Here is a 70,309-nt window from a genome sequence, read left to right on the forward strand (position 1 = left end):
GTGGGGGGTGTTTATACACATGCACCAGATGAACCCTGTCCTGGTTATCTCCATTCTTATTACATATATACATATACTACATATTCAAACAGTATGTAGACTTACACGGTGCAATATACTGTATTATGAATATACTAACTACAATACTACAATACATAAAACTAATGGATACGAGGAAACCGAATGGGAAATCCAGCCAACTGACAAACACAAATGGAAGTAAAGCACTATAAAAGAAGAGTGTGTGTGTGTGTGTGTGTGTGTGTGTGTGTGTGTGTGTGTGTGTGTGTGTTTGTGCGCATGCGTGCGTGTGTGTGTGTGACTCTTTTACAGTATGTCGTCTGCAGGGACAACAAATAACAGATATGTGGGATTAGACACTTCATGCCAAATGGTGTTGCTGGAGCGGTACTGAATCATACTAGCCATGTTCATTTATTTTAATATCTGAATCATACTAGCCATGTTCATTTATTTTAATATCTGAATCATACTAGCCATGTTCATTTAGTTTTCGTATAGATGACTGCCCACTTTTCAAAAAAACTAAACAAAAAAAACATTCCTTACATGCTAACATAAGTTCCCAACTCTCTCCATCCGAACAGGTGCAACCTGATTTACAGAGATCAATATAAATCAAGTATGACTGAGGCGGGAGCCTCAAGACATAATATCTCCTAACGTTACCAATATGGCTTAAGTGGCATACTTAACACTAGCATAGCAGGAGCAGCCAATAAATATCAATCTCTGCAATCCTTGTACACCCAGAGAGCTGAGTAGGGACCTAAACACAATAGTACTAGTGGTTTATGACACATAGAACCCGTTCAGTATGTTGCCAATTTGTCTGGGACCAGGATTAATATGGAAAACACATATGGTGTTGAGGGTAGGTGCCAGAAGATGTGGCAGGCAGACTGGGATGTTTCATGTTTCAGCGGTAAGCCGAAATTCTGCAGCCTTTCCGATGTAAGCAATATCGCCCCTGGGGACACATATAGAGGAAATACTAATATATCTTGCTGGATCCAGATCCAGATCTGTCTTAACACCTTCATTTTTGCTGTCTGACTTCCTCTGTCTCTGTTTGTTTCTCAAAGACGAGTCTCTCCGGGGAGCAATAAACGGTAAGTAAACTGCATTAGTGTGATTCCTCTCAGGATGCTGGGGGAAAGCCTGTGATGCCAATTACCTGCCAATAGTTGGTCTCATTAATCGCACCCACTGGTACCCTCATTAGAAACAATGGAGTAGGGTAAGCACACTAATCAGAGTGAAAGAGCTGATACAAAGGAGTTGACTTTTTAGGGTTTATTTAATTCTGAAAAAGGTCCCTGCAAAAAGTGCTAATTAATTATGAACAATTACGATTTATTCATTTATTTATTTGGAACACATAGAATCATGTGATACTATTCCAGCTTTATTTTGTGCAAGCTGAAATCCTTCTTTATACTACTGTATAAAAGCTATGGTAACAGGTGTCACTGCGTTGCTTGTCAGTATAGCTTCCACCCTCACTTTGCCCACATTGGGTTCGAACTGACTTATGAACGCGCGTGACCACCTCTCATAAACACCAGCTATGCCGCCGAAAAACTAACAATTCGGTGGTGCGAGTGGGCACAGTATTTATTTAGAGGAGTGAACTCAACAACAACAATTTGGTTACACCATTATTTTTTGTCCTACACCAGCATAGTACATATATTGTAAAAAAAAAAACTGCATCATACTATTGTACAATACCATAACTTTATGTGACATCACATGCTCCTGCCAAGAAGCAAAAGTGGTTGTTCTACAGTAGCTGTGTAAAAATAAGTGTGTAAAAACAAATTACACTATGTGAGTAACATAGGTAGCTAGTTTCACTAAGCAGATGTAAAAATGTATATAGTTAAAATATAATTTAAAGAAAGTTTTTAAAAGTGAATTTACACTTCTCTAGTCTCTCCAAACCAAGTCTGCTGTTTGTACAGTATTTACATCCTCCTTCTAGGCCATTTACCAACTACTACCAACTACTTGGTAATGTTGTCGGTGGCATGTGTTGGTTTATTTATTTGCAAAAACTACTAGAGCGATTTTCATGAAACTCGGTGGAAGGGTGTAGTATGATCTAACTAAAAATCACTTTCCGAATTACGGGGAGGGTCCATGGGCTGTCCAAACACAACCTCCATTCATTTTTTGGGACTATGATCACGTAAAATCTACCAATCCGATTTTCATTAAGGGGTGTATCATGGGCTACCTTAGAACCCATTAGTGGTTGATGGTTCAAATTCTGTTTCTGGACAAAGGTAAGGGATAAACCCAGATGACACAAGGCTAGTGGACCTACAGCGGGTCCCCGATGGACGAGTTGGCGGACCTCCGGCGGAATATAACACAAGGCTAGTGGACCTACAGCAGGTTCCCGATGGACGAGCTTGCAGATCTCTGGCCGAATCCGCTGGTGGGTTCCTGGCCATTTGCACATCGAATGGCAAGCGGACCTCTGGCGGATTATTAGCGTCAGGGACAGCGGTGCGCTAGTAATCAGAAATGCTCCCGCTATTGCTCCACCACTATTCCACTGGTAGTTTATTGTCTATATCCTAGGCCCATTGGCCCTAGACTTATGGATTTCTATTGCTAAATTAACTTTGAATTTTTTTTTGGTAACCCTTCCTTTCATAGTCCCCCAATTACTAAACATTTACCTGGTAAATACATGCAAAGTATAGCCTAATATATAATGGGTAATTACTGAGACACCTATACTGTAGGTATAATTTCAAAACAGGAGTATTTAAAATGTTCAATTACTGCACATAAATTCAATAACTGACATAGCACCACCAGGTAACCACATATTTACATAACTTCTATAACAGCCAGTGACAAACAGAAATTACAAATCACAATGCTCATATTTATTCAAATGCTTTGAATGACTCAGGAATCTGGGAGTGGGACCGAGAACAGGAGGCGCAGAAAACAAAACACAGAGTTCCATACACAGAGAAACATAACAGTAAGCCGATCACTACTCTACTTGTGCAGTGGTTGATTTTGGTGTACTTGGTGTGCTGGCTTACAGCCATGCACAAAAAGGGGGCAGAGAGGAGAGGAAAAAAAGGTTGTGGCTAAAGTTAGGAATCAAACAGGTTCGTCCTCAACCAGGGATCGATCTCCCGTATGGGTGTTGGACGCTTAATCCACTAGACTACCAAGGAACTTCAGAGTGTGGGATGTCATAGTGTATTTATTTTGGTGTGCTGGGACTACTGCCTCTTGTGGTGCCAACATAGTAATGCAGGTCAACATTGGAACAGAGTCAGTGTTGCCAGATTGGGCGGGTTCACACCCAATTGGGCTTCTTTTGATCACGTTTGGCCGGAAAAAATAGCATTGGGCGGGTGTTCCATCTACATATATACATATTTTTTTTATATATTTCTTAAAACTGGTGGGACAGACATTTCAATTTTATCCAATGATGTTAGTAATAGGGTGGGAGATGTGCACCTGTCCAATAGGGGCGAGGGAGCTCTCCCTGTTCAATGCATTTGATTCACACGGTCAAGGAGAAGGCACGAGGTCGAGGTCGGAGTCAAATCTAGCTAGCTACCCCCGAAGAAACCTAAAGATGCCAAAACGGGGGGATGTGGTATCAGCAGGTTTCTGTCATGATCACCGCATCGATGCCTTTTGGCTGGAGGTAGAGGCCTTTAAAGATGCCGGAGGAAAGTGCTTTCAGGATGTGGCACTTGGCGCAATCAGATTGCTCACTCTGCCCATATCAAATGCTCATGTGGAGAGAGCATTTTCCCAAGTGATGCTACTCAAAGATGATGCCAGAAATCGCATGGGATTACCGCTGCTTTCTGCTCTCATAGACGTGCGGGACAATTGTTGGGGAGCTTTGACTCAACCATCTATTAATAGGCCTTACTTGCTAATTAGCAAGTTCACCATATGTACATAGTTTTACATTGACAAGTTACATTAGAAGTTGGAATGGACTCCTGACCTGTTCGGCGTGAAGGTAAGACATTTTTATTTAATAGGCTACTATAGGCTACAGCAGGTGTTTCTGGATGTCGCATCATTGAGTGATGCATTACCTACTTGTGTCTCTGCCTGCTTGCCTGCCTGAGTGTCACACTCCTGACTCGGTTATTGTAGGCAAGCAGGCAGGATATTCATGGGTGGTTATACAGGTGGTTATATAGGCCTACCATTGGAGGTTGTGTAGCAAAGTCCACTTGTCACGTTCTCTACCGGTTTCTTGTCACCACTAAAGCTTGTTATCTAGCTTGTCATCTTGTTATCTTGAGTTGCTCTCTTGTCTATGACCGCAGCACCGCCGTTTCTATATTCATGTTATAGCCATGCTTCTCATGTGTTTATATAATTTGTTGCCTGCATTATCATTTCTTTGACTATTTGATGGGATTATCTTTCTCTCTCTCTCGTAGGCTATGTGTGTAGGCGTGTGTTGCAGTTTACCACATGAGTTGTACTGTATATACTGCATGTACTGGGATATATTATATACTATAATAATTGGGCATTTTTTTATAACATTGGGCGGAGTTTGAGCACTCACTGGAAAACATCACACCAATCTGGCAACCCTGAACAGAGTAAGGGAGTGACAACCCTATGCTTACAGCCACGCACAAAAATGAATGGAGGTGAATGGCCGGCCGTGATAGGGCTGCTCGTGGACACGCCCCATGATTCGGATCTGCTCCAAGTTGTTGGACCCATAGACATATACACTAGACGCCGCATTGACGTTGATTTGATTGCTGCCGGATGAAAAATGCGGCCGCCATCTTGGTCCGGTACGGAGCTCCGCGAGTAAACTAGTGATGGGTCGGTCGCGAACGATACGGCTCTTTTAAGTGAACGATGATAAATACATAGTTGTTAGCTGATAGATACAACTAAAACTGTTGGATGCTGCTGTTTTGCACTTTGTAATTTTTTATTTATTTATTTATTATTTATGTTATTTGACTGTTATGGACAGTTCAAAGACAAAAATATTTGTTTCTACTTATCTTCTAGAGTTATCTCTTGATGCAGGGTTACTTTTACTGACTGAAACTGCTGAGGAAAGCGGTTGTCACGTGACAGCGGTACCGGACCAATATGGCGGCCGTATTACAATCAATCCATTACAAGTCATCTCGTATTCATATCTATGGTTGGACCATGCTACACCCTTCCACCGAGTTTCGTGAAAACCGGTCTGATAATTTTGGCTTAATCCTGCAAACGGACAAACAAACAAACGCCACCAAAAATATTACCTCTCGCCCTGCGATGTAGCTGGGGCGGAGGTAATAACCGCTCTCGGCCTTGGCTATGAGTTTGTTAGCTATGTGATGATTTAGGTCGCATTTATAAAGTCTAATTATTTATGTCACAAGTTGGCGTATTATAATAAAGTATAGGCTACATGTACATTGTGGGTATCTATTTATAGTATTATTATTATTATAATAAAGTGTATTATTTATGTGACAAGTATTTCCTCTGAGTGGGGAATGTGATTGAGCCATGAGACCAGGTAAAAGAGCATGTCAGTGTTTGGGGAATGTGTTTGTGCAACGGGAGAAACGACAAAGGGACAAGAATGTGCTTGTGCAACAGGGAACCACTTTCCAATTGTAGTCTCTGACCATTCTGTCACTTGTTCTTTCAGAAAGACGCGCTTCCGCCAAAGCAATGACGTCATTCGGACGTCATCTATCACATGGTCTCATAATTAATACAAACTCCGACGCTGTTCCGAAAAACACTGTGAGACGAGCGTCAACGTCTCGGTATCATATGTCTCATCACGACTAGATGGTGCTTATAAAGAGTATTGGACTGACGCATATGAAGTGTATTGGACTGACGCAACTCTGCGTCTCGGGTTTAAACTACCCAGCAATCCAATAAAAATGGGCGGTCCTAGACATTAGGAAGCAAGATGGCTGCCACCGTGAACAAGTCCATTCTGTGTCGGAGGAGTAGCTTTCGTATATCACATTTAATGTTTAACCTACGAAACATTCATGAATTAACATATATGTTAGCTGTTGTCTGTCTTTTGATGAGACAGTCTTTGGCAGACAATGAGTACGAGATGGACGACTTTCTGAAGAGGGAGTACTCGCTGACCAAGCCCTATCAAGCAGGTAACTTTACCTTGGCTATGCAAGAGCAGGCTAACGTTTGCTCTGTCATTTTCAAGTAGCAGCTATATTCTTGGACTAATTGACCGTGGTGTTTACGTTTCAGTTTCTAGTTAAAAAACATATCATTAGACTGTAAACGTTGTATTTCACTCAATGTGGTTTTGTGTGCAGTATGCTCGGGCTTGGTAGCCTCAGGCAGTGAAGGTAGTCTAACTCAACAGACAAGTATCACCACTTATCAGGCATTTGATTGCACAATATTGCTCCCAACAAGGAAGTGGGTGTACAATGCATACATTTGAATATGGAGTATCCAGAAATGCATATCAATGCGATCATTAGCTATCCAGAAGTTGTGGTACTATATATATTCATGATCAACAATTTCCCTTCGGGGCTGTGCTTTTTCAGGCCTGGGTGCATCATGGGACCTATTGGGTACTGCCATGGTGACCACAGAATATGTGCGTCTGACCCCAGACTTGCAGAGCAGACATGGAGCTGTGTGGAGCCGAGTTGTGAGTTCAGTGCTCAACGAGCACAGTACACCTAAGCAGATCAATCTGACAGCTTCAACCCTCTTTCAACACTGATACAGCAACCTGCAGTACCACATCACTGATCAGGCACTCCAAGCTCAGCCCCCACCCCAGCCCAAGTTATGCTACAACTTGCTTTTCCTCATTCTGTGTGTGTGTGTGTGTGTGTGTGTGTGTGTGTGTGTGTGTGTGTGTGTGTGTGTGTGTGTGTGTGTGTGTGTGTGTGTGTGTGTGTGTTTCTAGCCCTGTTACCTGACAGACTGGGAGCTTCATGTGCACTTTAAAATCCATGGTGCGGGAAAGAAGGATCTGAATGGAGATGGACTGGCTTTGTGGTTCACCAAGGAGCGCATGCAGATAGGTACTGGGCCTGCAGCGACCCCCGAGGGGTCCCTCCTCTCACCACAAACAGTACATGCCTTTATGAAGTACTGACACCAGGTTCTACCTCTTACAGGTCCAGTGTTTGGGAACATGAACCTGTTCACGGGACTTGGGGTGTTTGTGGACACGTACCCCAATGAAGACAAGAACCATGAGGTAGGAACCTAATCCTTTTTTCCTCCCTTCTTCCTCCACACACTCAAATAGGGACTGTCATCAACTGTTATTACACACGCATGCACACACACACACACACACACACACACACACACACACACACACACACACACACACACGTCCTTTCCCAACTACTGATCACAAGGGCATGCTCATTGATTTGGGTGCTCTGCTCAGTGCTGTGTGCTCACGTCCTGTGTTTCCTCAATACCGACTGGGAGATACAGAAGAAGCCAAACCCTGCAACTCAGGTAGCTATGTTAACCTAATCACCTAACCCCGTCAACCCATAAACTGTCCCCTACCTCAACCAACACTCCATCCAATGTAAGTCAGCCGATCCACATCCGTGTGTGTCTGTGATGTGTAACATATTACATGTGGCATCTCAGCCCTTGTGTTGCGTGTCACCTGGAAGCTTTACCAAACATCATTGTTCTTCAGATTACTCAATAACCACATTTTATGTTTCTTTCTTTTTTTCTCTTTCTTTCTCTCTCTCTCTCTCTCTCTCTCTCTCTCTCTCTCTCTCTACCCACAGAGGGCCTTTCCATATGTGTCAGTGATGTTGGGTAACGGGACTCTAGCCTATGACCACGATCGGGACGGACAGCCCACAGAGATTGGTGGATGCACGGCCCTAGTACGCAATGCTAACCACAACTCCTTCCTCCTCATTAGATACTCCAAAAACCGACTGAAGGTGAGAGCCCTGCTTTCACACTTGGCTCACTCACTCACTCACTCACTCACTCACTCACTCACTCAGTTTCATACCCTGTTTGCTAAGCAGTTCCACCTCCCATCTCTACAGGTGATGGTAGACGTCGAAGGCAAACGGGAGTGGAAGGATTGCGTTGACGTGTCTGGGCTGCGGATGCCCAAGGGCTACTTCTTCGGAGCCTCCTCTGTCACAGGAGACCTCTCAGGTACATCCAGTGGTGTAGTGGAGGGTATACAAAGGTATATGGAGTGTACCCACTTCTTTATCCATGGACCCACAGTATGCCCACTTCTTTCAATACCACTAATGTAAAAACTGTAACATTTCTGCTACAGTGTACCCACTTCTTTAGTCAGAATATTCCCACTTCCTTTACTCACCAGTACACCCCTGGGTACATCTGTGGCTTCACTTATCTTATAACACACTGACATGATTTCAACAACTGTGTTCCTGTAATGGTTGAACACTGCCCTCTTGAGGCGGGAGCGTCGGTTCACTCATTAAATTCTCACGATTTGTGTAGTCATCAAAGTGTAATTATATACCCGTTCAGCCAAATGGAGTGAGATACGCTCCCAACTAAATGGGAGTCAATGGGTCGGGGCTCATTCCTATAGACAGAACGTCCATCTCTCGGAACGAGAAACGGGGTGAATTAAACCCGGTGGTCAGAAGCTGTATATGCACAGTATCATACTGCACTGAATCATTTGATTTCGCTGCCGCATAACTGCATCTACTTCACGTTGCCAGGACACAAGCTTGTCTGTTTTTTGGATTTCCAGCATTGAAAGTAATGAAGTTTCTTGTCTTTGACATTGAGAGTTTAACATGTTTTTTGAATGATTTTTCACGGTGCCCACCCACATCCATTGTGACCAAAACGGTGGTAGAGCAATTATCAGACTTTCTCAAAAGTGCTAGTTTTGTCAACGTTTTGATCTGAACCATTGTATATGATCATAAGTAACCTTAAAACGGGGCTAAAAATGCATTTTCCCTTTACTAGTCCTTTAAGGGCGGAACATACATAGAGGGGGATTTAATAAGTTCAGCCAGCTGTGATGCACAGAAACAAACACAACTGATATTTTCTGCAAAGACAAGTGTGGTCTGTTGTTTTCATTATGAACCTATCCGTGTCCTGAAATATGGAGAAAAGCTTAAAACACTGGGGAAAGATTTAACTTTTCAATCAGACGCATAACAAGAGCAAATTGCTTTCAGCTGGTAAGTCTAACACATCTAAGGGGCTGACATGTCTGGGCTTTCCAGAGATCATGGCAGCAGTTATTGGAGCCAGACGAAGGCTGGTTGTGGGCGTGTTTGCCTGGGCATATCATTAGAGCAAAATCTTTTGTGGATATCGTGCTAAACTGGAGCAGATTGCTGTTGCAATTGCTGTGCAAAATATTGAGCTATTAGCAGGAGCAATCCACTCTGTGGATTTGGGCCTGAGTGTTAAAGAATGGCCGTTCTGATTGGAGGATCTAATATTGTTGTTCCTATGTTTGCAGACAACCATGATCTCATGTCTATGAAGTTGTACCAGCTAAGGACAGTGAAGCGAACACAGGAGGAGCTGGAGGAAGAAGAGGTCACCATTCCCAGTATTGACGACATGGAGCAATTCAAAGGTAAAGCACAAGGCTGCCAGATATTTTGGCATGTGATAATGAACTAGCATGTCCTCCCAATTTTGTCTTACTGTGAAGTAGGTTACTTTTCTAACAATAGATTTATGCTCTGGTTGTCTTTCAGTGGAGGTGGAGGTGCAGGAGGAGGGGATGGGTGGAGTCCAGCTCTTCTTCACCATAGTCTTCTCCATCATGGGTGTGTTCGTGCTGGCGGTGGTCGCAGGGGTTATGTATGTCCGCTGGAAGGAGAACAGTCGCAAGCGGTTCTACTGAGACCAGACCAGACCCTACCACACTCACAGATGGTCTGAGAGAGAATGAGCGAGAGTGTGAGAATGGTGGGATCCATATATGTTCTTAATCAAGATGCAGCATGATCACCACTTTAACTGGCATAGCTTTACAGCACAATCCCCCTTACCTCGATACCTCAGGCAAGGGAATAGACATCAAACCTTGAGATCTCAACCGGCTGAAATGTGAGCCCGTTTGACATGACTATGAGAGTGGTCTTCGGAGCCCTTTATGTCCACCTCGGTTTAAAGAGGGTAAACCTTGATGCTACAGTAGACGCTTTAGGAACAGGGACGGAGACCTGTGAGCTGCTTACAAAGACACTGGCTGTGGTGACATTTAAACAGTGAAAAGATTGGCTGTCAGAATAGTGTTCTGTGTTTTCCGTTGTACTAGTGTTGTCAGATTCTAGGATTGACACCACTGATTGCACTGATGTGAAATGCACATGAACCTCCATCTTTGGGCGAGGAGTTTTGTTTTATGAGCTGAAGTGCCTAGCTCAGGGCCTAGGCTAGGTACATAATACCCTTGTTTATCCTCTTGTTCTAAGCCATGGTTTGAGAAACACCTTTATTTTAAAACCATCTATTATATTCATTGTGTCCTATTGAAGGTGCCATTTACTTTTTCAGTTCCATCTCAGTTGGGTCTATACCTGTAGCTTGAAGTTCTTTGCTCTGTATTTCTTTTAGGTTTTGTTGATAACTGAGTATTGTCCACCAGCCATAGTGTCTAACATATAGCTAATTCAAGGAAATGTTGTTTATAGAAAATCTCTCATCAAACTTGTGTAGAAAGAGCATATTTAATGAATATTAATGAATGAATTTAATGTGATTGTCTGCTTTTTATGATTTACATCATTGCTTAGACATTACCTTTGCTTTGTTACAGATCAAATGTCTTTTTCACCTGTGAAAGGGCTAGTTATTTTGGCATTGTCTTTGTATGTTTTGTGAAAAAGAAACACACAGGGTCTCCAATGACTGTCTGCAATGTTTAACTTGAATTTGGCTCACTGAAGTTTGTTTGAAAGTATATGTACTCGGGACACTGTCTTACAGACACTCACCTGACACTTTGCTGGTGCCTTATCTAGTCTGTCTCGAACCTGTTTGGATTGGCTCTGTGGGGTTGCATCCAAAATGTGTCCCTTTGTAGCTTATTGCCATATGATGGGGTTTGTGTGGTTGGAGTGAGTGATTTACTGTCATCAATCATCTTGATGTGACACGATTACACATGATTATTTAAGGAATTATGCTGGGGATGATGAAAATGTGAAGGCTTAGGTTTTAATCGAAGCTTTGAAATTAGTTGATTTTAAATCTACCACTGTGAAATGTTCTCTTGTTAGCCTATGAAGAGATTGTGCGCTGTTGTGCTGTCGTGTCAAACCTTTTTGAATAAATATTTCTATGATGATCTTACACTTGGAAATGTCTCTTTCTATGAGTTATTTTCATCCTCAGTGTTGGTAGAGGGACAGAAGGACTTCTCAAACCTGTATATTGTTTAGGGGTGTTCTTTCTTCCACACAACTCATTCTCCCACTGTATGGAAGAGCATGTTACAGCCCAGCATACTGTATTCAGGGCTCTCCAGTCAATTTGAATGAGTTTCTTTGATGCACTTGTTGCCACCCCAAACACTTTGGCATTGTTTGTGGTGGGATGGTCTCTAAAGTCTAATCAACCTTACATGAATGTGAATAACGTCTTCCCAGACCTGGCTAATGGAATGTGATGGAAAGAATGCTATAGACTGCCTCCTTTTCCTCTCACTCTCCTGCCACCTCCAGTCCTTGTCTGCCGACAGAAACATCCAGGCAGCAGCATATCTAGCAGTGGTGCCGTTTCAACTGAGGGAAAACTGTCAACCACAGGGTCGTTTCATCCAAGGTAGGTATTCATTCTCTTGTTCGTTCAACACTTTCTATGAAGGACATATTTATAATGCATTATAAGCACATTCATAACACAATGTACTTATTAAGCTGTATAAAACTTGTTTTATAAATGGACAATAAACATATACAATACAATAAATGTTTATAGTCGTGCATGACATCGTCATGACACTATATAAGGTTATTTGCAATTGTATCATATAACAGTTTTTGTCTTACACTTCACTTACAGACAAAAAATACTGCTCATAAGACCTCATTATTGTGTTATAGTATGATACAATTGCTGTCACTTTACTTAAAGCTCACAAAGTCATGCTATAGTATATTATTGATTATATTGATACATTAGAGCAGTTCTCCATGTGTCTTTATAACTGCCTAAAGTTTGGTATAATGTGTGTAGCATTGAGGTATAATACATTCTACCTACCACTCATAATAATTTATAAACCTTATTATAAGGTGCCATGCATGACTAAAAATGTATAAAGAATTTTATAAAGCCTTTTAAGTGCCATACAGATTGAACAGAGGTCTGTTGAAATTTCTCAATTGACTTCAGAAACAATTTACAAAGATTTATTTTAAGCTAAAATACATATTTCTGAGTGTAGTGGAATATTTATTTGGCCGATCTCCCTCACATAAACAGGACTGCATCATGTTTGGGTGGCTCAAGCAATCACGCTTGGTGTTGTCATACCAAACACATGGCTGTCTTGTAAACATTGTCTCAGCCACAACACCTGGGCTGTCAAGATCACTTGCTTTTACACTCTAAGGACTAGAAGGTGACATTGATTGGATGATAGGAACTTAGGTCTTCAGTTGAACATGACACTGATGTTGTTTTCCTCGGCAGGTTGATTTCACCCGATGCTGAAGGAGACCATCACTGAAGAAAAATGAATAGTTCCTGCGTGAGCTGCTGCAAGTCCATGATGGTTCTCCTCTGCTTCATATGCTGGGTAGGTTATCCTCACTCTTGTATTCATATGATGTATCTAGCATTCATGATCAGTCTAGAAGTGTGATAAGTCTGCAATAGCTTGTGCATCCTGTAGAGGGGGTGAAAGGACATATTTAACCTACTTACAGGGTGATATATTTATTTTCTGTAGCCGTCCCTCAATTTCTAGCACACTGTGAGGGACTACACATCAGATTTGACCATAAATTAAATGTTTTGTGTTCCAGTTGTGTGGTGCGTTTGTTGTGGCGTTTGGAGAGTTCCAGATGATGCACTCCACCTATAGCTCCCTGATCACATCCTTCTGGCCCATCTACCCTGCCAACACCCTGGTGGTCTCTGGGACCATCGTCACCTGTGTGTGCTACCTGGGGTTCCTGGGGGCCCTGAAGGAAAACCGCTGCATGCTCATCACTGTAAGCATACACACACGCACACTCACACACTTAAAAAGTATATTCGTTCTACCTTATCCACTTGGTAGAAGGAATCCACTACAATATATTCCTAAACCCCAACCACCATCCTTCTCACCAAGAGTGCACTGTAGTCACAGAGCATGTCTGCTGTCTTTGGTGACTGATTGTTGAATTTACATTATTGATTGCAGTTTTTCATCATGTTGTTCTTCCTGATGCTGGTGGAGCTGGCTATGGGCTGTGTCTTCCTGGTGTACAACAGAGAGGTAGGGACCACAAATGGAGTCATCAAAACCTTCTCTATCCCTGCTGTGTCTCTTTGATAACACATTATGAAACGCGAGGTACAGTGTATTGTAGCCTAATATTAGCCTTGGGTTGATTTTCTTCTTCAAAGATTGATACTTTCTTTGAGAAAGACCTGGAGAAAAGCCTGGAGACGTACAAGCATTCAGCTCCCGAGGCAAACCTCACCCTGAAAGATGAGTTCGATGCACTCCAGTACAATGTGAGTATTCACTGTGACCTAAAATTTCACCAGAGCATATGGATATAAGTTATAATATGGCTCGTCAGATCAGAACTATCCAAGTGTGGATATTGTCAATGTAACCAAGTGGCTGTGCTCTACTCTGTCCAGTTCAGGTGCTGTGGGGTACAGGGTCTGTCAGACTGGGAGGGGAACGTTCCTGTCTCGTGCTGCACCAGTGACCCCTGTAGCAGCATCCCTCAAACAAGCTGGACAGAGGTTGGCCCGTATCTGTGGTTTATATATCTAAGCTACATTTTGACAATGTTTTAAAAATAACATTTACAACACTGGATCCTCCCCCGTCTCTTTTAGGGCTGTCATATGAAGCTGAGGAACTGGTTCGCAAGGAATTTTCTCAGCACCGGTGCTGGTGTTATTACTCTGTCTATCATACAGGTACACACTCAATTCAGTTGCTTTTTTGTGCTTTTGTGTACGGTATGCGCTGCTCTTTATTTGTATGAATATTGTATGAATCACTACCAACTCCATTTCTGTAATTCATTTCATTTCAAACCTTTATTTATACGTACCTATCTCGTGAAGCACTGAAGTTCCCCTCATTTACAGTGATGACGAGTTTACACAGAGACACAAATCAACAAAACAAATGCACAATTTAGCATTTGCAAAATGTACATACATCTGTAATTGTCTGTGATGGGTGTGGTTAAAATGTGTTGAGTGTGTATTCTTGTTTGCTCTGTCTGAGATCTGTCTCTAAAACATGTCCTCCTCCTTTGTTTACAGTTCATTTGCATGTGTTTCGCCTTCCCTCTCTTCTGCCACTTCAGCTGTCATGGACTTGGTTACCAGTAAAAAGACAGTCGTCATGGACTTGGTTACCAGTAAAAGGACAGTCGTCATGGACTTGGTTACCAGTAAAAAGACAGTTGGCATGGACTTCGTTACCAGTAAAAAGACAATGGAGGATCTAATTGCTTTCATAGATAAAAAAAATATTATTATATATTATTATATTTTTCTTTGTCTAGAATTTAGACTGGATTGAAGACTCATGTAGAAATTCTAAGATTCTAATGAATGATACCCACTGGCAGGGATATTAGGGTGATATATATATAGGACTGTGCTTCAACACCATCAGGAGGAGGGTGCACAATGTTGCTTTGAAGAGTGCTTTCACAAAGATCCTGATGTAGGCTACCTTTTGCTTCTTAAAAGTGATTCATGTGATTCAAGGTGTCATAGTTACACACATGATCAGTTCATGGAGTGTTCTAATTTAGTTTTCATCTAGCATTTGAATATAAGACTTAATTTAGGTTTATAAATTTCACATTACATTTTTTCACGCAATACCTGTTTTCTATCTACTCACAGTATATGTATGCTCTACTTCTGATCTATATAACATGATATAGGCTAAATACCTAAATAAAAGTAATCGGATCTATGTTGTGAATATACAGTTACAACTACAACTAAAGATAATTGTACCTACAATGCACCTAACTATGAGAATCCTAACATTTAGAGCAACATACAGGGGTCAAAGTAATTAGGGCTGGGTATCAATTCGAATTTCAAGAATCGATTCGATTCCGATTCACAAGGTTCAGAATCGATTATCACGATTCGATTCAATATCGATTCGGTTAGTGTTACTAAAACCCGTTTTTTTTGTTTTTTTTTAGCTGTAACCTTAATTACATCACTGCCAACGTATGCAACACAGGGCTGGGTATCGATTCTGATTTCCAAAAATGAATGAATGAATGAATCATTGAATGAATGAATGAACTATTCATTCATTCATTTATTCATTCATTCATTAAATCAAAGATCGATTTTGGGATTCATGAATCGATTCTGAATTCCCCCCCCCTCTCTCTCTCACAATTTCACGAGGAGGCAATGAGAGTAGATTTTATATTTTCACCCCTCTCTCTAGCTGGATACAGTAGGGGCATTGAGCCAGGCAGCAGACTAGTTATTCTGTGTATTGACCAGTAATTGTGTGTAATTTTAAGCTACTGGCCTGATTGACAATGAGAAAAGCGGTTTAGGGTTAAAGCCGCACCACGGCAAAACCGCGACCCTGTTATTCCTGCGACTGTCCTTTCCCGCGCCATGCTTTTGGCATAGAATGAATGATTTTACAGAAAACAACAGTTACGTATTGTAACCCTAGTTATATGAGTGGAGCGAAGCTCCTTATTGGCTTAATCAATCGTAGCTACATGGACTGAAGACAATAACCATACACGCACCTGCAACCAATTAGAACAGGTGCACCACTATAAAGTGGGCCGATGGCCACACATCTGCTCCTATAAACCTTCAGTGAGCAGACTGGGGTTCAGCAAAGCTTCACTCGACTCATAGAACTAGGGTTACGATTCGTAACCGAATCGAATGAGCATAAAAGGGTTAATATCTGAAAACATTCAAGGGATATATCACCAGGCACCCTCCTGTCTTTTGAAGAGGTATCCCCAAGAATCAGCAGAATCAGAATCAGCTGGGAAAAAAACAAAACCAGGCTCATCAAAACAGACTACTGTATTTTATAGTTATAGCAGCTAACATTATTTAATAAATAAATGAATAACACTTGAAAACAACTTTTCAAACTTTCTGAAATTATTTTCTCAATCAAAGTATTAAGTGGAATGCAACAATTAGGAGGGAATATGTTCTTAATTTATTTGTAGACTATACAAAGAGGCTTCATTTTCTTTTGCGCGCATTTGTATCTGCATTACCTCGGTAGCCTATATAACAGGGTTTTCCCCGTCGGTGCTATTCAGAGTATTTTGTGTTTAACCCCCTAACTCAGACATAGCTGTATCATACAAAGCCCTAAAATAAGGAAGTTGCCTTCTTTACACCCCACCACTGCACAGAACATAAAGTACAGCTAAGTACATCACATCTGGCACACGATTTATATTGATTTCTGCGAAAGGGAAAGCCATTGGAAGTAACAAGGTGAGTAGGCTACTAGCTTTCATTGATTTCATCCAAAAGCTCAATTCGCCTGGCTTGATATCAGACAGAATTGTCAACTCTACACTCGAGATCTTCTAGAAATCAGCAAACTTTCGGTGAGCGGATTCGAGCGTCTGGAACCAGACTACCATTCTTCACCATTCCAACTCGTTTGAATTGCTTACAACATTGTATTGAGGCAGTCATTATATTCAGCTAAGAAATATGTTTCATCAACTGGGAAGACAATCGTGTGTGGTGTTGTTGTTGTTGTTTTTGCTATGTAAATCATTTATAAGGAAATATAGTAGAATAGGCTACCGTTTGTAAGAGAGGAGAACTTCAGAGAGAGCGAGGAAGAGAGAGAGAGAGGAACTTAAACACTTCTGGTAATAAAGAAAATTGAATGGGCTACTGTTTAAAATCCATGTATGATTATTATGAACACATTCCTCTGGTGTTTGAGTCTACCTTATACTAACTGTAGAAATTACTTAAGACTGTCCAACCGATACAATTTCTATAGAATAAGAATGTAGCTTACTGTTAATTTAATTGGAGTAACAGTATTTCTACTTGAGTAAGACATTAGTTTGAGTCCTCTTTCATTCCAGACTCATCTTCTTTCTTTTCATTTTCTTTTAAACATAATGTTTGATTTCAGTAATAAAATTAGCCTGGTGTTTTAATGATGAATTCAAAGGAGGCACTACAGGACACTGATACATACTAATTTCCTCATTTGCTACTTTTAGCCTCAAGAGTTACATAGAACATTGCTCCTCGTTCTGAAAAAGGAGGAAGTAAACGACTGACGTTACAGTGCATCCGGAAAGTATTCATATCCCTTCACTTTTTCCACATTTGTTGTTACATCCTTATTCCAAAATTGATTAAAATCGTTTTTTTTTCCTCAAAACAGACAATTCCTCTGACTTCCTGGCTTGGTTTGTGCTCTGACATGCATTGTCAACTGTGAGACCTTATATAGAAAGGGGTGTGCCTTTCCAAATCATGCCCAATCAATTGCATTTACCACAGGTGGACTCCAATCAAGTTGTAGAAACATCTCAAGGATGATCAGTGGAAACACGGTGCACCTGAGTTCAATTTTGAGTGTCATAGCAAAGGAAGTGAATACTTGTGTAGGGCCTACGTGATTTAAAAAAAATATATATATATATATAGGCTACATTTGCGAAATTTAAAAAAATTATTGTGGGGGTATTGTGTGTAGAATTTTGTGGAAAAAAATGAATTTGGAATAAGACTGTAACATAACAAAATGTGGAAAAAGTGAAGGGAATACTTTCCGGATACACTGTATGTCATTCATAGGCTACAGCAACGAATGACAGAACATCAGTCAGATTGTGGTTGTAACAGGTGTAATTCTGTTACGTGGTGTTAGATATTTCTGTATTCTCTGATAAATACAAATAGAGAGAAAGACTGCTCAACACTGTTGATCTCGCCTTAGCCTGCAATCATGGTTTATTTGTCTTTCGGTCTACAGGTCTGAGATCCTCTTTTCAAGATGACTCAGAGTTGCCTCAAGTGTTTGAAATACACCATGTGTGCGGTCAACCTCCTGTGCTTTGTACGTACTGTATACTGTATTCTTAAGACATTGAATAGAGAATATATAATATATCACTTCATTTTGAGCCTATATCAAATCATGTTCTGTTTCTGCCAGATATGTGGAACGGTGGTGTTCGGCTTCGGAGTACGCATAATGATGAATATGCCCTCGTTCTTGTCCGCCCTGGCCAACATCAACCTGGCCAACATTCTGTTCATCATCGGCATCATCATCACCTGTGTGTCCTTCCTGGGGTTCCTCGGGGCCATGAAGGAGAACCGCTGTCTCCTCATCACTGTATGTGACGCCATCACATCCCCCTTCCAAGTTACATACAGCACAACACTAACACAATCACATGAAAATGAGGGTTTGACATTCCCAATCTGACCTGGTGATTGTGATGATTATTATTTTTTAACAATGCACAGTTTTTTCTTTGCCTGGTTCCAGTTTTTCATCCTGCTGTTCCTCCTGATGTTAGTGGAGCTCACTGTTGCCTGTGTTCTGCTGGTTTATGAGAAGAAGGTGAGTGGCACAGAATAGGACGCTGTAAGAGAAGACATACAGTAGCCAAGTAGAGAACCAGGCAGATCTGAGACAGTAGCCAAGTGGAGAACCAGGCAGATCTGAGACAGACATACAGTAGCCAAGTGGAGAACCAGGCAGATCTGAGACAGACATACAGTAGCCAAGTAGAGAACCAGGCAGATCTGAGACAGTAGCCAAGTAGAGAACCAGGCAGATCTGAGACAGTAGCCAAGTAGAGAACCAGGCAGATCTGAGACAGTAGCCAAGTAGAGAACCAGGCAGATCTGAGACAGACATACAGTAGCCAAGTAGAGAACCAGGCAGATCTGAGACAGACATACAGTAGCCAAGTAGAGAACCAGGCAGATCTGAGACAGTAGCCAAGTAGAGAACCAAGCAGATCTGAGACAGACATACAGTAGCCAAGTAGAGAACCAGGCAGATCTGAGACAGTAGCCAAGTAGAGAACCAGGCAGATCTGAGACAGTAGCCAAGTAGAGAACCAAGCAGATCTGAGACAGTAGCCAAGTAGAGAACCAGGCAGAACTGAGACAAAGAGAGACTGGTTATACAGGTTATAAGCCAAATAATGAATTATGATGTGTTTAGATTGACGACGTAATAGAATCGCACCTCAAAGAAAGTCTGGGTAAGTCCCAGAGTGAGAGAAAAAGGGCGAACTCATCCATATCAGATGACTGGGACTTCATTCAAACAAATGTGAGTGGCATTGATTATCTATCCCCTTTGATCTCTCTGAGCTTATAAGATTGGGACTGTGTATCTCTTTAACAATACTCATACTCAATTCTACTATGCATAGTTCAAATGCTGTGGAGTCAACAATGTGTCTGACTGGACGGACAGTGTGCCTGCTTCCTGCTGTTCAACCCTTTGCCACGAACCAAAGCCTCCATACTGGACAAAGGTATGCAGTTTAATGCCACAGGGGTTTTGACCAAAACATAAGAAATAGGCCTACCAAGCTGACTCATATGCTGAAGCTATGTTGATGTCCATGGGGTGATCACGATCCTGTTTAGACTATAGGTTTTAAAATGCGTTTTGGACGATCAGATCACAAGTGGACAACGAGACACATAGGCTAATTTACACCTGTGTCTATCCAAACGTGCACAGCTGCCACTTGTGTTCGTATATAGTAACCATATATCACTCATTCCTGTCTGCGTTCGTGTTGCACAGCTGTTCCATGTAAACAAATCAATAATCAGTCAGTTTGATTTCAAGCAGATTGAAAAAAGTGCGCATGAAAGCAAACGAATATGTTTGAAGAACTAATGTAGCCTACATAATAGGGCTATTCCAACTGTTTCGATATAGGACAAGTAATTTGCCACTTGTAAAACAGTGCAGGATAAGGTGAAAAAGGAGAAAAGTTATCCTGCATCCATGATGTGTTTTACTGCGGTCAAGCCAGCCTTCAATTCGGAAATACAAGTCATGTGGGCCACAACCAATTCCCCTTTGCGCAAACATTAGCGTCATTACGGTAAATCGTTTTTTCTCTTTTAAAGGACAATGCTCGTTTTTGACAACCTAGACCTTATTTACGACATATTATAAGACGTTTGACTCACCAAGATCACTTTGGTGTAGTTCGGAGGCATGTAGAAGAAATTTAAAATCCAGCGCGAGCCAGTATATCCATGTAATGGCGGCGGACGGGGCACTGAGAATGCAGTTTCTAAAAATCTATTTTCTGCCGCGAAATGGTTGTTTTCATCAATCTGTCTTTATGAATCGCTAGTTGTGCTTACATAGAGCGTAGGCCTGTTGTGTTTTTTTTACATGCCTCTGTAATATGATCTTTAGAACCGTCTTTAGACACGAAATAGCTTCCTCACTTGCTCCAGCACGCATGCGCACAGCGTGCTGGAGCAATCGATTCAGCGCTCTCCGCTTTGTTTAGCCTACTCACTGCTGCCGCGTATGTTGGGGATGATGCATTACATTACATTACACTATTTACATGTTTTAAATTTTTAAATTTGCCATAGTTAATAACTCAGCGTAAATGTTCTCGCGCTAATCAGATACCTCAACGCGAGTCTCTCAACACCATTTAAGATGTAATGCATCATCCCCAACATGGGCGGCAGCAGTGAGAAGGCTAAACAAAGCAGAGAGCGCCGAATCACCAGTCAGAAGACAGTCGATGCGCTGTGGATATTAGCCATTTAAGTGTACAAATTTGCCTTTTATTTGAAAGGTGGGGGACTACAAACTGTAGCGACCTCGGAGAAAAGGCTTTCATCTTTCCAACGATGTGTTTACTTTGGTGATTAACGAAACGGTTTTGTCTGTAGACTTGGACGAGCGGGCCGAGGAAACGCATTCATAGGTAAATTGCATTGAGAGTAACAGGGCGTTATCTGTAGGATATCGCCCTGGACCAGGTCTATGCCAGTGCTAACCATCTCTGGGCTACTGTATTTAACATAATAACATTGCATTCATAAGCCATCGTTCTGACACCATAAGGGGAAGCTTGTCAACGACATGCGACAACAGGTCCTTATCTCTCACATAGCAGCAAATTCATACACATTGCCAACATAATCAATCTGAAATGCATACGGTTGCGTGTCCACCGACAAGCTGTATTTTAGGGCGCTATAGGGATGAGAAAATAACTTAACTGATATAAAATGGGCACCGCAAACGCGGGCATTTCTGATTATGTCCTCATGTCCAGTCCGTAGGCTACCCTAGTTTGCCACTAGAGCGCCGATTTCTAGCCTACACCCGTAGACGCAACAGCCAGATATATTGATGTATATAAAATAGTCTTTGCACTAAAATACGACTCGCTCTGAACTCGTCTGTCTCCCCCTGCTTCTGTTTCAATTATGCGTGCGCATACATAGCTGGTTCTATAATGAACAAATATGACCCACGCTTTATTTTAACAAATGCTGGGTTTTGAAGCCTCGGCGCTTCCAATAAATAACTTATTTAGACGCGTTCTGTCCGAGTGAAATTATTTTTCCGAGGTAGTCTTCTTCTGTGGTGGTGGCGGTGCTTTGAAGCTTCAACCCAGCATTTGTTAAAATAGACCCTTTTGCTTAGGTAAGTGAAGTTTCATGTTTATCTGACACTTGTAGGCTAAATATGAGTGCCTCTCCTAACTAGGCCGACACCGATTTATTTTGACGGCAAAGTGAATGGACCAGCAAAGGACTGTTGTCTGGCATGAGCGAGCGGAATGGGACAACGGGACTGAGAAGGGCTACATTTCAACCAGACATTCCAGTGAAACCATGTAGTCAAAATAACTTACCTGATATAAAATGGGCACCGCAAACGCAGGCATTTCTGATGATTTCCTCAGTCCAGTCCGTACGCTTAATAATGGCGATTTCGTCTGTCTTCCTCTGCTACTGTTTCAAGAATGCACGCGCATACTTGTGCTGACTAGGCTGTAAAAGGGTCTATAATTAACAAATATGACCCACGCTCGTTACATAACTTATAAAACATCCAGTGACAAAATATGTCATGGTACGTCAACACCAAGGATTGAACTCACAACCTTCACGGTGACAGGCGCACTATCCACTCGGCCAACGCTGACCTAGGAAATCTGTGGAGTCTTTTTATTTTGATGTTATGGGACCACTGCCTCTTGTGGTAATAACATAGAACTGCAAGTCAACAACGCCAACAGGGATGGAGGAAGGGAGGACAAAAAGGATTCCCTCTTCTTTGCGTGAAGATTTACCGTAATGACGCTAATATTTGCGCAAAGGGGAATTGGCTGTGACCCACATGACTTGTATTTCCGAATTGAAGGCTGGCTTGACCGCAGTCGTGTTTTCCTGTTACTTCTTTGTCGGGGACGCATCAGGACGCATTAGCGTATAGACTAACGATGTGGTCAAATGCGTCCTATACTATTTGGTTTGACGAAACGTTTCACAAAACGTTTTGGTGACCGTTTACACTTGTATTTAGCGGTCCACTTTGAATCTGATCGTCCAAAACGCATTCTAAAACCAAGTCTAAACGGGGTCCATGCTGCGTTCTAATGGATATTATCCCGCAGGGTTGTTACACTGAACTGAAGACCTTGTTTGAGGATAATTTCCTAATCACCGGGATTGTTATGATTATGCTCTGCGTCATTGAGGTATGATCATCTTCCCACTATACTATTCCAGAAGAGCATCTCCATGTGTGCATGTGGAGGTCTAACAGCCCGTATCTCCCTGTGCTGGCAGGTCTTGGGCATGTGCTTCTCCATGACTTTATTCTGCCACATCAGCCGGTCTGGACTCGGCTACAAATTATGAAGACATGATTTTCTGTACCTATAATATCCTTAAAGGGCAATGCTCGTTTTTGACAACCTGGACCTTATTTACGACATATTATAAGAAGTTTGACTCACCGAGATCACTTTTGTGTAGTTCGGAGGCATGTAGAAGAAATTTAAAATCCAGCGCGAGCCAGTATATCCATGTAATCCAGTATATCCTCTGCGCTACGATCGTTGTTGGTGCCGAGAATATTGTCGTCGTCATTCGTCAGCAACAATCCGATCGTAGCGCAGAGAATGTGAGCCGGAGAAAAGCCAGTCTGCGCGCTGGAGCAAGTGGGGAAAGGCGTGTAAAGATCATATTACAGAGGCTAAAGACCCCGTATTTGAAAACCACTACAATGGATCGCGTTGAGGAATCTCAACTGTCGATTCATCCAATCTGATTGATGAAAACAACCGTTTAGCGGCCGAAAATAGATTTTGAGAAGCTGCATTCTCGTTGCCCCGATCACCGCCATTACATGGATATACTGGCTCGCGCTGGATTTTAAATTTCTTCTACAGGCCTCCGAACTACACCAAAGTGATCTCGGTGAGTCAAACTTCTTATAATATGTCGTAAATAAGGTCCAGGTTGTCAAAAACGAGCATTGCCCTTTAAGTCAAATACCTTTTAAAATAGTGTCTACTGGCCCCTCTTGTAATAGGCCTTTAACAGTCTAATTGCAGTTTTTCCCAAAACATTTTAACTCATGTTGTAACACCAGGTGATTGAAAATATAGCAAGGTACGGTTATCATAGAATAGATATTAATGGTACAGTTATCATAAAATATGCTCTATCATAAAATATGCTCTTTGCTTTCCTATTGATGTGTGGTTGTAGATTCATAGTGGATTTCTGTTAACGCATTAAGAAAAACTGAGAACCGTTGAGACAGCTGAGTGACTGAGGCAGAGCGCTGGCTGTGACTGTAAATATCCTTTCAACTGTTTCATGCAATGTTCTATTGTTTTATTTCTTGCACTTTGCAATATGTTACATTATACTGACATGATCTCGAAATGTATTAAACTACTGTAACAGTGTATGCCCCCTGACTCTGATGATCTTTATAACTTTTGTCTTATGACTGCGGCTGATACCATAATGGAGAAATTGACGCAGAAATCACCATCACATGGTTTCCCGTCAGTCACTGAAACACACAGCAACTTCCTGCGGGGAAAAACCTGTCTAACCATTTCTTCTTTTTAGCAAAGCTGAACTACATCAGTTTCGCTCAGCTCAAAATGGGCTGGTCTCAGACACCTCACTCACACTGTCAAAGCAATGAAGCAAGCATTTGCATTGCGTTGAGGACAAAAAGAGTATTGGACACAGGATTTCCATAAGTATTCCACAGTTTTATTTAAAGAATAAAATCCTGCATCCTCAATATTTTAAGACAAAAAAACTAAAAAAATACTAAGATTTCCTTTACATTTTAAAATAATTTTGTTCTTTTTGAAACCATCACACAAAAAATAGAAACAAGTACAATTTTGTAATTTAAAAAAAATGTAACTGTACACAGCAGAATATACCATTTATTGCAAACTGAACACCCCTGATACCTCAGAAACTATACACACAATTATTGCAGTTCACCTAGAGATATGCAAAACTACTCCCACCCAGATCGCTCATTCTCCTTTCTGCTCTGAAACAGACAGCTGTTGATTTAATCTGGTTTCCCCACCTGATATTACCCCGTTACAGAAGCACAGTAAGTGGTATCTTCTACGTGACATCATGCCATTATTGCAGTCTTTTTCAGGGGAGGTCCGTTTTACATGAGATCCCAGTAAATGTATCCCCCCTCCCACCCCTCCTCCTCTACATGGGCTACAACAGATGACATGCTGTCCTCTTTGGAAGAGAAAGCAACGCATTCACCTGAACTGACCGTTCTGATATTCTCTATTCCAACAGCCATTCCAGAACCAGGGCCCTCCCCCAGAGTCACTCTGACTGACCCATTCCAGAACCAGGGCCCTCCCCCAGAGTCACTCTGACTGACCCATTCCAGAACCAGGGCCCTCCCCCAGAGTCACTCTGACTGACCCATTCCAGAACCAGGGCCCTCCCCCAGAGTCACTCTGACTGACCCATTCCAGAACCAGGGCCCTCCCCCAGAGTCACTCTGACTGACCCATTCCAGAACCAGGGCCCTCCCCCAGAGTCACTCTGACTGACCCATTCCAGAACCAGGGCCCTCCCCCAGAGTCACTCTGACTGACCCATTCCAGAACCAGGGCCCTCCCCCAGAGTCACTCTGACTGACCCATTCCTGATCTATTCAGAGGAAACAATCTGACATTATGATAAAGGAATACCACCAAACTATTAAGATACTACGCTATGTTTGCATCACGGATACCTCTAAATGCACTGGATACTGGAAAACAAATCTTTTGCTATCATTACTAGTTTGTATTGCTAGTCCGTAAATGGGAGTTCATTTGGAGAGATGTTTTTATTTATTTATTCAAGAGCCTTTGGGCTATTCAAATCCTGCAATCTACAGCATAGATACAACAAATGATAGGTGTACTTCAAAAAAAATGTTTTAATATTTTACTGTATTTTGTCTTGGCAGTATGAATGCTATGTTATTGCTTTGACAGCCATGTGCCTACTAGTTGTTATGTTCAGCCAGACTGAGGGTAAGAATGAGGCTAATTTGGAGGAGTAGTTTGAAACAGTACCGAGACGGTACAGAGACAGCCTTGAAGAACATCCTAACCAGAGAGAACCCAACCCATGACGTCAATGCTGTAAAGAGGGATTTCCGTCAGTAAACAAACATTTCTTTCACCCAAAGGTCCATGATAGCACTGTGATTGACACAACCTGCAATTACAATTACATTAATAAATAAGATGAGAAATGTATGCCCCCGCCCACCCCAACTCTAGCCCATCCACATCCATACCCAGCGATAACCACCAACAGACGTTGAATGAGAAAATAACAGGAGGGTACCCAGCCCCTTTTGAAAAACATGAAACATCTAGGTCAAAAACCTCTATGCTGCTTCTTATAAAAGCTGTCATATCAGATTGCTAAGTAACCACTGACCCATGATAAGTTCTGCACTTGTAAAGTTGATCACATCAAATACAGTATCAAGAAATCACGCCCTCTACTGTCAAGCCACCACCAGCATACTGAACACCATACGGACCCCTTCTGGGTTACTATCACGGTTACTGTTAGTTCAAACTATGCATGACACTGAAAGCCAAAGTGACCATTTTACGAGTCTCATCTTAACTGCAATACATTCCACATTGCACCCCGGAGCAGTGAAATCAACAACGGAAATACCATAAATAAACCAAGCAACCCATAACCCCTGCCGGCCTCAAAAAGGGGAAAGCCACCAGCTGTCGCGAGGGGAACTGGGTGTTTGGTGCTCATCTGAGGTGATCGCTCATGACCTATATCAAAACCTAGATTTACCTTCCATATAGCGTACCCAGAGAAAAGAGTATAACGACTGCAACATGAACACGGTGACGCACGGTTCAGCAGCAACTAGTGGCTCTCCTAGCATTCAAGCTTCATGTTTAGATCCATGTTTGTACAGGAACAAAATAAAAACAGCAACAAATATGGCTTATATTTGTTTGCAAATGCTCAGAACCTTTATCTAGCCTTTTCTACTGAAAGCTGGTGTCTGATATTACACTATTGATAATCAATAACCCATGAAACTAAACCCAAAACATCCACTGCTACTCCACGAGTTGGAACAAGACAGAATACTCTTCACTTTAACCACTGCCATGAGTGCGATACATCACACAGGTCAAAATGCGCAAAAAAGCAACTAGTTAAGGCAGCTTGTTTAAAACCACATTTGCCAAAGCTGGCAACATTGTCTCAACCAATATTGAATGAACATCCATTGGAGCAGTGAACATCCCCGATGGTGAATAAAACAATCTCACTCAGTCTGAATGGGACCATCCAGCTGGTGTTGATGAGGACACTGAGGACCAAACCGGGAGGACAGAGGACAATCACCGGGAGGACAGAGGACCATCACCCCGGGAGGACAGAGGACCATCACCGGGAGGACAGAGGACCATCACCGGGAGGACAGAGGACCATCACCCCGGGAGGACAGAGGACCATCACCCCGGGAGGACAGAGGACCATCACCGGGAGGACAGAGGACCATCACCGGGAGGACAGAGGACCATCACCGGGAGGACAGAGGACCATCACCCCGGGAGGACAGAGGACCATCACCCCGGGAGGACAGAGGACCATCACCGGGAGGACAGAGGACCATCACCGGGAGGACAGAGGACCATCACCGGGAGGACAGAGGACCATCTCCCCGTCTCACTCACAGTAGGCCATGATAGGAACACTACCTTAAAACACCTATTAACAGGCAGCAGCTGCTCCGTGGTACAATGTAAAGTTGAGCTGAACATAAGCATGTTTGGGAATACTCGTAGCTGTTAAGACTACAGATTTTGTAGTTACTCACTGCTGCACTGGGCTACATGCATTCAATGGAAACAATGCAGTTTTCAATAGCCTTTTTTTTATATTACTCTGCACATAAGATGCTGCAGTGTATTGGAGTCCCATTCTGCTGGTCTCTGTGGCATATCTAACATTGTTGTAGGGCAGCAATACAACTACTGTTTTTATAAGACTGCATGATACTATTTACCAAATGCTTGTTGTGGTAAAATAACAATAACTTAAATTCATCAAAATCAAGAGTCATCCCTCTTATCTGCACTGATCCTCCTTCAAGGCGTTTGACATTCCGATAGAACGAGTAAAAGAGTCCGATAGAACGAGTAAAAGAGTCACCAAAAGCAGCCTGGAGAAATCCATCGCCAAGCAGGAATGTAGGGTCTCTCTCCGGCATGAGCCACACGAGACTCCCCACTGCCTGGACATATCAGCATGGGGCGCGGGTGTTGCTCACATATAAGGACAGCCTGGAGCTTGCCAGAGGTGTGTGTGTGTGTGTGTGCGGACATGTGTGTGTGTGTGCGTGGTCACGATCACTTGTCACATGTTGAGGGGCTCCATCTAGTGGCGCTGTGGTCTGGTGAGTGCTCCAGCCCGGGGGGGGCAGAGGAATGTGTGTCTGTGGTCTGGTGAGTGCTCCAGCCCTGGGGGGGGGGGGGAATGTGTGTCTGTGGTCTGGTGAGTGCTCCAGCCCTGGGGGGGGCAGAGGAATGTGTGTCTGTGGTCTGGTGAGTGCTCCAGCTCCAGCCCTGGGGGGGGCAGAGGAATGTGTGTCTGTGGTCTGGTGAGTGCTCCAGCCCTGGGGGGGGCAGAGGAATGTGTGTTGGAATGGACCGCTGTCGGTGCTCCCTCTCTCTTCCTCTCTCTCTCTCCCTCTCTCTCCCTCTCTCTCCATCATGGGAATGCTGCAGCGTTGGTGGGTGATGGTCTCTCGGGTCCTGGCCCAGGTGGGCCTCAGAGGGGCATGAGCCGGGTGGTGTGGAACAGGAGGGGGTTGAGGTCCTCGGCGTGGACCGCCCGGTGCAAGGACGGCTCCGAGGCACTCCGCTCAATTTTTGGCAACAGGTCCTGGACCTGCTCGATGCCTACCAGGATCTGGGGACGCAGAGAGACAGCCAATCAGTGGAGACAGTTTCCAATACATTCGCGTTCTAAGTCCTTTAGGACTGGAACAAAGTCATAATATGAAATGAGTTCTGGCTATTTAAAGTCTTTCTGGAGGGTGTTCCAGGCGTATTTCAAAGCTTTTTTTGCCCAGCTGAGTGCAAACACGCCCAACAGTCAGCTGCTGAACATCTAGTACACGCAGGCTGTAATAGCCTCGGCTTCTGATAAGATATGTACAGTACACAAGTAATAGGGACCGATCCAAGGAGAATTTTATAGATAAAGCTCAACCAACAGGTAAGCCTGCGTACTTTTCCCCACGATACTGTATCGATTTTCCACGGTACAGTATCGACACATATAGAAATGTACATAAGACAGGGAATCAATATAAAACGAAGGATAGAATTCAATCATCGATACAATATTCATGTTTTAATTAGATTTAAAATGTCCTTCTATTCCCTTCACCTCAGGCACACCTCCAGGTAGCGGGGGATGGAGTTGGATTTTCAGCTGTATTTTTACATTTTCAGTAAATTATGTAGAGTGTCACAGTGTATTGTATTGCAATGTATTATCATACAATCGTACTGTGAGATCTTTGCCAATACCCAACCCTACTGCGTACATACAGAGATGGCCTATCAGATTTTGCATACAAGCTACAATGATAGTTAAGATGTTAACAGCCAGTAACACAATAAGGAGAAGAACCGCGTTATGGTACCGGTGATGCTGTAGCTCTCACCTGTGGGAAGAGGGGCCTCTCATCCCGTTTGAACTTCAGGCAGTCGATGATGAGCCTCTTCATGGACTTGGGGGAGGTACTATACAGCTTACTGAGGTCTGGAGACAGGTAGCCGCGCCCCACCATGAAGATGATCTGGAGGGATGGAGGAGCTGGTGACCATCTGTGGGAATACAGACCGAACGGCTTTCCTCCGTTTTGACAGGGAACCGAGAGCATCACCCTACCTGGTCTCTGTTGTTGATGTTGGAGTAAGGCAGGGTCCCTGACATCAGCTCAAAGAGCACCACGCCATAGCCGTACACATCTGACTGGAACGTATAGGGGTTGGTGTCCTGCATCCTGATCACCTCAGGGGCCTACGGCACAAACACACGGGCTGATCGGCAGGTGCTGACGACGGCAGGTTTAAGTTGACACGCTCAAGGCTGAGACACCACCATACAGCTGGATGGTATGGCTAGATGAGACACCACCATACAGCTGGACGGTATGGCTAGATGAGACACCACCATACAGCTGGATGGTATGGCTAGATGAGACACCACCATACAGCTGGATGGTATGGCTACACGAGACCCCACCATACAGCTGGATGGTATGGCTAGATGAGACCCCACCATACAGCTGGACGGTATGGCTAGATGAGACCCCACCATACAGCTGGACGGTATGGCTAGATGAGACACCACCATACAGCTGGACGGTATGGCTAGATGAGACCCCACCATACAGCTGGATGGTATGGCTAGATGAGACACCACCATACAGCTGGATGGTATGGCTAGATGAGACACCACCATACAGCTGGACGGTATGGCTAGATGAGACACCACCATACAGCTGGACGGTATGGCTAGATGAGACACCACCATACAGCTGGACGGTATGGCTAGATGCAGTGACTCACCATCCAGAGAATGGATCCACTGGGCTGTTCAACCTGCTGAGAGCCAGTCCAGCGGTATTTGACCGTGGCCAATCCAAAGTCTCCGATCTTTACAGTCCAGCCCTCATGGAGGAAGATGTCTAGCAGCAGAGCTCAGGAATATAGACACACAGTGATTGTGTTACTCTGTCATATACTCTGTCATATATACAGCACAGTGAGCCATGAAGAGAAGTTGAAGTTGATTAAGAATACTGGTATAGGATGACAGATTTATTCTCACGGTGCTTCAGATGTTTTAGGCTGGCTAGGAAGCTCGAAGCAAACCACTGACACCCCTGTGTAGTATCATATGAAGTGAGGAAGAGGAAATCTTTGGAGAGTTAAAGCTTGCAGGCTCACACCAGGAAACCTTGCAAAACTAACAACTTTGCAACACTAACAACACATTCATTTCACAGATATGTGACAGACTGTAAAAGAGGGTTGTGGTGTTAATGTGGTCATTCGGCAGGGCTATAAAAGTTAGCTGACGAAGAAACAGAGGAAACACAAACACTTTTTTTCATCAAACCACAAGGCCAACCTTCAGTGTCTAATTAAGGCCCCTCCTACTAGTCAACGCCCAGTATGAGAAAGGATACTGTTTGATTTCAGGTCTCGATGAATTATGTTCTTGGCATGAAGATAACTGATACGGGAAACAGATGGCAAATGTTAAAAGTCTGAACAAAAGGGCGCTAGAGTTAAAAGAATTATCTTGCAAACACTGATCCATGAATCAACAAGGCAACAGTCAAGTGAAATGGAGCCTCTCTTACTCCATGCCCTGCGCCGTCTGCCTGGCAACATCGATGCGCCGCATGGTGTCAAACTTGGTTTCGGTGACGTGCAGGTGGCGGTACAAGCTGCTGCCCTCACACCACTGGGTGATGATGGCAAAGTTAGGCTTAGTCATGAAGCCCATGAACAGCAGAATGTTGACGTGGCGTGTCTTTCTGCAGATGGGAGGGAACGGCCAATGAGAAGCCAGTGTTAGTCACACTTACAGCCAACCTGGCAGTTTCTCACCAAGAGCTCTGCCATCGTGTTCGGTGGAACACCACTACAACTCTCATTTATCAGAATTACCTCCAAATATGGCTACAGACAGTACTCAGAATTTACCACTGAGGGGAAAAAAAGAAAAAAAGATGGCCACTCACCGCAAGACTTGCATTTCGTTTTTGAAGGCCTGCAGCTGCTCGGGCGTCGGCTCTGTCACTTTGAGGACCTTGATGGCCACGTCTCCGTGCCACTTGCCCTTGAAGACGGTTCCGAAGGAGCCAGCGCCTATTCTCTTCTGGATGGTGACCTCTCGTGAGTGGACCTCCCAGTAGTAACTGGAGTCTCTATAGCCGCCACGGTGCTGGAACACAGCACACACCGTACACCTGTACTGAGCACCATTCCACACCGTACACCTGTACTGAGCACCATTCCACACCGTACACCTGTACTGAGCACCATTCCAAAAACCTGGATGACTACTGCAAAAAGGGCACACAGGTGAGGGGATGCGTACCACTTTCTTCTTGTCGTCAGACGAGGAGGGCTTACGCTCCTTATGCTCCGAGGGGGATTTAGGGGGTCTCCTTCCCGGGGAGCCCAGGGAGGAGGGGGGACTGGTGGAGGGCTTCGGGGACGGTTCGGGACCTGGGGACACGACATCGCCAGCACATCAGAATGAAGACGATACGGAAAAGGAGAAGAATCAATCTTCAAAGCTGAACAGGAAATCTCACCCATTGTGTTGTTGATTTTTAGTGCTTCCTAAGAGGGGAAGAGAGGAGATGCACACATGTAAGGATTCACAGCTGATCGTACTACGCTCGAAGGCGCGTTCGGCCGGCTTTATAGCTCAACATGGCCGTATCATCGCGGGGAGTGGCTGACCTCTATGATGCTGGTGCCAGCAGGGCCTACGGTGCTGACCATGTGGACGTTGGGGGTGGAGGTGGAGCGGTGCCTCTGCAGGGACTGGCCGTCGGCGCCGGGCAGGGGGAAGCGGAAGGCAGAGTTGGGGGACAGCAGATTGAGCCTGCGGGAGACACAAGAACACGCGCGGGAGCGTCACCGTCCCATCTCAACACACTCGCATCCGTGGAGCTCCTTTTCATGACTCTTGTCGCATCTGCTGCTAACGGGCGCTTACCCAGCAGGCTCTGGGGTTAAGGCTATGCCACTCTGGGACATGGAGCTGTCTGGCAACAGTATGGATATCTGAGGATACCCCTCATCTGTGCACGGATTGGGAACACACCTGGACACAAGGGACAGACGGCATACAAATGGGAACACACAACGGTGATGGGCAGACGAGCGGGAGGTACAATGAGAACTTGTACATTGTGGGTTAATCTGACCATGCTCACCGCCACATGCTGCTCTACAATGCCCAGATAGACTCACCGTTTGTCCATGTCCACGCACACGGTGGGCACCTTGCTGCTGCAGTGCTGGTGGAACTTGTAGCCGCACGTCTGACACCTGAAGCCGTTGAACAGAAACTTGTGGCAAAAGTCACAGTAGGCCAACTTGAAGAAGGTTTTCCGTACCTATGAACGAAGAAACAGTCGCGGGGAGGGGAAGGGGTCACGGTCTTGATTATAAGAGAAACACAACGGAACGACATCCCCCCTACGCTAATACGTGGGTAGTAGTAACTTACAAAGTTGTGCATGGTGAGGGGAACATCGTCCAACACCTCTACCAGCAGCTCTTCCCCAACCAAAGGGGTGATGTCCGTGTTCCATTCTGTCAGCCTCTTGCGCCTGTAGCGAGTACAGAGAGGGGAAAACAAACACAGGATTCTGTGAGCTGAGAGTGGAGGGGTCTGGACCTTTTATGCTTCACACATGTATGGTACACACAAACACTCATATAATGGTTGGTGACAATTCCCAAAAAGGTATGAGAATGAGAGACGAGTTATAAATGGAGTGTACTGTGCAACAGGATTAAACTTGAAGAGGCTGAACCATGAAGAACAAACTCACCCCTCTAGGAGCCGAAACACAGCGCAGCAATCCTGGCTCAGGCCCCTCATTTTAAGAGCTTTATCCAGGCTGTCATAGACTGTCTGCCCTGGGCGAACATTCACCTGTGGTCACATACAGTGAAGAGAAGAGTGATGAGTTTAATGACGGCACTCAGCAATTATCCTACGGTACATGCATGTGCTTGCTTAAATAAAGGGCACCTAGTATTGAATTACGGCAGAGAATATACAACACAGCGTTGCTTTCGGAAGTAGCCTACCGCAATAAACAAATAAGCCAACTGATTAGACCTCTCAAAGAAAGGAAAAATTGACGGGAAGGCGGTTGCAGGCACCAGCTGGGACATATAACACCAACTGTTGGGTGATTTAGTCATTATAAAGTTGCGAACGATGGCAAGCCAGTTGAGATTTTTTTTCACGGGCAAGTAGACCAGGCTTCACTGCCTGAGAGACGGTCTTCTTACCACTGTCCTCTGTTGATTGGGGAGCCAGACTCTGATGGTGCCCCCACCTCGGGGTACATCCTCGGGGCTGGTCTCTCCTGACGAGGAGCAGGAGGAGGAGGTGGAGGACATGATGACAGGCAGGAGGAGGAGGAGTGGAGGAGGCAGCACTGAGACACGTCAACTGTAGGAGAACTTCATGCACTCTGGGGGGCCAAGTGAGCCCTTTACCTGGAACCTGAAACAACAACACCAGTTAGCACATCCCACACAGCAGCAGCGCTTCTTTACTCATGGGTGAGGAGAGAGACTAGTGTCTCAGAACATGTGAAAGATGCTCCTGGGATTTTGGAAAAGGTCACATTATACGTGGGCACTAACTATGAAACAGTTACAAAACGATCAACGTTCAACACATTTTGATTAAGCTCAACATGCATATGCATTTGCATATAGGCCCATTCATTGGGTAAACACTGATCAATATTTGCTTTCAACCAGATACGCCTCCTCTTGGTACTAGTTATTTACTGTACTTTGACACTACAAGTAACACAGGATGACACACAGCAAAAAAAAAAAAGTATTCCATTGGCCACTGGTTGAAAGAGTCACACAACAACTGCTCCAACCATCACAGCGAATGGGTGGTGGGAGGTGAGGTGGTTGCTGAGATCCAAAAACAAGCAACAGGGTATCTATCTACAAACATTAGTTTGGAGTCGATCTGGCTGTAGATATATAACGTTAACGACAGGTGGCTGGATTCAACTTTGAATCAGACAACAAGCTCGTTTGACGTGCAAGCTGATGATGACTCTGAGATGGACACGTCTGATCTGATGATTACTCTGAGATGGACACGTCTGATCTGATGATTACTCTGAGATGGACACGTCTGATCTGATGATTACTCTGAGATGGACACGTCTGATCTGACAGCTACCTGCTGACCCAGGATGGACACGTCTGATCTGACAGCTACCTGCTGACCCAGGATGGACACGTCTGATCTGACAGCTACCTGCTGACCCAGCTTCTCACACAGCCAACCAGACACACCTTCACATGAAGCATGCAGTGACTGATACCCAGCTAGCTACACCCCTGGATGAGTCCTAGCTAGCTACACCCCTGGATGAGTCCTAGCTAGCTACACCCCTGGATGAGTCCTAGCTAGCTACACCCCTGGATGAACCCTAGCTAGCTACACCCCTGGATGAGTCCTAGCTAGCTACACCCCTGGATGAACCCTAGCTAGCTACACCCCTGGATGAGTCCTAGCTAGCTAACCCCTGGATGAGTCCTAGCTAGCTACACCCCTGGATGAGTCCTAGCTAGCTACACCCCTGGATGAGTCCTAGCTAGCTACACCCCTGGATGAGTCCTAGCTAGCTACACCCCTGGATGAGTCCTAGCTAGCTACACCCCTGGATGAGTCCTAGCTAGCTGGGAGGATCTGGCTTAGCTAGGTAGCTCAATATGACATGTCGACATGTCGGAGGCCATGTTTGTGTGATCTGGGGAGTGAGGCTTACTCTAACTCATGGGTCAGTTTGATGAAGAGACATTATCACGTCGACGAGACGAAATGATGCAGTTTCTTAATTCCTGTCAGCTGTTTTAAACGCTGGACTCACTTAGTGCTTAGCTTTCTTCATGAGGCGGAGAGGGATTAAGAGGCTAGCTAAAGCTAGCTAGCATCGGGACAGCTAACAGGCTAGCTAAAGCTAGCTAGCATCGGGACAGCTAACAGGCTAGCTAAAGCTAGCTAGCATCGGGACAGCTAACAGGCTAGCTAGCATCGGGACAGCTAACAGGCTAGCGGGACAGCTAACAGGCTAGCATCGGGACAGCTAACAGGCTAGCTAAAGCAGGCTAGCATCGGGACAGCTAACAGGCTAGCTAAAGCTAGCTAGCATCGGGACAGCTAACAGGCTAGCGGGCTGTCCGTGTCTATCACCTAACATGGCTTGTTTGGTTATATTATGTACGGTCGCACAACCCGTGATATAGTTCACCGTGTATACTACTATGAACGCCACAAACATGCTGCTTAAAGTAGTTTGGCTCTGGAATAAAGTCTCACCTGGAACAGCCATCTTGAATTGTCTCAATCTGAAGTCGGATCTGTCAAGAATTTCTGGGAAAGCGGAACAGCTCCATGATGCTCGACCCTGATTGGTTGATTCTCTCATTCACGCGTGTTCATTGGACGACGAGATCGAGACATGTTCACTCTATGAAGGGGGCGGGATCAGTGAGTCAATATTCATTCAAAGGAACTCATGTTACATTTGTCACCTATGCGATGCAGAAATAACGACGTGCAATACGAGAATCAACACTATACGAACAGATATGAAATAACTCCAACTGCTACATAACAATTGGTGTTACAAATACTGTAGATATTGAAATTGTCAGACAGTAAACTGCATTGATTGCAAAATGGCTTTATTCAAGCCACAGAATGGAAGCATCCCACATTACACTTTGTTGAAATAAATAAAATTTGCAAATTCAGAAGATATGACTTGGACTGGAAAAAAAAAAACAGTTGTTCAAACATTGGTCAAATGTATAATCAGTTATTTATTTAAAAATGTAATAAATGTTAATGGAAAATAGAGTTGCATTGAAGGTAATGGGGTAAAAAAAAAAGAAAAAAAAGACGACAAACACCTGATATCCTGGTGATATATCTTTCTATGACTAAGTCCAAGGTCTCAGGTCACAAATAGGAGGACAAATGTTAATGGGAATCATAAATGTCCATAAGATGAAGTTGATGTGACTACTCCCAAGTGTCCATACGGTGTAGTTGATTAGACTATTCAAGACTGAGAAACTTTCTCTTTTTAGCAGTGTGTGTGTATGCGTGATGGCGCCATTCAACGTCGTTTGTACTCTCATTCTCCAGGGTACCGAGCTTGATCATGTACACTACATGAAAAAAAGACAGCAGCATTAGTCAGTGAAATAATACAATGGGTATAAAAGCGACATGTGGAAGGGTACTATTTATTTTTATACTTACATTTCATCTCAAATCTGGGCCCCACTTCCGTCAATTCCACATTCTTGTGATCCGTCTTCTTGTATGTGTGGTGTCTATGAGGATAACAAATAACGCATAGCCCGGTAGAATTACTCAACTGTTGAAATCTATACATCAGTTTTTCTGCTTACATTATCCTTAAAGAAAGTACTGCATTACTAACCTGAAAGAGATGTAATCCTCCTTGTTGGCAAAAGTGATAACACGTCTACTGTCCTCCTTGGGCACTGGAAACAGGTACTTGAGAATGTTGGATACCTGTTAGAGATAACATTTCTTACAGCCACTCAACATGTCATCTTGTTGACATCTCAAACATGTGGATGCATCAACAGAATGAGGTGTAGGTTTAAGTGTCTTCTCACCCTCTGGCCGAGGCGTGACGAGAAGTTGTGAAAGATGAGGTGAGGGAAAGCTTCAGACATGGTGCCAATGTCTGGTACATCGTGTCTCATCACCACATTGTACAGGGTGAAGTATGCAGTAGGTCCGAAGGGGAGGTGGCATATCACAAGGCCATCTACATGAATACAGGCCAACACATCTGAATTAGTACAGCACCCCACAATATGACCATATATTAAAAAGTCCATCATTTCTGCCTTAATGAAAAATACATGAGGTATTGTCAAAACTCAGAAGAACAAAAAAAAGTCTTACCAGGCTGTCCTCTAGTCTCATGGACTATAACCAGGTCTGTAACATTGTTGGCTTTGCAGGCTTGCACCAGGGCATTGATCTCATGATTTCCCCTGTTCATGCGCTGGGCACCTGGGAAGAGCAGCTTCACCTCCTACAATGGCAAAGGTTTCTGCTGAGTCAGCCACAAGCGTAGTCTAATTTCAGTGCTTTTTGCCCTAGGATAAGGTACATTGACGGGGCTAACCTTGGTAAACATTTTGAGCCGTGAGCTGGGGTCTCTGGATGTAGTGACCATGATTTTGGGATCCTCGACTCCAGCCCACTTGTACTCATCATCCATGTGAGAGCTGACACCTGCACAGACAGCACTTTTTCAGCATTGGCTACATCACACAGCATGGTGAGTAAGATGGTGCGCTCAATACATCTAGGAAAGAGGTACTGACCCTCTGCTCCTTCATCGTCATACTCCAGTAACTTCTGTAGCTGCACGGCTTCTCTGCGGACCTCCGTTGGAATGAGGCGGTTTTCTGTAAGATAAGAGAATTTGAATCAGTCTAATTTGCCATGGTAGTTTTTACTAGGAATTTGCTCTGGACAGTTAGTGCATAGCACTGAGGGAGACACCATTACAGGGTGCAACGACAAGAGGGGACAGTGCAAAGACAGGAAAGTGGAAAATACAAAAATCAATATACAAATGGTGTGCGATGAGTGTATACCATATGTGTACAGAGTGTTAATGTGTGTTTTTATATATACAATGTGTACTGTTGTGATATGTGTGATGTGTGAGTGAGCCTATGTACAGTACAGTCAGCGGACATGTGCAAATAGTGCAAAGGGAACATAATCAGAGGGGGGACAGTCAGAGTGGGACACAAGCCTTATTGATGAGGCTGGTGGCAGTGGGGAAGAAGCTATTTTTGTGGTGTGTGGTCCTGATCGTGATAAGTGAGTTTAAACAGCAAAGACATAGTCCTCTAACTCGCAAACACACAACCACTTCTCATAAACACCGCTAGTGATTTGTTGGCGTGGGTAGGCAGTATTTATACTGAGAAGTGAGTTAAACCAATTCAAATTGGTTATACCACCTGCATATACACAGTCCTACCATCGAGTGCAGATTTCAGCTTCTGTTTCTTCTCCTCAATAGTGCGTACTCTGTCCTCCTGGGCCTTCCTGTACAGGTACTCCCGTCTCAGTCTCACCTCTCTGCGAAGCTGGAGAAAACACAAGGCAACCTTAACAGTACTGTGAATGTGAACACAATGTTAACAACAATCATTCATCCACCTACTGTAGGTCAGCCCCATGTTTGACTTCAACTCAAATACCTTCCAAGGCAAAGGAGAGTAAATGTCAACAATAAACAGGTAGAAAGGAGCAGGGGCTGAATGGAGCAGAGAGATGCATGGGCCCACTAAGCTATCATTGATTTGATAAGCAAACAGCACATCGGCACATGTGGTGATTGTGTTTTCAAACTAGCCAGCTAACATTACCCAGCTAGGTCCTCCTCAATCTCTAGTCTTTTAGACAAACAATTTAGCAGATAGATACAGAATAGTATAGTAAGCCGTTTGAATGGAACCAGATAAGTTATATATTAAAGATATTTCTGATAGTTTAGTCACAGATACCTAAACTAACTCGGGATTACGAGCAAGCAATAGGAAGCTAACCTGTAGCTCGCTAGTCTAACTTAGTTAAAAGCCTAGTCAGCGTTTCCACAAATCAATGAGTTATCTAGATCATGTGTATTCGTGTCGCCTTGTCTTCGCCAACAAATAATATGCAGAAGTTTGGAGGAAATGATATGAAACCAACCTACCATCGTGATACTTTGATCTGAGTCTCACACATGGGGTACTGTGAGAGCTAGCTACCAACACACCGTCTCATTGGCTGTTAGAACATCCAATAGGAATGTGCGGAACTGGTAGGTAGGTCTGAATCAGAATTGTCTTTGGTTTGGCTTCTGGCCTACTGTCAAAAAGGATAGGCTATACAAATATAAAACAGCCACTAAGCATAATAAGTGCAAACAACATTTCTCAAAATAACAGCTGTAACATGTATGCATTAAATGGTATGTTCTGTAGGCTCCTAGGATTACCACCCCGTGTCTTTACTGTAAATTACAAATCCAGAACCCACAGCCCTCTCTTGCCATTTCCTGGTCATTTACTCTGTTGCGCTCAGAGAACTTGCTGTCTTTTCTCCATCAACTCATTTTCTCATCATGAACCTCAAATCTATGCTCCTACTGACCTCAACAGTTTGGGCTACCAGGTAAGTAGGTCTTTCCTGGTTGGTAATCTAGGAATAAAACAATCCAGGGGAATTCATGCACATTCATCATGTTAATTCTAGAATGTATATTAGTCATTAGTATTGGATTATAATATTTTCCAAATTAAACATTTCAAAGAATCCGTTACTGATCTGTCCTTATGATTTTCCATACAAAGTGCGAAGAATAAAAAAGTGAATGTAGGTTTTACATCCACCCAACATATACAACTACATAATGATAGCTACTGTATGTGTATAAATGTGTGCAATTTCAATAAAGTACTACTACTACTACTACTACTCCTAGACACTGTACATTACACTACAAGAAATCCAAATGATTCTCACAAAATACTGATATTTTGACATCATAATCATGATGGATTGATGTAAACATTTATTTTGAGGATGGAAGTATGGATATCTCTAGACATCAAAGTTCTGCTCATTTTCAGCTGACCCATTTCCCTTTGCATTACAAGTAATTGTCAAGTTGCCAAAATGTTGACCTTGCAGTAACTACTGTATATTTTTTTTCAAGGAAATGTGTTCTGTATAGTAAGGAGAGCCAACTGAGCTTGGATGATACTTCTCAGAATCAGAGTGTTGAAATGTTGAGCATTTCTCAGAATTCAAGATGGTGGCCATTGCTATCTTGGCTGTTGACCAATTTGTATTCCTTTTGATGACCTAGAGGTGGTCATGTAGCCTAATACTTAATTTTAGGGGTTTTTGAGAGCGGGGAGTTCTTTTTTGTATACAAGGTCAAAGTCAAGGTGAAACTAAGAAATGTAGTGTATTGTAATTGAAACTTTCATTGTTCGTAAGACATGAAGATGGAACCAGAGACCTCTGACCTCTGTATTATTATCTCTATAAAGACATTGAGCATTACTGTCATCAGTGGACAATGGTTACATTCCTCTACAATTCATTCTCCTCATTATCTACACCTAGCATCCTTTTGTCATCTTCGATGTTCATCTGCTTGCTAATGAAATGACTAGGCCTACAGCAGGCGACTTCTTCCTTGAACTTGCAATAGCCCATGCATGAAAGGCCTGTGCTGTTGCAGCTGTAGCAGGCATCGCTACATGCCTTGCCTTATGTGGTGCAGCTGCAGCTCAGTACATCCATGAGTACAGTATGCACTCCCAGATGTCTGCTTGTGGTCCTTTGCACTAGGAACTTCTTGGTAGCACTTGTCAAACAGGACGATTTTCTTGGAGCCAGGAGAGTAGTTGGCCAGTGAGCACCGAAGCTTGCAGCCAGGTTGTCAGCTGTCCCAGCGACTGGCCAGACGGTATGGTACTGCAGCTGGCCGGCATCAACCAGCACCACGTCACAAGCATGGCCTTGTTGCCCTTCCTCAAGCAGCCTAAGTGGTCAGCAGTTCACACAGCATCTCAGTATCCTATGCGTCCCTATTAAAGAATAATATTACTTACAGTAAAATTGGCTCTCCTAACTATATAGAAGACATTTCTGTGAAAAAAGTTTACAGTTAACATCACAGGGTCTCATAACGGATCTATAGGGCCAGCAGCGGGACAGAGCCTGGTCCATGGAGGGGGACTGTACTGGTGTGCTGGGCAACAGAACCATCATCAAACTGGCTGAGGGACACAGCTGTAAGTAGAAGCCCTTGTAATTTGTACAGGAAGGACAGTGCTTCTAAACATTGATCATCAAACTTAGTGTAATTTATTCCTCCATACTGTACCACACAGCCTCCGCCTCATATGTGTGGAGCATTCTTCGCTGGACCATCATACCCTTGCTTCCCATTGTGACCATCTTCTGTAACTTTCTCTTTAAGCGTAAGTTATCTTCCCTCACAAGTGACAACTGAATAAAGCAATAGAAGGAACTGGACACCAGCGCTGCCGTCTCAATACTATTTCTGACTGCATTTTGTGTAAGGATTAGGAAATCATGACTAATGATTAAATGTTTTCTGTTTTTCTCCAGTAGAACACCGAAGAAAGGTGAATGACACCTCATTCATGTCAGTTATTAAAGGATTGATCAAGCCTTTCGCCCAGCCTCTACAGTACATGTTATCTTAATCCATAATAGGGTCTGTTCAACATCTACTGTCAATAAGATATGTACGGAGAATGTATTGTCATTTTCATCCATCTTTCAAAAGGGAGGTCCAGGACCCATATGCCAACATTGCCACACACACACACACACACACACACACACACACACACACACACACACACACACACTTTAGATTCAACTCCAGAACACTAGATTTAACACACTGGAGAGGTTCTGCTCTCTGGTGGCTTAGAGAGCAAAGTACACAAATGGACGACTGAACAATTGAAACAGCAGCGGTGAAGAAATAAGTTTGCATTTATTAGACAAACCAAACACAGGCCTACTCACATACAGTATGAAGATGGAAACAGCTCTTGGGGAGGGAATAAATAAATCATCAATGTACTTACACTATTTTCTTTCTGTATGTCATAAGTCTCATGCTTCACTTGGAAATGTGCTTTTTGCCATGATCCACCCATTGCTAGAACAGCAGACAAAACAGCAGATCATACAGTTCAATGCATAGGTCATGACTTTGAAACATCAATTAAACATTACCATCTTATAAAACAATTTTAGTGGAACATACTAAATGCTGTCAAGTTAAACCGTTTGTTTATTATCTGTGAACATGAATGAGCATGAATTTCCTATTCCTGTCTAAGTAGATGATCTTGATGAAAACTAAGTTAATTTGTGGGTATCATTACTGCAGAGTAGCATGGCAATCTTGGCTTTGTTAGAGATTGTAAATAATTTGCTTTTATCAGCAGCAATGCGACAAGCTATAGTAGCTAGCACACATAGGTAATCTCCGGAAATCTGGAGCAGACAATTAGATTAGATTAAATTCTATTACAGTTGCACCCAAAGACAAAATAGATCTGTGTGGATCAGGATAAGACCATGCCATAGGCCAACCCATCTACTGTACATATTTGAGACAGTGGTAAAGATAGGTCACAGTCCTGTTAAGTAAACAGATCAGATTATTGTCAGTCCATAGATAGCTGCACTTCATGTTGTCGGTCTGCCTTAGACCATAGTATATTGCCGAAAAATACAACTGGTTAGTCCATGCTAGGGGGGTAAGGGAAACGCCACAGTGAGGGGCACATGGCAGGCTTTTTGGAGCAGGTTAAAAATGAGATTGTGGGTAAAGGAACCAAGAATAAGATAAACAACAATGATGAAGTAGCACTAATGCGTTTCATTAATGTCACCTAGAAAGTAACACATGGTTCTAATCTTTGAGTGAACATCGTGTGCTGCAGCAGCACAACACTGGCTTCTTCTAAAAGGAATTAAAATGGAGTAGCATGCAATTAACCTGCACAAGGTACAGTATCAGCTCATCCACCCAGGGTACTGCCAGTAGCAATTCTGATGTCATGATTTACAGTAAGAACTCTCTGCATAGCTGATGAGGATTAAATAACTCAATTTAAGGCATCTGATGAAAACATTATTCTGAAGGGGATAAAAGTTAAATAGTGGTCAATCTTGCTGTAAATTGTGCATTATATCCTTTCCAAGTGTTAATCACAATATTAACAAACTGAACCCGTTTTGTCAGAAATTAAAATTAAAGCTGCACAACTTTTGCCCACTGTTACATCATTGAATAAGAGAAATAAGACAGTGTAGGTCAAAACAAGACAGCAATCTTCAATACAAACATCTACCTTGTATACGTTCCTGTCTGAGGTATCTACATAGTCATTCTTCACATAAGGGCATGCTCCCAACTACATACACACTACACCAAACAGAGGAGAAAATGGTAGCCCTACCGAGCCCGTTTGAAGCGCGCCACTTTGTGACTGTGTTGTTTTAAACGACTGCAAAAAACAGGAAGCAAATACAAACGTAAAGTGAAATGTCTGAATATGAAAAAGTGAAATGTCTGAATATGAAAAAGAGCAAATCCTTGGTGATAAAATGAAAGCAACATGGGACCACAGTCAGAAGGGAGTTTGCCTGGTTATGGGCAACCTTGCGTATGGCTTGTGGATGCATGTGCACAACTTATCTGGTTAAAAGAACCGTTTTAACCGACCGCCTGGGTCTGGCAGTTCCTCAGTCAAGTTTCAAACAAGAGGACTTGGGTTTAAGTGTTCAGAGTTCTTCGTAGTCTCCGCCCTCTCTGTTCGCTGACCCCTCCCCACCTCCCAAGAAATCCTCCAGGTCATCCACACCCGTTTTCTTAGGCCGAGATTTCTTCTTTTTCTTATCATCTCCTGCTCCTACCTCCTCCTTCTCCTTCTTCTTGTGTTTATGCTTCCTCTTGCTGCTCTTGTCCTCCTCCTGAAAAAAAAAGGGATGGATCATTTCACTGCACGTCCCAATTGACATACGGAAGTCTGATCTTGGCATGACCTTCGCCTAGCATGCATCAATTTTGCATTACCTCTTTACTTTTCTTCTTCTTTTTCTTCTTTTCTTTTGAGGAGTGTTTGCTTTCTTTCTCTGCAAGACAATACCATAACATGTGAAACCATCAGCACGTCTGTAACCTTATCTCTGAACAGCTAATAAAAACATAGGCACATGCATGTTCCTACAATACTTAATGAGCCAATAAATACGTGGAATTTTAGTATTTTTGTCCTCCTTTAACCTACGTAACCTACATTTAATTTTTCAGATTAGCACTCCACTGGTAAAACCATTTGTTGAAGCGCAACCTCCTTTTTGTTCGTGGCTGTAAGCCAGCGCACCTAGTATAGCGTTCATCCAGTTATCACTCCCTCCCTCCCTCCCTCCGTTACTCCGGACAACGTTGGCCTGCATCTCTCTGTTGGCACCATAGAGGCAGTAGTCCCAGCACACCAAAATCAAGAAGGACACCAAAACCAACCCACCGATCTCCACTGCACAAGTAGAGCAGTGGTGAGAGCATTGGACTCCCACCCAGGAGACCGGGGTTCAAGACCGGGTGGGGATGACTTTATGTTATCATCAGTGTAACTGCTTTAGCCACTGACCGCCACCATTAATGTTATGGAAGCTGCTGCTAGTTGTTGTGAGCTCATGAGCTAACTGGCTATCCCGCTCTTATTGTGCTGGATTAGCATTGGAAGCATTGGAACTGATGTGTCTAGGCGACAAGACCTATCTTAATTTATCAGACATTATTTCATGTCATTTCAATTCACAGCTATTTCGGTGGCATGACTAGCTTCCGTTCTACCAGTCCTGAACAGAAACAAGCCAGCCACGCACATAAACCAGGCTGGACCTGGCCTGGTTCATCAACTAATAAAAACGTTTTGAGAGAGCAGAACAAATAGCTCGGTCCTACTTGAATGATCAGACTGGAGTTGAAGTTAAAGAGAGGACGCGCCAGACTCACCTTCCTGCTCCTCACTGCTGTCCTCGGCCCTGGGGACCTCCTCCCGGACGCCCAGGCCAAACAGGTCCATGTCGTCCTTGTGTTTGAAGGACACAACCGTGGGCTTCAGGGGCTCGGGAGCCTTGGCTGGAGTGACGTCTGCGTCGGACAGGTCAGACAGTACCTCATCTCGGACTGGGAAGGAGACCTGAAGGAGGAGATGGAGAAAGGTCGGAAAGGTCATCTAAGGGGCGAGGGTACAGCGCACTTTAGGCCCAGAAGTCGAGACGTGCTCCCTACCGTTTCTATCTTGGCGGTGTCTGAGCACTCGGACTCAAAGTCGGGGTCGTCCGTGATGAAGGAGAGCAACTGCTTGGCGACGGGGGCCTCCGGGTCGGTGTCGGAGTCGCCCGCCAGCGGCGCCGTGCCCCCCTTCTTCTCCCCGCACCGCTCTGCTCCAGCGGGGCTCAGGCTGAGGGACATGGGCCCTTCCTGCTGGGGGGCAGAGGTCGCCCGGGGCTCTGGGACCTCCACCACCAGCTGGGGCTTGACTGAACTAACGGGGGGGAAAGAGAATTGAATAAAGAATCAACTCTTTACTTTACTTGGATAAAGAATCAACTCTGAGGTTTACCTCATTTGCAGTGATGATGAGTTTACACAGAGACACAAGTCAACAAAGCAAAAGCAATGCACAATAATAATAACAATAATAATAATAATAATTAAAAACAGTCACAGGTTGAAGTACATAGGTCTAGAGCTATGGACTTAAACTTTGTGACTGAAGGAAGGACCTCAAGCTTTAGTCTGTTGTAAGGTATTCCAAGTATAAGGAGCATCATGGAAAAAAGCAGCCCTTCCAAGTTCAGAATGCAGTGGAGGAACCCTGAGAACAAGGAACCCTGAGAACAAGCCCATCATGCTTACACCGCGTGGAGGAACCCTGAGAACAAGCCCATCATGCTTACACCGCGTGGAGGAACCCTGAGAACAAGCCCATCATGCTTACACCGCGTGTTCGGCGTCGCCGTCCAGGTCCTCGTCCTCGACAGGCGCGGGCTCTCGCTCCTCCTCGTCGCTGGACAGGGCGAGGCCCCCGCTGGGCTTGAGGGCGTCGGGCTGGGGCAGGGGGGGCTCCTTGTCGTCCAGGTCCAGCTCGTCCTGGTCGCCTGCCACCAAGGGGTTCCCTCTGTCCTCCCCATCACTGGGACACACACACACAGGGTCAACGACACGCAGCAGCACACACACACCACCTCTGAGGGCGTAAAAAAGGACCAATCCAAAACCTTCACTTAAATAACTGGTCATCTTAACCCTGTTAAAGGAACAAAACTGTGGAATGGCCTACCCACCAAATTAAAGATGCAACATCATTTTAATTCAACAGCGGGATCAAATCATGGCTTAAAGATAAACAACGTTGCTCACACACCTAACAACTAATAGATAGCTCACGCTGCTCTGGATGTATAGGGATGTCTTTTAGTATAAGTATGTGTTTGTATTTTGGTATAGGCTTAGTAAAGGTAGTGAAGGTTTTTGCACATGCACCTGCACCCCATGTAGACTCATTTTAGGGATTATATCTGTGGATGTTTTTTAATGTATGTATCTGTATGTGCTGATGTGTTTATAAAAGCCTCCTGTGGACAGGTGTTGGAAATTAGCCTAAGGCTGCAATCACTAAAAGCAGTGCATCTGGTTGTTGTGCATATGTATAAGTCTAATGTATCTGTCATGTCCATATCAAATAAAGTCAACTCAACTCAAAGACGGCGTTGTGCGTCTTACTGTTTCCACTACAGTATTCCACTACAGAACACTGTAGTGGAAACAAGGGCGGAGACACAGCAGCCATCTGCAATATCTGGGAATGACTTCTCCGGGGTCCACACAACATTCCATATAGCTTGAGTTGAGTAAATACACCCGTTTGAACTGTCCCAGCAGATGGCAGGCTCCAGGTGGCAGCGTTGTGTTCTTAAACTCAAAAGACCGCCGTGAACGCGTTACCTGTCACTGTCCGCGGCGGGAGCCGGCTCGGGGACCTTGGATTTGGCCGGGAGGCTGTCTTCCAGGAAGCTCTTATCTAGACCTTCCTCTGGCACAAAGTCGTCCACACTCTTGACCTGGGCGGGACACACGGCGGCCGGCGGATCTGGAGACACGGCGTTTTGAAGCCCAGTCGTTGAAGTGTCACACTACTGTATAAGCCTCCTTTAAATTATTTATTAAATCACCTTTAACTATGAACTATGTGAGTATGCATCAACATTATTTTCTTACTCAACTGTTTAAAAAGTGCGCTCTGACACTACTGTAGCACAGGGGAGGCCAACTGACATTTAAACCACAGGAAATTCTGGTGAACTGCAGTGCAGCGAATCCCCCCCTCACATGATTCACATTCTTTAGCTTTTCTAGATACGCATCTTGTGACTGTTTTCTGCTCTACTACACACTATAGCGGAGCGAGCAGAGCCTAGCGCCGGGAGGCGGGGCCAGGGGCCCGGGAGAGCTGCAGACCCACCTGACGTGGCCGGCGCAGTGGGGCCCTCCGGAGCGGGGGACGAGCTAAAGAACCGGGAGATGAAGCCGCGCTTCTGAGGAGGGGGAGGGGCGGCGGAGGCCACGGCCGGGGGGCCGGAGGGCGTGGGGGAGGGTCCGGGGCGCTCGGGGGACTGAGCCGGGGGGGCGGGGGGCGGAGGGGAGGGGGACGCCGGGGCCAGGGAGGGGACGGGCGGCTGCGGGGTCCCGGGGCTGGAGCTGCCGGTGGACGCCCCGCTGGGGGGGACGATGGGGGACTGGGAGCCCGAGGACGGGCTCTGTCCGTTGGCCGGGCCCGGGGAGCCGTAGCCTTTGCTGCGGGACTCCAAGTTGTCCAGGAAACTGTGAAAAACAGAGGAGGAACGCTTAGCGCTGGCGGATAACACAGCCGCTTCATACTCTACTGCATAATCATGATGGGAAATTGAACACACGTAGTGGAGATATACATGGAGGAGAGATACATGGGGGAGTAACGGCAGAGTTGTAGCTACATGTCATAGTTCTGGTCCTCCGTCTCCTGCTGGACAGTGAGCTCCTCCAGAGTGGCGTCCATGTCCAGCTGGTTGGTCTCCAGCTGCCTCAGTAGAGTCTCCCTCTGCACAGATCAACAGGACTGGGAGTGACTGACCAGAAGCCCAGACTGACCAGAAGCCCAGGCGTTAACTCTCCTGTCCCGTGCTCTCTCACAGCCCTCTATGCAGGGATGTGTGTGAGCATGGTTGGGCAGGCTAAGCTACTGTGACCACCACTGCTCAGAAAAAAAACTGATCTGATTTTCTGTCTGATAGTTGGTAGCAGAATGTTTTAAGATGAGGACAAATATGAATAATATATATTGTATATTATACCTTTAAAATTTCGAGAATAGCCAACAAGACTACTAACCTGAAGTTGCAGGAAAGGAATATTGAAGAATCTGTGGAGATATTTCAAGCCAAATCCGTTCTTCATTGAGGACTCGGCGTAGTGAATATAGGAGGCACCGAGCGGTCTGTGAGACAGAGACTTCATGTGTTTAGGCACCATAAGAACGCTGGGCAGCAAACTGTTGGTTTTGATTAAAGGGTCTATGGTGCTGCCCACCTATTAAGACCAGCGATGAAGCCTCTGATGTCGTCGGGCAGGATGACGCGATGCTCGCCCATGTCTCGGTGGTTCCCCAGCACGCACACTGGGACGAGAGTGGGCACCTTGGGCAGTTCTCTGGAGATGTAGTCAAAGGTCCTGCAATGACCAATAACAAAAGAAAAGTCACTTCACTAATGCGTATCATTAATCTTCCCTGGGTGTGATATTATTATATATATATATATATATATAGTTGCTAGTATAGTATATATAGTATATATATATACACACACCGTATGCGTGTGTTGTGTATGTGAGTGAGTGAGAGTTTATTTTCAGTGTGGGCTGAGTTCAAAGACAGCTCAGTGTTAATCCACCTCACATTGTTCTTCCTTTGAAGCTCAGCAAACTCAGCCACTGAGTGAGTGAGTGCTCCCCCACACACAGGCTTGTGCAACCTAATCCCCATGCGCCTTGTTTCAGCGCCTTGTTTCAGCACTGTTCATTGATTAGTCTTCGGTCTGGGGCTGCTACAATAAGTTCCAGACAACCAAACGGAGGTTGAGGAAGGAGTTAGAGGACCCGTACCATTGTTTGGTGATGAAGGAGTTAGAGGACCCGTACCATTGTTTGGTGATGTCGAACATCATGATGACTCCGTTGCAGTTCTTATACACGTCCAGGAACTCTGCATCCAAGGCCACCTCATCAGACTGCAAACACAAGTTATACAGTCAAATAGAAATATTTGCAGACATATGACCGAAATATAGGAGCAACTATTGATTGTACTACTATATGGTAGTAAGTTATATTCACCTCTTGAGGTTCATTCTCCAGTTTTAAATTCTCGCCGCGCTTTTTACTTTTGCCTGTAGCACAAAGGACCGGATTTCAGAACACAATATCCCTGGACATACTGTACTGTACATTAGCCTTCGGGTACATTAGCCTAGGGTTGTTTGATGTTCTGCAAAACCAGCAAGCTGTGTTAACAATTCAGCATAAATATACACTGCTTTTATATATATATATAAATATATATATATATATATATATATATATATATATGAACACTTACCTTACCATGTACCAAAGTACAAAATATAATACACAAAGTAAGCTTTTTGAGATTACAAAGTGGATCATGTAACAGATTCTCTACAAACAGGACATCATCAGGGACCAATAGGTACAAAACAAACACAGATGCAGCAGCCAAACCAATGTTATTGTGGGGAAACCCATCTTTCCATAAAGAAAAACAAAAATAGCTTGAATGGTTTTTTTCCCACTCCCTGTTCAGGTCAAGTGCCAGGACCTTTCTATGCAATAGACATTTTTTCCCAGCCAGCCACAGTGCAGTCTAAGTCTTAAGCGACAGCCAACCTTCAGCATGTTTGCGTTCAGATCAGATAACCCAGAAGCATGAGAGGGGCAAACCCACTACAGACAGACCGACTTCTACAGGCTACAGTGACTCTCACCTACACCTTCAGGAAGAGTGTATTTCTGGCCTGAGGCGAGTGCAAGAAAGGAGCAAGAAAGAAAACATTAACACCTGAGGACAAAAACCCACTGAACAAAAACTAGACAGATGTATCAGTGGTGTTCATTCTGTCATGGAAGGAATGAGACAGGCCTGAGCAATACAACTACACTGCAGAAAGTTGGAGGATGTGATTAAACAACTAAAACCATTAGCTCCCTTGAACACTACCCTAGACCTATGACACATTCAGTCAGTAGGTACTGTGTGCCACTGCCTCCACACTCACCTTTATCCACCACGTCCCACACCTCCACCTTCACCACATCATCAGTAGCTGAGAGGGCAACAGAGGCACTATTACAGCATGGATTACAATATAATACAGTATAACAGCAAGTATTATAACAATCATGCACTCGAGCTCAAACAACTGTCACATGCTGAGGTTGAACTCAAAGGCTCTTTCTACTGGAGAACACCATGAATACTTGTAAGCCTATTTGGCCACTATTTGTAGGCTGATCACATGTTCTGAGGCTAAAACATGGTTTGAGGGAATACAATGGACTTAATACTGCTATACAGGGACTGGGGGATTTCACTATCCTACTACTACTAACAACGACAGGCCACTACACTAGACTACCTCTCAAGTCCAGACATTTACCTTGATACGGGCTCACTAAATGACAGTAGCAGAAGCAGGAGAAGTATGTATGAGTAAAACATTTACTTGATAGAAAGTGTGTTAAAAGTGTGTTAGTAATGAATACTAAAACGGCTTAACAGGCATGACAACCTTAAACAAAATTACAAAAAAGTGTCCGTTTAAGGTGTTCAAATCATACACTTACTCTTGTAGTTCCAGTGGATACTGGTTGCTTGGATCTCCTGAGTGGGTATGTATTCATCCAAGAACTTCTTCCCCTGCAGTCGGTGCCATAAAGTACTCTTGCCAGTGTTTCTGTCTCCCCTGATGACAATTTTCACTGCGGGAAAGATACAACTTTAGTCTATGTACATTTTATAATATCTTGTCAAACTGATCCCACTCAGCTGCAATGAATTGTGTTTTATGACATGGAACAGTAATTATTCTCCCTCACTTCCAATGTGTTTCTGTGGACATAAAACTCCAGATCAAACTATATTAGACTACTTACTATTGTACTGAACTCCTTTGGCGAAGCGTCTCTGTAAGCTCTGGTTCATGGACTGCAGGCCAGAAGGGATGTTCTTGTCCTTCAGCTGTCCTGGTTCAGAGCCAACCAGCTTCTTCAGAGCTGAAAACATCTTGACAGGAGGCTGCTCTAACTTACCCTCAGGGAAAAAAAGTAGGAGTGTTTCTGATTTACAGAGGTCGGGTCAGTACTATCATAAAGATGCATTTCCACAACACTGCATCCTCTGGTGTTGACTGACATGTGAAACCTCTTGAAGACTTCATAAAGAACCCAGCTGATTCTTCTCAACGGACCAAACCCACTGCACTTTCAATCATGATGTCTTGAGTTGATCTGAAAAGACAGTGCATTGAAGATAATGAGCTGCATTTGTCTAGAACCAAGTCGGGACAGCTTGCTTGCCAGAATCAATAGATGGCTATATAGATCAATAGATGGCCAGAAAAATGGCTAGCCAGTCTGATCAGCTGACAGTAACGTTAGGCTAGCTGGCTATGTGAGCTAGCAAGTAAGCTACAGCTACGAGAATAGAGACAAAGTCAAGCAGAGCACACTATAGCTAACATAGACATAACCAACGTTACTTCAAAGTGTTACTAGCTATTCCAGCGAATACTTGCAGCGAAGGTCATTCAAGCTCATTGTAAGTTGAGATAAAGCTATCGTACCTAACTTAGCTAGCTAGCCAACATAGATGATGTGGTGCTAGCCAGGTTCAGTTCACATCATCAAGCTAACCGACCTCATTTACATACCACTGGATATTTCTAAGATCCCATTCAGATCTGACCTGTCTCAATAACGTTATAATAAGTGGAAATCACCTCTTTCTCCAAATGTATGCAGCTCTCAGCACTGCTGGACAGCTCGTTAGCTTGCTACTTCTCTTCCTGATTCATGATGCTGCTGCTCCTCCTTTTTCTCTGCTTTGGCGACCCCTAGTGGTCAACGCGTGAATAGAAATGTTTCTTTTTCTCTGCTTTGGCGACCCCTAGTGGTCAACGCGTGAATAGAAACGTTTCTTTTTCTCTGCTTTGGCGACCCCTAGTGGTCAACGCGTGAATAGACACGCACCAAGCCCCAACCACCAGAGGACTGGACTGATCATGGCTATTTCCTATTTTGTTGATTGAAAGCAGATGGACTTTAGTGAGAGGAAAACACAGCACACGACTGTGTGAATGTTGCAGTCTCAGCTCAACTCAAACGTTGAATAAGGTTACCTAACCCTGTTATTCGTGTGTTATTCGGGGAATCAGCTCAGGTTAGCTGAGGGAAGAATGGCTGCACAGGAGCCATCTCCACCATCTTCACTGGAAGGCAACAAACCAGGGTTTCCAAAGAAAATATTGGCCAACAACCTCGAAGATAAGCATTTGTGTAATTCCTGTGTGAAGATCCTGAGAAGGCCTCTGCAAGCCCAGTGTGGTCACCGCTACTGCTCATTCTGCTTCAACAAAATGGTCAGGTGAGTAGTGAGCTGGGATACAGTCAGGAGCAGCTGCCTGCTGGGATGCATCAACCTGATGGGCTGTAGCTACTGAGAAGGCTAGCTAACTCATTAACCTGATGGGCTGTAGCTACTAACAAGGCTAGCTAACTCATTAACCTGATGGGCTGTAGCTACTGGCAAGGCTAGCTAACTCATTAACCTGATGGGCTGTAGCTACTAACAAGGCTAGCTAACTAATTAACCTGATGGGCTGTAGCTACTAACAAGGCTAGCTAACTCATTAACCTGATGGGCTGTAGCTACTGGCAAGGCTAGCTAACTCATTAACCTGATGGGCTGTAGCTACTAACAAGGCTAGCTAACTCATTAACCTGATGGGCTGTAGCTACTAACAAGGCTAGCTAACTAATTAACCTGATGGGCTGTAGCTACTAACAAGGCTAGCTAACTCATTAACCTGATGGGCTGTAGCTACTGACAAGGCTAGCTAACTCATTAACCTGATGGGCTGTAGCTACTGGCAAGGCTAGCTAACTCATTAACCTGATGGGCTGTAGCTACTAACAAGGCTAGCTAACTCATTAACCTGATGGGCTGTAGCTACTGGCAAGGCTAGCTAACTCATTAACCTGATGGGCTGTAGCTACTGGCAAGGCTAGATAACTCATTAACCTGATGGGCTGTAGCTACTAACAAGGCTAGCTAACTAATTAACCTGATGGGCTGTAGCTACTAACAAGGCTAGATAACTCATTAACCTGATGGGCTGTAGCTACTAACAAGGCTAGATAACTCATTAACCAAAGTTTTCAGTGCTGTTCCAGCGTTGCGACGCTTACCTCGATGCTAGACATACGGGTGTGATCAATAATTATTGGTCAAATAATGTTTAAATCTCTACAATGACCTTGTTCAGATATGTCACGAGCTGTTAATTAGCTGAGCACATATTGCGATAGTGAATGTCTATACTATTAAGCTATGATTTCTGAATAATACTATTGTTATGCTAGCACTATGTTGACATGTCATAACAGTTGTTAATCAGGTACTGGTTGCTGAGGCAGTTAGCCTACCTGTCAAGTATCAAACCTATCTTAAAAACTTAACTTGATAGAGACATGTGTTCTTCTTTTCCTAGTTCTGGACCACAGAAATGCAATTCCTGTATAAAGGAAGACCTGTTTGAGGATCCCATATCTATTCTTAAAGAAGGCGGAGTAAGCAACTTAATTGGGTTTATTCAGGACCCTGCGACCAATACGTATATTGCACCGTAACCAAGACAAATCAACTTGTTTACTACTTTATAGTTGAGAGTGACCAACTTTTCCTTGTATCTCGCAGGCTTTTCCAGACAATGCAGCTCGAAGAGAAGTTGAGGCATTGTCAGCTGTCTGTCCCAATGAAGGATGCACCTGGACAGGCAACATTAAAGAGTATGAGGTGAGGATTGGTGTGTCTCAATACGATCTATCATGCTGTTACCACTCTCAGGTTCTACATTTCTGTGGCATGTTGTGTGTCCCAGTGCGTTTTCTGAAAGTGGTTGTCATCATGTCTTTTTCAGCTGAACCACGAGGGCAAGTGCGACTTCATGATCATCCTCTGTCCTTCCTGTAAAGAGCTCATGAGGTCTAACGAGCTGGAGCACCACAACGAGCGAGAGTGTCCTGAGAGGACTATAATCTGCAAGTACTGCAAGGAACCTTTCCATTTCAAAAACATAAAGGTAAATGAGGCTCAACTTACTTTTATTTGTCTGTTACATTGTGTGTACAAAGTGATTTGATTTGCAAGATAAATTTTAAAGACTGGCAATGTTGGACTTGTTTTTTTGAAACTCCAGGCTCACGATGAAATTTGCCCAAAGTACCCCATGATTTGCGAAGGCTGCGCAAAGAAGAAGATACCCAGAGAGAAGGCAAGCGTACAAACAGATATGCAAACAGACGTTTATTTGGATTCTGGTGTAATTAAAGCGTATTACACCCTCAGTAGTGCAATAGAATTGGTCAGTTGGTCTTTAAGTTAAGTGATCACAATCATCATACAGCCTTTTGTACCACATAGCGATAGAATGCTGTATTTGGTTCTTACTCACTAGTCTTGTCATCGTTTTTTTTGTTTTTTTCCTTTAGTACGTGGACCATATTAAGTTCTGCAGTAAATTCAGAGCACCTTGCAGATTTCATGTTGTTGGCTGCGATATGTCTGTAAGTTACTTTATGATCATTATCCATACCCTAGATGCCATCTACATGTTTATATAGTGACACTGAATACTTTCTTTAACTAAACTATTATTGTGTGTGTGTGTGTGTGTGTGTGTGTACTGTGTGCACGCATGTATGTGTGTACTGTATGTGTGTGTGTGTACTGTGTGTGAACGCGTGTGTGTATATGTGTGTGTGTTTGTCTATGTTCCTCTGTGCCCCAGGTGGAGAAGGAGAAGATCCAGGACCACGAGCGTGCGTGTTCCTACGAGCACCTGAACCTGCTCCTGCACTTCATCATGGGCATCAAGCTGAGCCTAGAGAGCCTGCAGCCCCAGAGCCTGGAGGTAGCCGGCCACAAGCTCCACGAGCTGCACCAGTCCCTGAGGGACCTGGAGTCCAAGCTGGGCCAGCTGGGCGGGGGGCCCCCTCCCGTGCAGGGAGCCTGCGCCCCCGCCCCGGCCCCCACCCTGTCCACCTCCTTCACCCGGCTGCCCAGCGCCGTCGGCGCCGCCCTGGAGCTGCAGCTCCACAGCGAGAAGACCAAGGTGGCGGAGCTGAGCCGGAGGTTCCAGGAGCTGGAGCTGAAGGTGGGCACCTTCGAGAACATCGTGTGCGTCCTCAACCGCGAGATGGAGCGCTCCTGCGCCACCATGGAGGCCTGCAACCGCCAGCATCGCCTAGACCAGGACAAGATCGAGATCCTCAACAACAAGGTGAGGACCGTTCAGTAGCGTAATGACACTAAGGCTATCGTTGTCGTCTTACCCGACTTGGCCCCCTTAACATGGACTGTAAACTCTGCTGGGTAGTGTACAGTAGCGGCCCATGTCTGTTTCAGGTGCGCCAGCTGGAGAGGACGGTGGGCCTGAGGGACCTGTCCATCGTGGAGATGGAGGGGAAGATGAGGGAGATGTCGGCCGCCACGTTCGACGGCATTTTTGTCTGGAAGATCTCTGACTTCACCAAGAAGAGACAGGACGCCGTGGCAGGCAGGGCCCCAGCCATGTTTTCTCCAGGTACAGTAGCACACTACCCCGAATCACGAGTCACCCCGCCGCGATTTAGATGTTCATCCTCCTCAACATCAGACTTTTCGTGTACATAGTCAAACTGGCAAGGCTAGCTAACTAATTAACCAGCATGTTGCAGCGTTCTACACCAGCAAATATGGCTACAAGATGTGTCTGCGCATCTACCTGAACGGTGATGGGACGGGCCGCGGCAGTCACCTGTCCCTGTTCTTCGTGGTGATGAGGGGACACAGTGACGCGCTCCTCAAGTGGCCCTTCAACCAGAAGGTAAGGCCCTCATAACACGGATGTGTTGGTTTGAATTTCACCATTCATCGACTGGACACTAGTGTCACATATTGTAGCCGGATCTTCCTCTACACTTCGTCTCTTGCTGTTCCGGTGCTGGAGAAGGGTCCAGCTGCACCCGATTATCTTTATGAGTTAGGGGAAAAAGCGCTGTATTTCTTTAAACCAATCACAATAGTCTTGGGCGGCACTAAGCTTGTTTTTTTTCCAGCAGTGTCCAATAGCGTTGTGGGATTGAATATGATTGGCGCCGCTGGAATCGAGCGCGCCAAAGAGAGGCTTATCTCAGAAACCTCCATCCGTTGAGCCAGACTAACTGGACGCTAATATCGCTGCTCAGGAGCAGAGCAGATCCAGGTAGGCAGGCCGGGGATGGAGGTGTAGACATGCATGTCCTAACCATCTGACCTGGTCGGTGTCCAGGTGACCCTCATGCTGCTGGACCAGAACAACCGAGAACACATCATCGACGCCTTCAGGCCCGACATCTCCTCCTCCTCCTTCCAGAGGCCGGTCAGTGACATGAACATCGCCAGCGGCTGCCCACTCTTCTGCCCGCTCCCCAAACTAGACTCCAAAAACTCATACATCCGCGATGACACCATATTCATCAAGGCTATCGTAGATCTCACAGGGCTCTGAGTGGAAGCTGACCAGCTGGGGACTTCAGAGGTATTAGTTCAGCTGCTGTATGTTGAGTAATAGCTGTTTCTGCTGTGGATTATCCGCAAATATAGGACTAGTCCGATGACAGCACATATTGTGTGCTGGTTTTGACAGCGTTTTGAACGTAACACAAATGTCAGTAGTACCATGAGTAACGCTAGTGGTGTGTTTCTTAGGAAATGTGAACTACTTACTAGGATGTGGTGTTGCAGATTTTTCTGAAGTTAGTTGGGATAGTTGTTTGCTGTGATAATTACGTACATTGTATGCTATGAACTACTGGCACTTTAACTTATAGATAGAATTACAAAGCTGTAGTCATCATTCTCTGAGTGCTAGGCGCTTGTGAAGCTAACAGTTAGGCAAGACTTTGGTGCTTGATAGTTGGTGAACCTTTCACTTGTTTTCTGCAGTTTTTGCATAGACAGATGTGAAGTTCCAACAACAATGATTAATGCCCATAAGTTTGCCTTTTGACTATCGGTCAGTTTTGCGCACAATTTGCATAGTAGTCAAGGGGAGGCATTTTGTCATGTGATATTTCAAAACATTCTCGTGCCTCTAATCTCAAGTCCTGTGTTCATGATTGGTAATTATTTGTAGTGGTGGACATTGCTTGAATTCCATGAATTGAGTGCAGTATTTGAGTTTTGAATGTTCTTGCGTGCACTTTCTTTTTTCTTTGAGCTCAGTTGCTGAATTATTTAGCTAGCATGTTGGATCTGTGGAAGATACACTGTAGTTCAGGGTTGTCAATCAACCTGGACAGCAACAGCAGCAGTTTCAAATAAGCCCCAGTCTAAAAAGGTTGACATCAGGTTAAGTCGTTGGGACAGGATGGCCTTTCGTGTGTGAGGAAAGCTGTGGTATTTTCAGGAGACATGGTCTACAGTTTGTATTTCATGCGGGTTTCCTGTATGTTTTGGCTTTTTTGACAGCCTCAAGCTGCTCATCAATGCCAGATAAAATGTGACCTACTTTTTACTAAAAGAAGTGCCTGCACCAGTTACTTTTTGATTATTTTCAGTGAGCCATTGAACTGTGGATGTTCTTTCCTGTGAAATTGATGGATCCAAATAAGAAACCTTTGCTTTGGTGTCAATTGTGTGTAACAGATATCAGATTATAAAATGTTTAACCTATAACTGTGATGTACTGTAGGCCTACTTTTGTGTGATAAAACACACAGTGATTATCGTTTTTCCTTTCCTTATTTGATTGCATCGTCAATGATTAGGCCTTAATTGGCTTCTATGAAGGAACTTAACCCAGCATATTTTCAAACCAGTCTCAACAGAAATTGAAACATCTCTGTGCATGAGGTGTTTCAATAATGATACAGATAATTAAGTATTGGTTTACATCGTGAACCAACATTTTATTTGCATTTATATTTTCTTATTGATACAGGCCTACAGATGAATGCCATGATTGGGTGTGTGTGATATTGGTTATAAAGATGTAAATGGATGCAGCAAACTCAGGTTTTGCGTATGATGTATGCTGAGAGTAAAAATCTATTATAAATCATAAATATATAGCACCTAGATTATATTGATTGATAATATATTTTATACTGTATTTTGAGATGGTTTGAAATATGTTTGGGTTTATTTGACCTCTAGAAGAAGGTACTGTAGCTCATCACTACCAGTAACACCACTAAGACAACAGTAGGCTCTAAAATGGCAGAATATTTGTTTGAAAGACTTATTAGTCAGCAGTTTACAGTACATGTCCTCTGTAGGCTATTTTTAAGCGGTGCAGCCGCTTCTATACGTGACGTGTGTCTGTCCTTCCGTGTGCGTGTGTGTTGTGTGTGTCCGTTCGTAGCATGAGATTTAGACCAGTCAGGAGTAGCCAAACTGTTGCAACCAGCAGAGGGCAGTAGAGATTGCTCATAAACTGCTTACTTCATGACATGGGTGTGATTTTTGTAATAAAGACTACACAGTAGCCTCTTATTGGTTCTCATTGTATGTTTGCATATACTATGTTTACATACTAACAGGTTTCTCTATTTTATGCTATATGTATATTGAAATTGTTACCAAATTCTGCATTTTGTATCCTATTGTTATGCTACAGTACAATATTTGCATAGTCTATATTCATTGTGTGCTTGTTATTGACCATTGATTGATATGCCTAGTTCCATTGACATTATTTTTTTGAATGTGAAAGTGACATTGTTACTACTGTGAAGCTGACTGTCTGATCGCCCTGAAGTAGTCTCGTTTTCATTATTTCCATCATGTACTGATTCTGTGGAGAGACATATCTGGAAATTGCCATCCTGCCATCTGGTTCTGAGTTCATCAGTTTTTTGGTTTTGCAAGGTTGTGCATGATGAGTCCTCAAGAGAGAGAGAGCTCTGACTGATTGGAGCAAAACACCCGTCACATTATTACAGGCTTTCTTATTCAATAATAAAAAACGGTCACACATTAGGGACGGGTGTACGTCATTGATTGAATATGCTTCTATTTCTGTGCTCCCTGTTTATGGACCTTTTTGCTCATGTCCATCAGTATAGTCTAACTCAGGTCTGAGCCTTGCTTCAGCTACATTCTCTTTAGAGCATCTGGGAATTGAGTTAACTCAGGCCTAAATAGCTCCAAACATCGATCTTCACAGCTGTTGTATGACAAAACCTACAGTACATGTTCAGTGTCTTTAATATCGGTTATGTGTCACTTGATTTTGCCACATGGGGGCGCACTCTACCAACTCATGAAAGGAATCTGTCAAAAAGGCTGTGTCCAAAATAGGGTTTTCAAGTTACAAGCACTAAGTACAAGTTTCACAATTCCATATGTCTCTACACAACAGGATGTTGTTCATGATCAAAGACTAGTGCCAGTCATCATGGGACATCTTACAGCCAACCTAAATCTTGCTCCCCGACCCCCCTCCCCGTTCCTGGTTGAATCCCCTCATGGATGCTTCCTCAGACAGGACAGAGCGGAAGTCTGGAGCAGAGCTAGGGACGCTCTCCCTCTGCAGATCTCTTTCCCAGAGCCCAGCAGCTCAACCAATGTGGTTTGGGTCTGTCTCTTCCCCAGACAGAACTACGTGTGTGAGCGCATGTACTCTATGATCTCTGTTGGTTTTTTAGTTGTGGTTTCTCATAGTGCTCTTCTCTAGGTTTCCACACAAAGGATCCCTTGTTCATCTCATCCAAGATTGGCATATTAAAACTTCTGATCACACTACATCATTGCTGTTGTGTATACAGCACATCATTGGCTTCTCGTCACAGAGAAAAGCTAACAGTGGTTCCCATTGAGGCTGCCTCCAGACATCTGGTAAAGATATACCGGGGTCCCATAGACTTGTCCTATGTGAAGCACCATTTAAGATGAGGCTATAACTTGCAATTAGCAGTAAGATGTGCATGTCATTCTTCAATATTTTGTTGAATGTTTACATTGATATCAATCCAAGGCAATATACACAGTATTGAGATCATTTTTCAAGGAATTATCAACACTTGTCTTGCCGATCTTTTTTCACAACAAAAGATAGATACAGTATTTTATACAGTCATTTTATTTAGATAAGCTTTGCATCTTTCATACAGTACCAGTCAAGCCACGTGAACCCTGCAGGAAAATGTCCTATTCCCTGGCCAGGCTCAGAAATTCCATATTGAATGCGTAGCTTCAAAGACCGAGCGTCCACTGTGACTGTGCACCCCTGGGATTTGAGGAAATGGCCGCTGACAAGCACTCGGAACGGAGAGTTCAGGGTAAGGATGGGGAAACATTACCTGACATCCGTATGAATGAGCCCATGGTAGTCCTCACAAGGACATCTTTGTGAGATGTGCTCTCCAATTGTACCTAATATAAAACATCAACAGAGTGAAAATACTAGGCCTCAACACGATGTGCCTGAACAAGGCTTTTCCTATTTTGGAATTAACTGAAATTGTATGTTATGTAGTGGTTACCAATACTACTGTATACATGAATCAATAGTCAGTCACAGTTGATTCTCTTTTACGTCTGTCTTGAACAGAGTATATGAGGCAATTGTGAAGATCTATATCAGCCAGCAGTGAGGATAAGCAGGGAGATATGGTCTAATTCATAGGGATTACCAGAAGATAGACTCTGAGGGATTTCCTCCACATACCCACAGTGGCATTATGTGCGAGATCGAGGCGAGGGGATTAGGACACACACACACTCAGGCACTCTCACACGCACACACACACACACACGCTTCACTGTAGAGACTACTGTAGCAACACGATCCTTGTTTTTTCAATATATTATGCTATATTAATACACTTGACATTGTGAATTAATATATATAGTTTTTGTTTGTAATATTTGTTTCAATTTTCATTGTGGTAAGTGGTATCAGATGTGCTCAAAAGAGGACCTTCATGTGAGAGTCGAGCGATGATGAATTTAGATGCATTGTGGAGTCTGCACGGCTTCCCATGGAGATGATTACCTCGTGCTTCAACAGAGGGCAGACTTGCATCAATTTCCAATAAGATAAAAGGAGAAAGGAGCATGCTGGGAAGCTCCGTGACTGTATGAGCTCTAACATCATGTGAGCTACTGAATATTATGTTTCGACTGTATTCTGAACATGTCCACTCAATGTATGACATTACAAAAACACTCACATTCAGGGCATGCATACAGGAGGGTCCCTGTCTCCTTGTCCCCCCTCATCACCTCCTCAACCCAGGTGGTCGTCCAGTGATCTCTCTCTGACTCCTACTGTACCGTAGCTTCCCTAGACCACTCTCCCATCATGGCCTGCTTGGCCAGCACAACGAGAGGTCCTGAAGGAGGGTTCTCAGGTTCTTACTCAAAGGCACAGACAACCTTCTTGCTCTCTGTCAGAGGTAAACACTCAGGGGGCCCCGGGTTGATTTCAAGTCAGGGGCCAGAGAGGTGACTCGCGTGTCGTGCTGTGAGCCAGCGAGTCCAGGCCAAGCCTACCGGTTCTCATGTTCGTTTTGGATCACTCACCAACACTCCATCAATCACCGGCGTCACTCCACGATGATCCGAGAAGACACTTCAAGATGTGTTATCTTGCCTTCCCAAGTTATGGTTAGCTGGTGTGTCCCTTGTATTGCTCAAGCGGAACTCTTGGACTGGACGGCTGGGGAGGCTGGAAAGCTCTCAGGGGCTCCCCGAGTTCAGCGTCCCGCTGGGCTACCTGCTGAGGGAGGCGGGGCTTCACCTACACACACCCACATGGCTGCCTCCCTCCCTTTGATCAGGTGTTTAACGAGTCGGTGACTCACGTTTTATCTGCCGAGTTGGAAAATTTGCGACTGGTCTTAAATGAGGAAGTCTCACTCCACTCTTCCTCGCCATAGGGATTCAGCTGGTGATTCAACAGGTCGGAGAGCCCTGGCTTTACCACAACTGGTCATTACTATGCCACAAAGAGCCAAGTATTTATGACGGCCATAATGATTACCATATTTGTGACATGCAAACAACAATGGCCGGGTTTCCCGAACGAGTTAAGAAGCACTTACTGTAACTCCAAAGTACTTCATATCTTGATCAGGGCACCGGGAATGCAGTTTCTAAAAATCTATTTTCTGCCGCGAAACGGTTGTTTTCATCAATCTGTCTGGATGAATCGCTAGTGTAGTGAGGGTGAACTGGGAACGTCTGAAGGAAGAGCCTGTCTGGAGAGATTTCAATTGCCACCTCCGGCGGAGATTCTCAGGCATCCCTGTGGAGGTTGGGGACATTGAGCATGAGTGGTCGGTATTCAAAGCCTCCTTTGCTGAAGCTGCAGCTTGGAGCTGCGGCCTGAGGGCCATAGGTACCTCGAGGGGCGGTAACCCTTGGACACCGTGGTGGACAGCGGTGGTCAGGGAAGCCGTCCGACTGAAGAAGGAGGCCTTCCGGGATATGTTAGCCCGGGGGACTCCAGAAGCAGTTGCAGGGTATCGACTGGCCCGGAGGGCTGTGGCTTCGGCTGTGACCAGGGCAAAGCAGCGGGTGTGGGAGGAGTTCGGAGAAACCATGGAGAAGGACTTTCGGTCGACACCAAAGTGTTTCTGGAAGACCATCAGACACCTCAGGAAGGGAAAGCGGGGGACCATCCAAGCTGCATACAGCAAGGAAGGGACACTGCTGACCTCAACTGAGGAGGTTGTTGAGCGTTGGAAGGAGCACTTTGAGGAACTCCTGAACCCGACTAATCCACCTTCTACGATCGAGGCAGAGCCGGAAGATGATGGGGGGTCATCGTCAATTTCCCTGGAGGAGGTCACTGAGGTAGTCAAACAACTCCACAGTGGCAAAGCCCCAGGGACTGATGAGATCCGTCCAGAAATGCTGAAGGCGCTGGGTGTTGAGGGCCGGGTCAGTGCCAAAGGAGTGGCAGACTGGGGTGGTGCCAGAGGGTGTGTGCCAATTATAGAGGCATCACATTACTCACCCTCCCAGGGAAAGTGTACTCCAAGGTGCTGGAAAGGAGGGTCCGGCCGATAGTCGAACCTCAGATCGAAGAGGAACAATGCAGATTTCGTCCTGGTCGTGGAACCACCGACCAGCTCTTCACTCTCGCAAGGATCTTGGAGGGGGCTTGGGAGTTTGCCCAACCTCTCTACATGTGTTTTGTGGACTTGGAGAGGGCTTACGACCGGGTCCCTCGAGAGGTCTTGTGGAGGGTTATGCGGGAGTATGGGGTGAGGGGATCCCTATTTAGGGCCATCCAATACCTGTACACCCAGAGCGAGAGCTGTGTCCGTGTCCTCGGCAGTAAGTCGTCTTCCTTTCCGGTGGGGGTTGACCTCCGCCAGGACTGCGCTTTGTCACCAATCCTGTTTGTGATTTTCATGGACAGGATATCGAGGCGTAGTCGTGGGGAGGTGAGTTTGCAGTTCGGTGAGCTGGGGATCACGTCGCTGCTATTTGCAGATGATGTGGTCCTGATGGCATCATCTGCCTGCGACCTCCAGCACTCTCTGGACTGAGTTGAAGCGGCTGGGATGAGAATCAGCACTTCTAAATCTGAGGCCATGTTTCTCAGCAGGAAACTGGTGGTCTGTCCGCTCCGAGTAGGAAATGAGTCCTTACCCCAAGTTTCTGGGGGTCTTGTTCACGAGTGAGGGAACCATGGAGAGGGAGATCGGCCGGAGAATCGGAGCAGCTGGTGTGGTTCTGCAGTCGCTTTACCGCACTGTTGTGACAAAAAGTGAGCTGAGCCAAAAGGCAAAGCTCTCGATCTACCGGTCTATCTTCGTCCCCACCCTCACCTATGGTCATGAAGGATGGGTCATGACCGAAAGAACGAGATCACGGATACAAGTGGCCGAAATGAGTTTTCTCCGGAGGGTAGCTGGGGTCTCCCTGAGGGATCGGGTGAGAAGTTCAGTCATCCGGGAGAGACTCGGAGTAGAGCCGCTGCTCCTTTGCATCGAAAGGAGCCAGTTGAGGTGGTTCGGGCATCTAGTGAGGATGCCTCCTGGGCGCCTCCCTAGGGAGGTGTTCCAGGCGTGTCCGGCTGGGAGGAGGCCACGGGGCAGACCCAGGACTAGGTGGCGGACTACATCTCCGCACTGGCCTGTGAGCGGCTAAGGATTCCCCAGGCAGAGCTGGTTGATGCTGCTAGGGAAAGGGATGTCTGGGGCCCCCTGCTGGAACTGCTGCCTTCGCGACCCGACCCCGGATAAGCGGATGAAGATGGATGGATGGATGGATTAGATTAGATTACAATACACTCATTACACTCATTTAGCAGACACTTTCCAAAACAACTCACAATAATTGCATTTTAACGTAGGACGTCAGTGTACTACTACTCACCAGAACTCACAAGTGCATCTCCTTTCCAAACAAGCGACTAATAGCATAATCTAGTGTCAAAGTCAAAGTGCACTATTTGGGTCTACAAATGCTTTGGCACACAACAAGTGAAGTAGTTTGTTTGCTCTTGCGTTGCTAGGCTGTCCATGTTCGCCCAGCTGTGATTAAGACTGGGGTATGACTGGAAAACTCCTGGAGAGGAAAGCATGGATTCCCCACAAAACCCTGGTGGTTCCTTTCATGTGGTCGTTAACAGTATCAGACACATACTGCTGGCCTGACCTCACTTCCAGACATCGTGTGCCTTCTCTGCTCATGTGGCGAGTGCACACTCATAATGTCCTTCATTAGGCTGACAGAAACACACACTCAAGCAGATGTACACACACACACACACACACACACACATACACATTACAACCCTTGGGTATGGAACAAACTTCAGAGACTGCTGCTGGGCTGTATTCACAGGAGGTCTGTTTCCTTGCACACCTCAACTGTTTAGTTGAATTATTCTGCCCTGGCAACCAGGACTTCACCATCAATATTCCTTAATCATCTGAAGTTATTCTTCCCCCCTCTTTGCTTCTGTATACAGTATCTCTTTATCACATCAGATTGAGATTTTCCTGAAACGTATAGATGTAAAGTAGTAGACTTAGACTTTAGGGGAAATTCCATTCCACACCACTGTACATTGGACACCCATTACCTACAACGGCACACAGTAATACCATACAATAACAACACCATACAATGCCAGGTACGCACTCACTCAGTGTGGCCTACTATTTAGGGCAGCAATGGCTGGAGGGGTCAGGTTTTTCCCAAATCGAGCCCTTCTGCACCTCAGTGGTCTGTTCCTACGTCCAGAGGGCAGTAGGGTGAGCTGGTGATTGAGTAGGTGTGTCATGTCCTGTACTATTACTGTTGCAATACTGTAGATGTAAAAATGCAATATAGAGCCTAATAGAGCCTTGATCATCACACCTTAATAACATCATAGTGATCATAGTGAATTGAGAGGAGCATCATGGAGGAGGCAGGCTTCCTGTCTGGTTTCTGGACATGTGTGCCTGGTCAGCTAGCTAACTAACGTGACCAAAAGGAACAGCTGGTGGAAGGTTAGCCCTGGGTCACTGTCAGGGTTCACCTCCTGGCCTCCAGGGTTGAGGGGAGACAGGTCAATATCGTCTCCCTGGAGAACACACGGCTATCCAGTGTCAACGGTGGTGCGCATGGTACACCATATCGCTGCTCTGCAGCTATAAAACGTTGACTAGGGGTGGCCAGGGCCTATCTCTGTTTCCAGAAGCCTGGCCCTGATAGGACGAGTTATTGTGGGCAGTGTCATGATACAGAGATGGATCGCTCTGTGTCTGGATTCTGGCTGGGATGTAGTTCAGTGGTAGAGGGAGGCAGCTCCTCTCCTGGGCTTACTGAGGATGATAGAGAGGCCGTCCAGTGCTGTAGGAGAGATGCGTCGTCTCGCTCCCCCAAAAGCTATTTTTCACTTAAGTCAAGGATCCCCAAGAGTCTGTCTCAAATCAGAATCTGAATTCGATTTATTTTGGCCAGGTAGGTTTTTACACATACAAGGATTTTGCTTTCTTTCCCATTGTATTACTTTACTATAATAAACACTAAAAAACAATGGCTAGGTCTCTTTTGACCAGAGATATGAAGGTAAAGCTTTGATATGGAATGCTAAGGAGGCCATAATGTGGTTGAACATGGCATGTGTCACGGCCAGTAAAACTGACAGGGTGACATGAAATATAGGTGACTTGTGCAGTAAGCTCTGGGTCCCTCAGGAACATCGCGGTTCCACATGAGTACCTCAGAATACGATGTGATAAATAGGTGGCACAATATGTCTCAATTCTGTCTGTCAAAAAATTACATATTGGAAGGAACAGGCCAGATTTCCTGTGTGTAGCGATGTACTGTACTTATGAGACAGAGACAGATATTAATCTGAGCGGGCTCTTCCTCCATTGGGGCTCATCGTCTCCAACATCACTGAACTACAGGCCAGGCCTACCCCCTGTTCAGCACGTTGTAACACAACCCACTCCACACCTCTCTGAAGAAAGCCATGGACCGAGTCTACAGTACCACTGGGCTTTATTAAACACGACAAGCAGGGCCCAACTTTGTCCTGCTCCAGGATAGGTTTACAAAAAAGATTTAGAGAAGGAAACCTGAAATGTGTGAAAGCAGAACTGTTCGAGGTGCCCAGGAATGCCCCGCCACAATCCAACTGTAAAATATGAATGGGACATTTATAAAGACGTTTTCCACACAAGGAAACCCAGGATTTATGGTCATGCATAGGAGCAATTAGAGCGGTCACACTAGGGAGAAGGTGTCTGGGGGTCTATGCTGTTCAGCTACATGCTGTAGATCTAATATGAAACATGGTGGTGGGAGACATAACAGGCATGCAAACGCACCATTTTTCAGTGGTGCTGATTGACAAGCTTTATAATGGTGGCATTTCTGGTGCAAAATATAATCAGTGTGTTATGACAGATGTTATTTCACATCAGGGGGTAGGCTATAGCATGCTCAGTGCAATGTGCTGGTATCTTAATTACCTCCACCCCAGCGCCAGCTTTTCAGTGGTGTGTGCTGGACGGTTGGTTCGTTGGTTCGTTCTTTAGCAGGATTACGCAAAAACCACCAGACCGATTTTCATGAAACTCAGTGGAGGGGTTTAGCATGGGCCAACGTAGAACCCATTACATTTTGGAGCGGATCCGAATCACGGGACGGGTCCACGAGCTGCCTAAACACAGCCAGCCATTCATCTCTATTCATTATTTGGTCTAGGATTACGCAAAAACTTCTGGACCGATTTCCATTCAACTCCGTGGAGGGGTGTAGCATGGGCCAACTTAGAACCATTACATTTTGGAGAGGATTCGAATCACGGAGCCGGTCCATGAGCACGAACACGGCCGGCCATTCACCCTCATTCATTTTTTAGACTTAAGCTCAAGAGCAAAATATCTCGACATAGGAAGGTCACAGAGAAATGGGGTTGGACTGGCATAAAACTCATGAAAGCTAAGGAATGCAGCAGTTTCAAATGTCCTTAATATCCTGCTAGCACGCACGTGCAAGCGCACAGAGCCACAACATGCATTCATGGGCAGGGACCTGTGCTCTCCAAGCAGTGTCTTTGTTGATGTGCAATTTTGGACTTGGACTTCGGACTTCACAAAAGCCTAGTCATTCACCTCTCTTCAAGTTGGAAGATTATCAATATTAATATAGCACATCACTTTTGACTCAACAAAGGACTGTCTGTAGTGTGGCCAAGACGCGTGCAGCCCAAGTCTAAGCGTGGGGTAGAAAAGACATCCTTTCCTCTCCAGGTACTAACTGAACAGCTCCGTGGACAGGCTATATGAAAGTGAAATGTACACATTCTCTCTCTGCGGTCTGCATGGGATTGATGCTCTTACAATGGTACTATTCTTTGGCAGGTTTTATAACCGTAAGAACTCTCTCTCTCTCTCTCTCTCTCTCTCTCTCTCTCTCTCTCTCTCTCGGAGGCGGTTGGATGTGGAGCAGGCTCTGTCCCTCAGCCCCCTGGACGTGGAGAGCTTTATTTTCCTTCCAGGCTGCAGTGTTCCTGTGAAGCACCGAGGGCCTCTCCTGGGGGCCGTGTTTTTCTTTTCAGCAGCTACTGTTTTCTTTCCGAGGGGCTTATGTTCTCGCTGATGGATCCCGTCTGACGTGGAGCCGCGCGGTGCTAAATGAAGAGTTCGCCGCCCCCCCCCCTCCTCCCGCCGACATCTGTGAAAGGCGGACGTGGGGGAAAATTCTGCATGGGGTTCTCATTATTAGACAATAAACATAAAAATTATTTATGACGTGTCCGTCGGCTCTGCTCCGCTCTGAGCGGAGTGCCGCACAGATGTTGGCGTTTTACTGAGTGGATGCCCGTGGACTAGCGGTATGTTATTAGTCATCTCATACGGGGTGAAGTGTAGCCGTTTGACTGTCTTCTATGGCTGTCCTCAAGCGTGCAGGCTGTGGGTTTAACATCCTGCAGATGTGCATCGCTATTTCCAAATTAACACAGGGAAGAAAATGGGTCTTTAGGGCACGGCTGATAGCCTACTATTATACTATTACAGTACATGCATTTATTCCTTCTAATATATGAGTTTGTCATCGATTTTCTCAATTTTTCTGAATTGCCGGGGCATGAGTGCGTGGAAAGTATTGTGTTGGTATGCTACCCACACGCTGGTTTGTAGACAGGTAGTTGGGGCAGGGATGGAGATACCTGGGAGGGATGTGGGGGGAGAGGGGGGGGGGGGTACAGGGTGAATTATACGGCAGAGAACCACAAATTTGCAGAGGCCCATCCAGTTTCAACGCCCCGTCTCTAAATCACTGTCCATCTATATTAAAAGCCCAAGAGTAGATTCTTGAGAACCAGAAGCCTCCTCACAAGTCTTGATGTGGAGCGGTCATTCATTACAGCTACCTACTTTTGCTTTTCTGACTGATATACAATTGTAATACAACAGTAGCCCAATATTGAATCTTGTTTGGCTCTTGCTTGTTTGAGATAGTGTAGCCTATACTTAAGCCAGCGTTTTAGACCTCTCTCTCCAGGCTTTCATCATCTATACAATACCGTTTCAAAGACTGCAGAGGCTCCGAGCACCTGGACAGGCTTTATGGTTTACAATGTTAGATTTTGTGGAAGAAATGATAATGACAGTTATTATTTCAGTTCACTGCTGTTTCGAGGGTGGGTGTTAAAGGGGAACAGGGACACCTGAACACGACCATTAGGTTACATAACTGGAGGACATACTCTTGAATGACAAACTGTACATTTGTTGTCAATGACCACAGCTTGAATATGACCTCTTGACGATGCCCCATGTTACTGTTTTTTCTTTTTGTGTGTTACCTTTTTGTAACCTATTGTTGAAAATACCAATAAAAATGAAATTTAAAAAAATAAATAACTGGAGGACGTAGTCCTCTCCACGCCCCACCTTATCCCACTTTTCTCCCCTCTCCTTCAGTCTGTTACACCCGAACTCCTTCCCTTCCTAACCCACCTCATCAATGCATCTCTTGTATCAGGATGCTTTCCCTCTGCTTTCAAGACTGCCAGAGTCACCAACCTCCTAAAGAAACCATCTCTCGACCCCTCTGAAACTACAGACCGGTTTCCCTTCTATCCTTTATAT

General features: G+C 44.6%; 7 protein-coding genes across 8 annotated transcripts; 4 read left to right on the forward strand and 3 right to left on the reverse strand.

Moving 5' to 3' along the window:
* Positions 1–5,994: 5,994 nt before the first annotated feature.
* On the forward strand, positions 5,995–11,346 carry lman2lb (lectin, mannose-binding 2-like b). 2 transcript variants are annotated; one of them, XM_084457131.1, is made up of 8 exons: positions 5,995–6,194; positions 6,606–6,712; positions 6,977–7,094; positions 7,191–7,273; positions 7,836–7,997; positions 8,109–8,223; positions 9,539–9,658; positions 9,783–11,346. In XM_084457131.1, exons 1-8 carry the CDS (start codon positions 6,050–6,052, stop codon positions 9,929–9,931), a joined length of 999 nt encoding a protein of 332 aa, XP_084313257.1. In that variant the 5' UTR covers positions 5,995–6,049; the 3' UTR covers positions 9,932–11,346. The 2 variants fall into 2 exon arrangements, with proteins under 2 accessions (XP_084313257.1, XP_084313256.1); XM_084457130.1 differs by having other exon boundaries at positions 7,836–8,223.
* A 1,426-nt stretch (positions 11,347–12,772) lies between these two features.
* Positions 12,773–14,607, forward strand: LOC311324980 (leukocyte surface antigen CD53-like; the record flags this gene model as incomplete). The annotated part of the gene is made up of 7 exons (XM_084457600.1): positions 12,773–12,835; positions 13,065–13,253; positions 13,448–13,522; positions 13,654–13,764; positions 13,897–14,004; positions 14,101–14,184; positions 14,539–14,607. The coding sequence occupies 7 exons, from the start codon at positions 12,773–12,775 to the stop codon at positions 14,605–14,607; spliced, it is 699 nt and encodes a 232-aa protein (XP_084313726.1).
* Positions 14,608–16,697: 2,090 nt separating this feature from the next.
* LOC311325086 (leukocyte surface antigen CD53-like) lies at positions 16,698–23,189 on the forward strand. Its single transcript, XM_084457736.1, has 8 exons — positions 16,698–16,743; positions 18,260–18,343; positions 18,443–18,625; positions 18,782–18,856; positions 19,469–19,579; positions 19,683–19,787; positions 22,929–23,012; positions 23,104–23,189. Exons 2-8 carry the CDS (start codon positions 18,281–18,283, stop codon positions 23,173–23,175), a joined length of 693 nt encoding a protein of 230 aa, XP_084313862.1. The 5' UTR covers positions 16,698–16,743; positions 18,260–18,280; the 3' UTR covers positions 23,176–23,189.
* A 2,931-nt stretch (positions 23,190–26,120) lies between these two features.
* Positions 26,121–34,150, reverse strand: araf (A-Raf proto-oncogene, serine/threonine kinase). The gene is made up of 15 exons (XM_084457653.1): positions 33,948–34,150; positions 33,479–33,582; positions 33,151–33,253; positions 32,892–33,037; positions 32,635–32,742; positions 32,376–32,520; positions 32,225–32,252; positions 32,005–32,135; positions 31,646–31,848; positions 31,262–31,438; positions 31,085–31,131; positions 30,462–30,580; positions 29,779–29,910; positions 29,552–29,686; positions 26,121–28,788 (listed from the first exon to the last, which is right to left on the reverse strand). Exons 1-15 carry the CDS (start codon positions 34,056–34,058, stop codon positions 28,648–28,650), a joined length of 1,830 nt encoding a protein of 609 aa, XP_084313779.1. The 5' UTR covers positions 34,059–34,150; the 3' UTR covers positions 26,121–28,647.
* Positions 34,151–36,422: 2,272 nt separating this feature from the next.
* imp4 (IMP U3 small nucleolar ribonucleoprotein 4) lies at positions 36,423–39,517 on the reverse strand. The gene is made up of 9 exons (XM_084457015.1): positions 39,467–39,517; positions 38,747–38,855; positions 38,076–38,159; positions 37,874–37,983; positions 37,648–37,780; positions 37,353–37,507; positions 37,151–37,245; positions 36,967–37,040; positions 36,423–36,872 (listed from the first exon to the last, which is right to left on the reverse strand). Exons 1-9 carry the CDS (start codon positions 39,467–39,469, stop codon positions 36,760–36,762), a joined length of 876 nt encoding a protein of 291 aa, XP_084313141.1. The 5' UTR covers positions 39,470–39,517; the 3' UTR covers positions 36,423–36,759.
* A 2,849-nt stretch (positions 39,518–42,366) lies between these two features.
* Positions 42,367–52,489, reverse strand: rabl6b (RAB, member RAS oncogene family-like 6b). The gene is made up of 16 exons (XM_084457302.1): positions 52,444–52,489; positions 51,599–51,952; positions 51,290–51,424; positions 50,722–50,769; positions 49,763–49,815; positions 49,568–49,656; positions 48,959–49,099; positions 48,761–48,866; positions 48,367–48,470; positions 47,856–48,214; positions 47,339–47,483; positions 46,332–46,526; positions 45,620–45,875; positions 45,341–45,527; positions 44,396–44,454; positions 42,367–44,292 (listed from the first exon to the last, which is right to left on the reverse strand). Exons 2-16 carry the CDS (start codon positions 51,726–51,728, stop codon positions 44,104–44,106), a joined length of 2,196 nt encoding a protein of 731 aa, XP_084313428.1. The 5' UTR covers positions 51,729–51,952; positions 52,444–52,489; the 3' UTR covers positions 42,367–44,103.
* A 410-nt stretch (positions 52,490–52,899) lies between these two features.
* On the forward strand, positions 52,900–57,252 carry LOC311324727 (TNF receptor-associated factor 2-like; the record flags this gene model as incomplete). Its single annotated transcript, XM_084457303.1, has 10 exons — positions 52,900–53,087; positions 54,214–54,292; positions 54,420–54,518; positions 54,643–54,804; positions 54,922–54,996; positions 55,214–55,288; positions 55,513–56,004; positions 56,130–56,307; positions 56,441–56,589; positions 57,034–57,252. 10 exons carry the CDS (start codon positions 52,900–52,902, stop codon positions 57,250–57,252), a joined length of 1,716 nt encoding a protein of 571 aa, XP_084313429.1.
* Positions 57,253–70,309: the final 13,057 nt, after the last annotated feature.

Source organism: Borostomias antarcticus (assembly GCF_949987555.1).
Source record: "Borostomias antarcticus genome assembly, chromosome: 23".
Lineage (NCBI taxonomy): Eukaryota > Metazoa > Chordata > Actinopteri > Stomiiformes > Stomiidae > Borostomias > Borostomias antarcticus.

Bases quoted from the DNA above. Each gene is read 5' to 3' on its own strand.
- imp4 (XM_084457015.1), bottom strand. The intron at 38,160-38,746 runs GTAGGACTGTGT...CTTATCTTACAG, and splicing joins GCTGAAATCTGCACTCGATG to AAAACCGCCTCATTCCAACG. The intron at 37,041-37,150 runs GTTAGTAATGCA...TTATCCTCATAG, and splicing joins GAGGATTACATCTCTTTCAG to ACACCACACATACAAGAAGA.
- lman2lb (XM_084457130.1), top strand. From the start codon at position 6,050: ATGTTTAACCTACGAAACATTCATGAATTAACATATATGTTAGCTGTT. The intron at 7,274-7,835 runs GTAGGAACCTAA...CTCTACCCACAG, and splicing joins ATGAAGACAAGAACCATGAG to AGGGCCTTTCCATATGTGTC. The intron at 9,659-9,782 runs GTAAAGCACAAG...GTTGTCTTTCAG, and splicing joins CGACATGGAGCAATTCAAAG to TGGAGGTGGAGGTGCAGGAG.
- araf (XM_084457653.1), bottom strand. From the start codon at position 34,058: ATGTCCTCCACCTCCTCCTCCTGCTCCTCGTCAGGAGAGACCAGCCCC. The intron at 33,254-33,478 runs GTGAGTTTGTTC...TACTCGCTACAG, and splicing joins GTGTTTCGGCTCCTAGAGGG to GCGCAAGAGGCTGACAGAAT. The intron at 32,743-32,891 runs GTGAGTCTATCT...CCTTGTGTCCAG, and splicing joins TGCGTGGACATGGACAAACG to GTGTGTTCCCAATCCGTGCA.
- rabl6b (XM_084457302.1), bottom strand. From the start codon at position 51,728: ATGTTTTCAGCTCTGAAGAAGCTGGTTGGCTCTGAACCAGGACAGCTG. The intron at 49,100-49,567 runs GTACGGGTCCTC...TGGTCATTGCAG, and splicing joins TTCGACATCACCAAACAATG to GACCTTTGACTACATCTCCA. The intron at 46,527-47,338 runs GTAACGCGTTCA...TGTGTGTCCCAG, and splicing joins CCCGCCGCGGACAGTGACAG to TGATGGGGAGGACAGAGGGA.
- LOC311325086 (XM_084457736.1), top strand. From the start codon at position 18,281: ATGACTCAGAGTTGCCTCAAGTGTTTGAAATACACCATGTGTGCGGTC. The intron at 18,344-18,442 runs GTACGTACTGTA...TGTTTCTGCCAG, and splicing joins CGGTCAACCTCCTGTGCTTT to ATATGTGGAACGGTGGTGTT. The intron at 19,580-19,682 runs GTGAGTGGCATT...TACTATGCATAG, and splicing joins GGGACTTCATTCAAACAAAT to TTCAAATGCTGTGGAGTCAA.